Genomic DNA, 71,789 nt, shown 5'->3' on the forward strand with positions numbered 1-71,789 from the left:
TAACTAACAAGCTGCGCATATTAATGAAGCGATTTACGGTAATTCCCAGGCACAATGGACACAACAGTTAAACATTCTATGGAAGGCCAGACATTCCGGCGCTAGTAGAGTCTAAGACAACGTGCACCAATAAGGTGTAAGGAATCGGCCGGTGATCGAGGGACAGCCCCGTTATTGGGGAAATTCAAATCAATCGATTGGGAAGAGACCCAATCGATTGCAGGTTTATAGAGGGTCCGCCCTGAAAGATACGAAGCCCCTGGGACCTATAAAAGTCAGGTCCCAGAACTGATTCGCTCTCTGGGCCCCCTCTTAGAACTCCCCCTCCCCCATTGCCCCCAAGGCCCTCAAACGGTGCTTGGGCTTCTCCTACTACGCCCAGTGGGTCCCTTAATATGCGGACAAAGGCCGCCCACTATTTAAGGCCACACGATTTCCCCTGTCAGCTGAGGCACGCCAGGCCTCAACTACATCAAGGAGGACATCGCCAAAGCGGCCATGCGGGCGGTGGATGAATCCACTCCATTCCAGATTGAGAGCGACGCATCAGAGGTAGCTCTAGCAGCCACACTAAATCAGGCAGGGAGACCAGTTGCATTTTTCTCCCGTACCCTCTCCGCTTCAGAACTCCGACACTCCTCAGTCGAGAAAGAAGCACAAGCCATTGTGGCGGCTATTCGTTACTGGAGGCACTACCTCGCAGGTAGGAGGTTCACCCTCATCACCAACCAATGATCGGTTGCCTTTATGTTTGATAACTCGCAATGGGGCAAAATAAAAAATGATAAAATTCTTCGGTGGAGTATCGAACTCTCCATCTATAATTACGATATTAAGTATCGACCCGGGAAGCTCAACGAGCCATCAGATGCCCTATCCCGCGGGACATGCGCCAGCGTGCAGATTGACCGACTGAAAGTCATCCACAATGACCTCTGCCACCCGGGGGTCACCCGGCTCGCCCACTACATCAGAGCCCGAAACCTGCCTTTCTCCAACGAGGAGGTAAAAGCGGTCACCAGGGACTGTCCGATATGGGCAGCAGGGTAGCATGGTGGTTAGCATAAATGCTTCACAGCTCCAGGGTCCCAGGTTCGATTCCCGGCTGGGTCACTGTCTGTGTGGAGTCTGCACGTCCTCCCCCTGTGTGCGTGGGTTTTCTCCGGGTGCTCCGGTTTCCTCCCACAGTCCAAAGATGTGCGGGTTAGGTGGATTGGCCATGCTAAATTGCCCGTAGTGTCCTAATAAAAAAGTAAGGTTAAGGGGGGGGGTTGTTGGGTTACGGGTATGGGGTGGATACGTGGGTTTGAGTGGGGTGATCATGGCTCGGCACAACATTGAGGGCCGAAGGGCCTGTTCTGTGCTGTACTGTTCTATGTTCTATGTTCTATGTGCGGAGTGCAAACCGCACTTCTACAGACCAGACAGGGCCCACCTGGGTCAAGGCTTCTAGGCCCTTTGAACGCCTTGCGATTGATTTCAAAGGGCCACTCCCCTCAACTAACAAGAACGTTTACTTTCTAAACGTCGTAGATGAGTTCTCCCGTTTCCCATTAGCTATCCCGTGTCCCAATATGACCTCCCACACAGTCGTTAGGGCCCTGCATAGTATCTTCACCCTGTTTGGTTTCCCCAGCTATGTACACAGCGACCGGGGTTCGTCCTTCATGAGCGATGAGTTGCGCCAGTACCTGTCAGTTAGGGCATCGCCTCGAGCAGGACTACTAGCTACAACCCCAGGGGGAACGGGCAGGTGGAGAGGGAGAACGCGACGGTCTGGAAGACCGTCCTACTGACCCTCCGGTCTAGAAAGCTCCAAGTCTCCCAGTGGCAGGAAGTCCTCCCAGACGCGCTCCACGCTATTAGGTCCCTCCTATGTACAGCGCCCAATCAAACCCCTCACGAGAGGCTCTTCAATTTTTCCAGGGGCACTACCACGGGGGTCTCACTTCCGGCATGGCTGAGGACACGGGGCCCGGTACTCCTGAGGAAACAGGTCAGGGCACACAAAACCGACCCCCTTGTTGAGAAGGTGTGCCTGCTCCACTCCAACGTACGCCTTCGTCGAGTTCCCTGACAGCCGCTAGGACACAGTATCCCTCCGGGATCTGGCACCCGCCGGATCCAGCGCACCCTCTACCCCCACAGAAGGACCCCTCACCCTACACCCTATGCTGCCTCCCCCTCACGCTCCTGAGCCCACGAGTTCGCTCCACCAGTTCCGTGCACCAGTTCCGGCCAGCCCCCAGCGCCCCCAGTCCCCGGACGAACCAGAAGAGTATGAAGCTCGGACACAACCCTCTCTGGAGTCCACCATTGTACCCCAGCACACAACACCCATCCAGCCACCGCAAGAGGCTGCAACCCCGGTGCTCCGCAGATCACAGCGGACAGTTCGACCACCGGACAGACTTACTTTGTAGACCACCACCCCCGCCGGGCTTGATTTTTTTGCAGGGGGTGAATGTGGTGAATGTCACTTAGTAATTCACACTGTATTTACCAATACTATTGTAAGTGCAGTAGCGTTATCCGACCACTAGGGGGAGTAGCTCTGGGAATGCTCAGGAGTTTGTACAGGGCTCCACCCTTGGCTCCGCCCACGACTCCTCCCCCTAGACTGCTGTATAAATAACCGTGTCCAGAGCCAGCTTGAGATCATCGAGAGTTCAACGGGTAACAGGCTGGCTCTGAAGTAAGTAGATTAAAACCACTGTTCATATCTGAAAGCACGTGTCTCATGAATTGGTGGTTCCATCACGAGGTATTAAGCAGAACACTAACAGATACTATGCTTGATCCCCTATTTTTCGGACGTTCGAAGGAGGGGCCAAAGCAGGATCAGAGCAAGATCAACAAGAAAGAAAACAGAAGGAAGAGAAGAGAGAAGGAAGATGACAGCCATTGTATTTTTCTTCATCGCTTTTGTTCATTTGCGCGCGACCGGAAATCCCCTTACCCCCACCCCGGCCGTTAATGTTTCCCAGACACAGACCACTCCAAGCCCAGTAGACGGCAACACTACCCCGACCTGGTGTACCAGATCCCTGACTTGGTGCTCCTTGTCCTATGTGATAGAATCGCTTTTGGCACTAGCAATTGTCTGCATCCTAGTTCAGACCCTTAGGATGAGGAAATGGCGAAGGAGAGCCTACCGCTCCCGTACCTCGGCGATATATAGGATGTTTTTAAATGTTTTGTACCTCTGAGCTCGACTGCCGAGTCAGAGAAATGTGCCATGAATGCTGCTGTAAGTTTGTATTGATAGGAAGTTTAGAATGATTGAATGTAAGTTGAGTGTAGTTTATTTAAGGTTAGAGGTTCCCGTTGTGATTTTGATAATGCATGTCCCCTATGACATAGCGCCAAATAGAGATTGTGGATAAAATTTTTCTGCATAGTTGAGGAAAGTGCAGAGGCCATGGAACTCGCTGAGGTCAGGGAACAGAGACACCGTACTTAGGTGATCCTTCCGCCTTCGTGTTAGGATCACAAGGAAGGAGTGTAGCCACCTGGGTTGGCCACTTTCTCACACAAAATGGAAGAACGCAAAGATTTCAGGGTAAAATGAACATTAGCAAAGAACCCAGCAGTCTGCAGAATCCCCTGTATTCTAGCTGCCACAGAAACCCAACAGAATTGTAACTAACAAGCTGCGCATATTAATGAAGCGATTTACGGTAATTACCAGGCACAATGGACACAACAGTTAAACATTCTATGGAAGGCCAGACATACCGGCGCCAGTAGAGTCTAAGACAAAGTGCACCAATAAGGTGTAAGGAATCGGCCGGTGATCGAGGGACAGCCCCGTTATTGGGGAAATTCAAATCAATCGATTGGGAAGAGACCCAATCGATTGCAGGTTTATAGAAGGTCCACCCTGAAGGATACGAAGCCCCTGGGACCTATAAAAGTCAGGTCCCAGAACTGATTCGCTCTCTTAGCCAGCCCTCCCAGCAGAACACCGTTGCAGCAGAAGACCTTGAGAAGGAGAGGCCTGGTCAGCAATCACCATCAAGTAAGTGTCATACAACGCACGCTACGAGAGTAGACACTCCTGACCCCTTTAGTCCACACCGACTGGAAGCCTGCGGATCCAGGACAAAGCAAGAGGTCATTGTTCCCTTATCCAGCAGTTCCCTTATTCCAGATAAGTATTGGCCTGTTAGTGATAGGATTAGCCTAGTCTTGTAGTTTTATATGCATAATTAGTAGATAACTGTATTATAATAAACGTGTCTTGTTTGAACTTACTAACTGGTGTATTGAGTTATTGGTCTGAACTTGAACTTGAAACTTGTGGCGGTATCTTAACGATACGTGGCGACTCTAGAGCTAAGGAACGAAACAGAGCCAAATTGAGTGTAAAGCACACTCACCCAGAACGAGCAACAGTTCGTAGCCACACTCGCCACAGGGGCTTTGTATAGTAGCCTGACCCAAACCTCCGCAACACTTCCCAAAGATACTCCCACTCCACCCGATCGAAGGCCTTCTCCGCGTCCATAGCCGCCACTACCTCCGCTTCCCCCTCCACCGAGGGCATCATAATCACATTGAGGAGCCTCCGCACATTAGTATTGAGCTGCCTACCCGTGACAAATCCCGTCAGGTCCTCATGAATCACCCCCGGGACAGAGTCCTCAATTTTCGTGGCCGGGACTTCCGGTTGCGGTGATGCGGAGCTAAGCCGCACGTTCGGTGGCTCCCCCTATTTTTGGACTTTTGGGCTCTTTTAACAGCCCGCAGCGGTGCTGGTTGGACTTTTCCCCGGGTGGGAACGCGGCCACTGTGCTCGGCTGCCGGTGGATGGGCTGGACCAGGAGCGCAGAGGTCAGAAAATCGACTGTGAAGCAAAGAAAGGTGCAAGGCAAGAAAAACAAGATGGCGGCGGGCGGGGAACCGGCAGTGTGGCAGCAGTGGGCATGGGAGCAGCAGGAGCTGCTTCAGTGCTCCTTCAGGGAGCTGTAGGCTGAGACCCTGGAACAGTTTAAGGCCTCGCTGGACAAGATCATGGTGACTCAGACGGCTCAGGCTGCAGAGATCCGGCAGCTACAGCTAAAGACCTCGGAGAACGAGGACGAGCTCCTGGGCCTGGCAGTGAAGGTGGTCGCACGAGACGCTTCACAAGAAATGGCTGGCAAGGATGGAGGACTTGGAGAACCGCTCCCGTGGGAAGAACCTGCGGATTTTGGGCCTCCCGGAGGGGCTGGAAGGTTCGGATTTGGGGGCCTACGTTGTTGTGATGCTGAACTTGTTAATGGGCGCTGGGTCGTTCCAAGGACCCTTGGAGCCTGAGGGGGCCCATCGAGTGCTGTTGATGAAGCCCAGGCCGAAAGAGCCACCCAGGGTGGTGCTGGTCCGCTTTCACCGCTTCGTTGACCGAGAGTGCGTGCTGAGATGGGCGAAGAAGGAAAGGAGCAGCAGGTGGGAGAATGCGGACATTAGGATCTATTCGGACTGGAGCGCGGAGGTGGCGAAGAGAACATGGAACATAGAACATTACAGCGCAGTACAGGCCCTTCGGCCCACGATGTTGCACCGTCCTGTGAAACCCTTCTAAAGTCCCTCTACACTATTCCCTTATCGTCCATATGCCTATCCAATGACCATTTGAATGCGTTTAGTGTTGGCGAGTCCACTACTGTTGCACGCAGGGCATTCCACGCCCTTACTACTCTCTGAGGAAAGAACCTACCTCTGACATCTGTCCTATATCTATCTCCCCTCAATTTAAAGCTATGTCCCCTCATGCTGGACATCACCATCCGAGGAAAAAGGCTCTCGATGTCTACCCTATCTAATCCTCTGATCATCTTGTGTGCCTCAATTAAGTGCCCTCTTAATCTTCTTCTCTCTAACGAAAACAGCCTTAAGTCCTTCAGCCTTTCCTCATATGATCTTCCCTCCATACCAGGCAACATTCTTGTAAATCTCCTCTGTACCCTTTCCAATGCTTCCACATCCTTCCTATAATGTGGCGACCAGAACTGCACACAATACTCCAAATGCGGCCGCACCAGAGTTTTGTACAACTGCAACATGACCTCATGGCTCCGAAACTCAATTCCTCTACCAATAAAAGCTAACACACCGTACGCCTTCTTAACAACCCTCTCAACCTGGGTGGCAACTTTCAGGGATCTATGGACATGGACACCGAGATCTCTCTGCTCGTCCACACTACCAAGAATCTTACCATTTGCCCAGTACTCTGCCTTTCTGTTATTCCTTCCAAAATGAATCACCTCACACTTTTCTGCATTAAACTCCATTTGCCACCTGTCAGCCCAGCTCTGCAGCTTATCTATCTGTCCCTCTGTAACTTGTAACATCCTTCTGCACTGTCCAGAACTCCATCTGCAAATTTACTCACCCATCCTTCTACGCCCTCCTCCAGGTCATTTATAAAAATGACAAACAGCAACGGCCCCAAAACAGATCCTGTGGCACACCACTAGTAACTGGACACCAGTCAGAGCATTTCCCATCAACTATCACTCTTTGTCTTCTATCAGCTAGCCAATTTCTGATCCAAACTGCTAAATCACCCTGAATCCCATGCCTCTGTATTTTCTGCAATAGCCTACCGTGGGGAACCTTATCAAACGCTTTACTGAAATCCATATACACCACATCAACTGCTTTACCCTCATCCACCTGTTTGGTCACCTTCTCGAAGAACTCAATGAGGTTTGTGAGGCACGACCTACCCTTCACAACACCATGTTGACTATCTCTAATCAAATTATTCCTTTCCAGATGATTATACATCCTATCTCTTATAAACCTTTCCAAGACTTTTCCCACAACAGAAGTAAGGCTCACTGGTCTATAGTTACCGGGGTTATCTCTACTCCCCTTCTTGTACAAGGGGACAACATTTGCTATCCTCCAGTCCTCTGGCACTATTCCTGTTGACAAAGATGACTTAAAGATCAAAGCCAAAGGCTCAGCAATCTCCTCCCTAGCTTCCCAGAGAATCCTAGGATAAATCCCATCCGGCCCAGGGGACTTATCTATTTTCACACTTTCCAGAATCGCTAACACCTCTTCCTTATGAACCTCAAGCCCTTCTAGTCCAGTAGCCTGTATCTCAGTATTCTCCTCGACAACTTTGTCTTTTTCCTGTGTGAATACTGATGAAAAATACTCATTTAGCACCTCTCCTATCTCCTCGGACTCTACGCACAACATCCCACTACTGTCCTTGACTGGCCCTACTCTTACCTTAGTCATTCTTTTATTCCTGCCATACCTATAGAAAGCTTTAGGGTTATCCTTGATCCTACCTGCCAAAGACTTCTCATGTCCTCGCTTGGCTCTTCTTAGCTCTCTCTTTAGAGCCTTCCTAGCTAACTTGTAACTCTCAAGCGACCCAACTGAACCATCACGTCTCATCTTCACATAAGCCTCCTTCTTCCTCTTGACAAGTGATTCAACTGCTTTAGTAACCCATGGTTCCCTCACTCGACCACTTCCTCCCTGCCTAACAGGTACATACTTATCAAGGACACGCAGTAGCTGTTCCTTGAACATGCTCCACATTTCCATTGTGTCCATCCCCTGCAGTTTTTCTCTCCAGGCGATGCATCCTAAGTCTTGCCTCATCGCATCATAATTGCCTTTCCCCCAGCAATAACTCTTGCCCTGCGGTTTATACCTATCCCTTTCCATCGCTAAAGTAAACGTAATCGAATTGTGGTCACTATCATCAAAATGCTCACCTACCTCCAAATTTAACACCTGTCCTGGTTCATTACCCAGTATCAAATCCAATATGGCCTCGCCTCTTGTTGGCCTATCTACATACTGCATCAGGAAACCCTCCTGCACACATTGGACAAAAACGGATCCATCTAAAGTACTCGAACTATAGTGTTTCCAGTCAATATTTGGAAAGTTAAAGTCCCCCATAACAACTACCCTGTTATTTTCGCTCCTATCCAGAATCATCTTTGCAATCCTTTCCTCTACATCTCTGGAACTTTTCGGAGGCCTATAGAAAAGCCCTAATAGGGTGACCTCTCCTTTCCTGTTTCTTAACTCAGCCCATACTACCTCAGTATTCGAGTCCTCATCAAATGTCCTCTCAGCCACCGTAATACTGTCCTTGACTAACAATGCCACCCCTCCCCCTCTCTTACCACCTTCCCTGAACTTACTGAAATATCTAAACCCCGGCACCTGCAACAACCATTCCTCGCCCTGCTCTATCCATGTCTCCAAAATGGCCACAACATCGAAGTCCCAGGTACCAACCCATGCCAGAAGCTCACCCAATGCTCCTGGCATTGAAGTAGACGCACTTTAGACCACCTTCCTTCCTGCCGGTACACTCCTGCAACTTTGAAACCTTACTCATGACCTCACTACTCTCAGCTTCTTGTGTACTGGAGCTACAATTCAGGTTCCCAATCCCCTGCTGAATTAGTTTAAACCCTCCCGAAGAGCATTAGCAAACCCCCCCCCCCCCCCCCCCCACCCCCCGAGGATATTAGTACCCCTCTGGTCCAGGTATAGACCATCCCGTTTGTAGAGGTCCCACCTACCCCAGAATGAGCCCCAATTGTCCAGGAATCTGAAACCCTCCCCACTGCACCATCCCTGCAGCCACGTGTTCAACTGCTCTCTCACGCTAGCACGTGGCACGGGTAACAACCCAGAGATAATAACTCTGTTTGTTCTAGCTCTAAGTTTCCACCCTAGCTCCCTGAATTCCTGCCTTACATCCCTATCCCTTTTCCTACCTATGTCGTTGGTACCTATGTGGACCACGACTTGGGGCTGCTCCCCCTCCCCCTTAAGGATCCCGAAAACACGATCTGAGACATCGCGGATCCTGGTACCTGGGAGGCAACACGCCAACCGCGAGTCTCTCTCGTTCCCACAGAATCTCCTATCTATCCCCCTAACTATGGAGTCTCCAATGACTAATGTTCTACTCCTCCCCCCTTCCCTTCTGAGCAACAGGGACAGACTCTGTGCCAGAGACCTGTACCCCATGGCTGACCCCTGGTAAGTCGTCCCCCCAACAGTATCCAAAGCGGTATACTTGTTACTAAGGGGAACGACCACAGGGGATCCCTGTACTGACTGCTTCCCCCCAGCCCCTCTTACCATCACCCATCTACCTTTATTCTTTGGCGTAACTACCTCCCTGAAGCTTCTATCTATGACACCCTCTGCCTCCCGAATGATCCGAAGTTCATCCAGCTCCAGCTCCAGTTCCCTAACACGGTTTTTGAGGAGCTGGAATTGGGTGCACTTCCCACAGATGAAATCAGCAGGGACACTGACGGCGTCCCTCACCTCAAACATTCTGCAGGAGGAGCATTGTACTGCCTTCCCTGACATCACCTCTAGATTAAAAAAAAACAAGAAAAGGAAAGGAAGAGCTTACCTGATATTCCCTCAAACCCTGCTCCCGCTGAAAGGTGAGCAAATTTAAAGGCACTCACTCACCTTCACGACAGGCCCCTGCTCCCGCTTCCCAACGACTGTGGTTTTTTTTTGGTTAGAGGAAGAAGTAGGGAGGGAAACACTGACGAAGTGTTTCGGGTTTAATTGTCACTTGACAACAGCCCCTCCACAAACCACCTTCAAATTAGGCTGACCGCACTGCACGTATGCAAATTTCCCCGGAACAGCCAATCAGTAGCTCTGCTCTGCTGCCCTCTGCTGGATGCTTGCCTTCACTCGAACTCCTCGGGTCTCTTTCGCAGGTACGCCTTCAAATTAGGCTGACTGCACTGCACGTATGCAAATTTCCCCGGAACAGCCAATCAGTAGCTCTGCTCTGCTGCCCTCTGCTGGATCTGGAGAAGGGCTGGCTTCAATCAGGTGAAGGGAGCGCTTCACAGGAAGGGGGTGAAGTTTGGCCTGTTACAGCCGGCTTGCCTTTGGGTCACTTACAAGGACTGCCAGCTCTACTTTCACTCTCCGGATGAGGCCTGGGCTTTTGTCCAGGCAGAGAAATTGGACTCGAACTGAGGACTGGGGAATGATGTACATTGTCCGGAGGCTTTGTCCTCCTTGGTATCCTTTCGTTTTTAATGGCTATGTTTGATGTTGCTTTTTTGTTGCTTGCTTCTTCATTTTTTGGGGATGTTATTTATTTACTGTGGTGCTTTTCAGTTTTTTCCACTGGTGGAGGGTTGGGGAGCTGTTCGCGGTCCCGCTGGGTCATGTGCCCGTCTTTTTCCCGCGTGTTGGGCTGGGGGGGGGGGGGGGGGGGGGGGGGTTCGGGATGGAAGCGCGGGCTTTCTTCCCGCGCTGGAGGAGTTGGGGCGGGGCCGGCACTAGGAGGGGAGATTTGTGGTTGCGTTGCATCGAGGGGGGGGGGGGGGGGGGGGGTCGTCGGTATGGCGGGGTAGCCAGGGTCAGCAGGAGTCGGCTGACTTACGGAAGTACAAATATACGGGTTACACAGCTGGGGGGGTCCCAGCTCGGGGAGGGGGGGGGAGGGAGTGGGGGGGGTACCGGGTTGCTGCTGCAGGGGCTGTAGGGAAATGGCTGGTGAAGGGGGGGGGGGGGCTGGGAGGGAGGTCTGCCACCATGGGGAACGGGCCTGGGGGGTTCCATGGGCACGTGGTGAGCCATGGGAGAGCTATGGCTGACCGGCGCAGAGGGAGGGGGAAGACCCCCTAGATTCGGCTGGTCACATGGAACGTGAGGGGGCTGAATGGACCGGTGAAGCGGTCCCGGGTCTTGGTACACCTGAGGGGTCTGGGAGCAGACGTAGCTATGCTCCAGGAGACGCACCTTAAGGTGGCGGATCAGGTGAGGCTGAGAAGAGGCTGGGTAGGACAGGTGTTTCACTCGGGGCTCGATGCGAAGAATCGAGGGGTGGCGATCTTAGTCGGGAAGGGCTTGTCGTTTGTTGCATCTAATGTGGTGGCGGATAGTGCAGGTAGATATGTAATGGTGAGTGGTAGACTTCAGGGGGAGCGGGTGGTTCTGGTCAATGTGTACGCCCCCTTCTGGGATGATGCGGGCTTCATGCGGCGCATGCTGAGCCAGATCCCAGACCTGGAGACGGGGGGTTTGATCCTGGGTGGGGACTTTAATACGGTGCTGGATCCAGCTCTGGATCGCTCGAAGTCTAGGACGGGCAGGAGGCCGGCAGGCGGCCTCGGTGCTGAGGGGGTTCATGGATCAGATGGGAGGGGTGGACCCTTGGAGGTTCTTGAAGCTGGTGGGTAGGGAGTTCTCCTTTTTCTCCTATGTTCACAAGGCTTATTCCCGGATTGACTTTTTTGTTCTCAGCAGGGCGCTGATCCAGAGAGTGGTGGGGGCGGAGTATTCGGCGATAGCCATATCTGACCATGCTCCGCATTTGGTGGACCTGGAGCTGGGGGAGGGGAAGGATCAGCGCCCGCTGTGGAGGTTAGATGTGGGGCTTCTGGCAGAGGAGGAAGTATGTGGCCGGGTCCGTATGGGTATAGAGGGGTATTTGGAAGCCAATGACAACGGGGAGGTGCAAGTTGAGGTGGTTTGCGAAGCGCTGAAGGCAGTAGTTAGAGGAGAGCTTATATCCATTCGGGCGTACAGGGAGAGGGGGGAGAGGATCGAGAGGGAGAGGCTGGTGGAGGAAATGGTAAGGCTGGATAGGAGGTATGCGGATGTCCTGGAGGAGGGGCTTTTGAGGAAGCAGCACTGTCTCCAAGCGCAGTTCGATATACTGACCACCCGGAAGGTGGAGGCGCAGTGGAGGAGGGCGCAGGGGGCGGTATATGAGTATGGGGAGAAGGCAAGTCGGATGCTGGCCCACCAGCTCCGGAAGCGGGAGGCGGCGAGAGAGATAGGGGGAGTCACAGATGCAGGAGGGAACTTGGTGCGGGGTGGCAGGGACATCAATGGGGTCTTCAGATCCTTTTACGAGGGGCTGTACCAGGCGGTGCCTCCAAGGGAGGCGGGCAGAATGGACCGCTTTCTGGATGGGCTGGAGTTCCCAAGAGTAGAGGATGAGCGGGTGGAGGGTCTGGGGGCCCCAATCGAGTTGGGGGAGCTGATGGAGGCGCTGGGGAGAATGCAGAAAAGGGAAAGCGCCGGGACCTGACGGGTTCCCGGTGGAATTTTACAAGAAGTTTTCAGATCTGCTGGGCCCGCTGCTTGTAAGGACCCTGAACGAGGCGAGGGAGGTGGGGGGGGGGGGGGGGGGGGGGGCTCAGCCCCCGACGATGTCTATGGCAATGATCTCTTTGATCCTGAAGCGGGAGAATGACCCTCTCCAGTGTGGGTCCTATAGGCCGATCTCGTTCCTTAACGTGGACGCAAAGTTGTTGGCAAAGGTACTGTCCAGAAGGGTGGAAGATGTGGTCCGGATGGTTATCCATGAGGACCAAACGGGGTTTGTGAAGGAGAGGCAGCTGAATGTCAACGTACGACGGCTTCTTAATGTTCTGATGATGGCGCCGGTGGCTGGGGAGGCGGAAATAGTAGCATCGATGGATGCGGAGAAAGCTTTTGACAGGGTGGAGTGGAGTTACCTGTGGGAAGTGCTGAGGAGGTTTGGGTTTGGTGAGGGATCATCAGCTGGGTGAGGTTGCTGTACAGCTCCCCGGTGGAGAGTGTGGTGACGAACGGGAGGAGGTCGGAGGAAGTCTGGCTTTCCCGGGGGACGAGGCAGGGGTGCCCCTTGTCTCCCCTGCTATTCGCGTTGGCGATTGAGCCCTTGGCCATGGCGCTGAGGGATTTGAAGAACTGGAGGTGGATTGTGCTGGGGGTGGGGGGGGGGGGGGGGGGGGCGCGGAGTGGAGCACCGGTTGTCGTTGTACGCAGCCGATTTACTGTTGTACGCCGCGGATCCGGCTGGGGGGATGACAGAGGTGTTGAAGATACTTGGGGACTTTTCGGGCTAAAAGCTCAATGTGGGGAAAAGTGAGCTGTTTGTGTTGCAACTGGGGGACCAGGAGAGGGAGATAGGGGAGCTCCCGTTGAAGAGGACGGAGAAGAGCTTTAGATATCTTGGGGTCCAGATAGCTAGGAACTGGGAAGACCTGCACAGGCTTAACTTTGAGGCTGGTGGAACAGATGGAGGAAGAGTTCAGGAGGTGGGACGCGCTGCCGCTTTCGTTGGCGGGCAGGGTCCAGTCGGTTACAATGACGGTGCTCCCGAGGTTTTTGTTTCTTTTCCAGTGACTCCCCATATTGATTCCGAAGGCTTTTTTCAAAAGGGTGAATAAGAGTATTCTGGGGTTTGTGTGGGTGCGGAAGGCCCCGAGAGTAAGGAGGGTATTCCTGTAGCAAAGAAGGGAGGCAGGCGGTTTGGGCTGCGAATGTGGCAATGATCCGCAGGTGAGTGATGGAGGGGATGGGTGCCGCATGGAAGAGGCTGGAGGTGGCATCCTGTGTGGGTACGAGTTTGGGGGCATTGGTGACGGCCCCACTTCCGTTTCCCCCGGCAAGATATTCCACGAGTCCGGTGGTGGTGGCGTCCCTCAAAATTTGGGGGCAGTGGAAGCGGCACAGGGGGGAAGTAAAGGCCTCAGTGCGGGCCCTGATATGGGGCAATCACCGGTTTGCACCAGGGAGAATGGATGGTGGGTTTTTGAGTTGGCATAGGGCCGGCATCAGGCGGATGGGGGACCTTTTCCTCGATGGGAAGTTTGCGACTTTAGAGGAGTTGGAGGGGAAGTGGGGCCTCCCCCCTGGGAATGCTTTCAGGTATATGCAGTTTAGGGCGTTTGTTAAGCGGCAGGTGGCGGAGGGTGAACTCGTCCTTGTCTTGCGCACGGCTCAGCTTAATTCAGCTGAAGGTGCTGCATAGGGTGCACATAACTGGGGCCAGGATGAGCCGGTTCTTTGGGGGGGGGGAAAGACAGGTGCAGGAGGTGTTCGGGAGGCCCGGCGAACCACACCCACATGTTCTGGGCAGCAACCCGGGGTGGGGGGGTGGGGGATAGGCGAGTGGGCGGGGGGGGGGGGTTCGGGATTTGTTAAAGGGGTTTGTTTTTGCGACTGTGTGTTTGCTATTTCTTTTTCTTTCTTGCATTGTTATTAGTTATTAATTTATTACTTTGTATTGGGGGGGGATTTCTGTTTCTGTTTAGTTTTACACCTTGTTTACTTTAACTGTTGGGAGAAAATTTGTTGTTGAAAAATTTGAATAAAAATTATTTTTTTTAAAAAATTCTCCTGGCCCAAACCTTCGCCAGCAACTTAGCATCAAAATTGAGGAGCAAGATCGGTCTATACGACCCACATTGCAATGGGCCCTTGTCCCACTTCAAAATCAAAGAAATCAGCACCCTGGACATTGTCGGGGGCAAGGTCCCCTACTCCCTCGCCTCATTAAAAGTTCTCACTAGCAACGGGCCCAGCAGGTCCACGTACTTCCTGTAAAATTCAACCGGGAACCCGTCCGGTCCCGGGGCCTTCCCCGCCTGCATGCTCCCCAATCCCTTAACCAGCTCCTCCAGCCCAACTGGTGCCCCCAGCCCAACCACCTGCTCCTCCTCCACCCTTGGGAATCTCAACTGATCTAGGAATCCTCGCATCCCTTCCTCCCCCACCGGGGGCTCAGACCTATACAGATCCCCATAGAAGTCCCTAAATACCTCATTTATTTTCACCGCACTCCACACCGTGTTTCCCCCTTTATCCCTAACTCCACCAATCTCCCTCGCCGCCTCCCTCTTACGAAGCTGATGTGCCAGCATCCGACGCGCCTTCTCCCCATACTCATATGGGCTTTTCTCCACTGCGCCTCTACTTTCCCCGTAGTAAGTCGAATTCCGTTTGGAGGTTCCGTCGCTCCTTAAGTAGCCCCTCCTCGGGGGCTTCTGCATAGCTCCTGTCCACCCGTAATATCTCCCCCCACCAGTCTCTCCCTCCTCTCTCTCTTCTCCCTATGGGCCCTAATGGAAATGAGCTCTCCCCTAACCACCACCTTCAACGCCTCCCAGACTACCCCCACCTGCACCTCCCCATTGTCATTGGCCTCTAAGTATCCCTCGATACACCTCCAAATCCGCCCGCACACCTCCTCATCCGCCAACAGTCCCACATCGAGGCGCCACAACGGGCACTGGTCCCTCTCCTCCCCCAGCTCCAGCTCCACCCAATGCGGGGCATGATCCGAGATGGCTATGGCTGAATATTCCGTTCCCTCCACTTTCGGGATTCGCGCCCTACTCATGATGAAAAAATCTATCCGGGAGTAGGCTTTATGAACGTGGGAAAAAAAAGAAAATTCTCTGGCCACTGGCCTAGCAAACCTCCATGGAACCACTCCCCCCATCTGGTCCATAAACCCCCTGAACACCTTGGCCGCAGCCGGCCTCCTACCCCTCCTGGACCCAGCACGGTCCAGTGCTGGGTCCAGCACCATATTGAAGCATTATCAAGCTTCCTACCTCCAAATCCGGAATCCAACCCAACATGTGTTTCATAAATCCGGCATCATCCCAATTTGGGGCATACACGTCCACCAGCACCCCCTGCAACCTACCACCATCTGCCACGATGTTCAGCGCCTCGAACGACACTCGCTTCCCCACCAGAATCGCCACCCCTCTATTCTTCGCATCTAACCCCGAGTGAAAGACCTGCTCAACCCACCCCTTTCTCAGCCTAACCTGATCTGCCACTTTCAGATGCGTCTCCTGGAGCATAACGTCAGCCTTCAGTGCCTTTAAGTGCGCAAACACCCAGGCCCTCTTGACCGGCCCGTTCAGGCCCCTCACATTCCAAGTTATCAGCCGGATCAGGGGGTTTCCCGCCCTGCCATCTCCTTATTTAGGCCAGCCACGTGCCCATGCCTCCGGCACCCTCCAGTCCCCCAGGCGGCGGACTCCCGCCCCGACTCCTTCTCCTACCTCCAGCTTCCCCTTGGCTAATGCAGCAGCAACCCAGTTCTCCCCCCCATCCCAGCTAGATCCTCATCCAGCCATTTTGCTCCCCCAATGGCACTCCCATAAGTCAGCTGACTCCTGCTGACCCCGGCCTCTCCCGCCATTCCAATGACCCCCCCCCAGTGTGAGAATCCCCCCCACCTCCCCCTGGCAATCAGTGTGCGCTCCTCTCCAGCACCGCCCTTCCCCCCCGGCCTTGGCCCCGTTCTTCCCTGGTGTGGGAAAAAGCCCGCGCTTTCCACCCAAGCCGGCCCCGCCCCCTCTGGTGCAGCTCCCTTTTTGCGGCCTAACCCCAACTTCCTATCCCCGGGCCTCCAACCACCCTCTTCCTCCGCGGGGCCCTACTCCTCGAACTCCGACGGCCACTCTCACATAGCCCTCACATCAAATCCATTCACCCAACCCCCCCCTCCCCCCCCAGCACCAAACAAAAACAGAACATTCCCAAAACACAGTAACCCCCATAAGCACCCCCCCCCCCCATGGCAAACCCTCAGTTCGAGTCCAATTTTTCAGACTGAATCTGGCGTCTCAAAGTAGTGGTGTCGATCCTGAAATGTGACCCACAGTCGTGCTGGCTGCAGCATCCCGAACTTCACCCCCTTCCGATGGAGAACCGCCTTAGCCCGATTGAAACCAGATCTCTTCTTGGCCACCTTGGTATATACCGCAAGGCAAGAATTATAGCTGGGGAAAGGCAATTATGATGCTATTCGGCAAGATTTAGGATGTATAGGATGGGGAAGGAAACTGCAGGGGATGGGTACAATCGAAATGTGGAGCTTTTTCAAGGAACAGCTACTGTGTGTCCTTGATAAGTATGTACCTGTCAGGCAGGGAGGAAGTTGTCGAGCAAGGGAACCGTGGTTTACTAAGGAAGTTGAAGCACTTGTCAAGAGGAAGAAGAAGGCTTATGTTAGGATGAGACATGAAGGCTCAGTTAGGGCACTTGAGAGTTACAAGTTAGCCAGGAAGGACCTAAAGGGAGAGTTAAGAAGAGCAAGGAGAGGACGCGAAAAGTCGTTGGCGGATAGGATCAAGGAAAACCCTAAGGCTTTCTATAGGTATATCAGGAACAAAAGAATGACTAGAGTAAGATTAGGGCCAATCAAGGATAGTCGTGGAAAGTTGTGTGTGGAATCAGAGGAGATAGGGGAAGCGTTAAATGGATATTTTCCGTCAGTGTTTACACTGGAGAAAGACAATGTCGTCGTGGAGAATACTCAGGTACAGTCGACCAGGCTAGATGGGATTGAGGTTCACAAGGAGTTGTTAGCAATTTTGGAAAGTGTAAAAATAGATAAGTCCCCTGGGCCAGATGGGATTTATCCTAGGATTCTCTGGGAAGCCAGGGAGGAGATTGCAGACCCTTTGTCCTTGATCTTTATGTCGTCTTTGTCGACAGGAATAGTGCCGGAAGACTGGAGGATAGCAAATGTTGTTCCCTTGTTCAAGAAGGGGAGTAGAGACAACCCTGGTAATTATAGACCTGTGAGCCTTACTTCGGTTGTGGGTAAAATGTTGGAAAAGGTTATAAGAGATAGGGTTTATAATCATCTTGAAAAGAACAAGTTGATTAGCGATAGTCAACACGGTTTTGTGAAGGGTGGGTCATGCCTCACAAACCTTATTGAGTTTTTTGAGAAGGTGACCAAACAGATGGATGAGGGTAATGCGGTTGATGTGGTGTATATGGATTTCAGTAAGGCGTTTGATAAGGTTCCCCACGGTAGGCTATTGCAGAAAATAAGGAAGTATGGGATTGAAGGTGATTTAGCGGTTTGGATCAGTAATTGGCTAGCTGAAAGAAGGCAGAGGGTGGTGGTTGATGGCAAATGTTCATCCTGGAGTTCAGTTACTAGTGGTGTACCGCAAGGATCTGTTTTGGGGCCACTGCTGTTTGTCATTTTTATAAATGACCTGGAAGAGGGTGTAGAAGGATTGGTTAGTAAATTTGCAGATGACACGAAGGTCGGTGGAGTTGTGGATAGTGCTGAAGGATGTTATAGGATACAGGACATCGATAAGCTGCAGAGCTGGGCTGAGAGGTGGCAGATGGAGTTTAATGCGGAAAAGTGTGAGGTGGTTCACTTTGGAAGGAGTAACAGGAATGCAGAGTACTGGGCTAATGGCAAGATTCTTGGTAGTGTAGATGAACAGAGAGATCTCGGCATCCAGGTACATTAATCCCTGAAAGTTGCCACCCAGGTTAATAGGGCTGTTCAGAAGGCAGATGGTGTACTAGCCTTTATCAGTAGGGGGATTGAGTTTCGGAGCCACGAGGTCATGCTGCAGCTGTACATAACTCTGGTGCGGCCGCTCCTGGAGTACCGCGTGCAGTTCTGGTCACCACATTATAGGAAGGATGTGGAAGTTTTGGAAAGGGTTCAGAGGAGATTTATTAGGATGTTGCCTGGTATGGAGGGAAGGTCTTACGAGGAAAGGATCAGGGACTTGAGGTTGTTTTCGTTAGAGGAGAAGGCTGAGAGGTGACTTAATAGAGACATATAAGATAGTCAGAGGGTTAGATAGGGTGGACAGTGAGAGTCTCTTTCCTCGGATGGTGATGACCAACACGAAGGGACATAGCTTTAAATTGAGGGGTGGTAGATATAGGACAGATGTCAGAGGCAGTTTCTTTACTCAGAGAGTAGTAGGGGTGTGGAATGCCCTGCCTGCAACAGTAGTAGACTCGCCAACTTTCAGGGCATTTAAGTGGTCACTGGATAGACATATGGATGAAAATTAAATAGTGTAGGTCAGATAGGCTTCAGATGGTTTCACAGGTCGGCGCAACATCGAGGGCCGAAGGGCCCGTACTGCGCTGTAATGTTCTATGTTCTACCTCCGCACTCCAATCCTGGTAGATTTGGATCTCCGTATTCTCCCACCTGCTGCTCCGTTCTTTTTTGGCCCATCTCAGGACGCACTCCCTGTCCATGAAGCGGTTGAACGTCACCACTACAGCCCTTGGCGGTTCGTTGGCTTTGAGTCTCCTTGCCAGGACTCGATGAGCCCCGTCCAGCTCCAGGGGCCTCGGGAAAGCTCCCGCGCCCATCAACGACATACCCTCAGTTCGAGTCCAACTTGAGCATAGTGACCACATATGCCCCGGCATCGGACCCCTCCACTCCCTCAGGGAGACCAAGAATCCGAAGATTCTTCCTCCTCGACCGATCTCCAGGTCCTCAAATTTCTCTTGCCACTTTTATGCAGCGCCTCGTGCGCCTCCACCTTCACCGCCAGGCCCAAGATCTCGTCCTCCGAGGCTTTGTGCCGCACCTCCCAGATCGCAGCCCCTTGGGCCTTCTGGGTCTCCACAAGCTTCTCGATCGACGCCTTCATTGGCGCCAGCATTTCTGCCTTCAGCTCCGCAAAGCAGCATTTGAGGAACTCCTGCTGCTCCTGTGACCATTGCATCCACGCTGCTTGGTCTCCACCCACCACCACCTTGCTTCTCCTCCCTCACACTTTTCGCTGCACTAAAATCACTTTCTTGACCGCTCCACTCCTGGTCGAATCCATACAGTGCTGGGGGAACCGTACTGTTCCCACACTGGGAACCGTCAAACAAATGCCGTTGGGGCCCCTCAAGAGCCTGGCGAGAGCTGCCGAACGTGCAACCTACCTCGGCATAGCCGCAACCGGAAGTCTTGAAAAAGAATATTAAGCAACACCCACGTGATTTCTGATCGCGGAGTCCGGTAATTCCCGGGAAGCCAGCGAGATTGAAATGAATGCAAATGCGGGTTAATTGTAATCTTGTTATTTTTGGGCAAGATCTGGAACATGCTATTGGGAGGGAGCCAGGTGAATTGCAAAGTGGTTCATGCCCGGTGTGAATCTTGATTTTTACTTTTCCTGCTATTCACCAGATAGCAGATCCACACAGGTGCAACAGTGGTTAAATTGTGCCCAATATGTCTGCTAAAGGCATGATTAAGGGTTTAACAGCTAGGCAAGCTGTGATGTCACTCATGGGAGGGACTGTGTCGGTTTGAGTTTCATTTTAAGCCCTGCCCTGTGTCTAAGTTTCACTTTTAGAGTTCTGCCCTATATTTGGAGGCAAGAAGTTGTGTTTCCCGACTGACTTCTGAAAACTTCTCTCCCAAGGACTTTGTGTATAAATCTGTAAGCCACTAATTGTAAGCATTATTAATACGTGGCATCTGACATGGGTGTGTGGATTTTGCTAAATTGAAAATTTAGGAGATGGGAAAGTAAGCTCAAAGACCTTTATTTTTAAAATGGTTAATTGAAAAGCTGTTTCTTCTTGGATATTAATTGGGTAAATTCTGTGTTAATAATGAAGTTTGCTTTAATATTAAAGATCTCCAGTTGTCAGTGGAACCACTCCTTGGGGATGAAGTATCCTTCCTCACAGTTTACAAATCAAAAAATTGTTGGGGATTCTCGTCCGGTTTCCTAATTTAAATTACGGTCTGGTCTAGTGCCATAACATCTCCTTTAGAGGATGTACAACTCGATCAAAGACAAAGAGAGCTCACAGTAAAACTACTCAACCTCCCACTGCTCACTGATCCACAGTGACAGTAATTGGAAGAAACAGTCTGGGATTAGAGGATCTCCTTGCAGAATTTCATTGAACTTGCTTACGTGTACTTTGAACACTGGCCCCATGGCTAGATCCAGAGGCTTGGTGGGCCAGATCCGGCCTGTCGGACAGCCTCTACTGGGGCCTAGGCAGAGGCTTTGGAGTGAGAGAGGAGAGTTATTGGAAACTGTATCCCATGTCTAGGCTGCTTTTTCAGCAAACCAGCTACTTGCAAGAGTTGGTGGGTCCATCAGGATGACAATCTCCTCCAATCACCCTAGTTCTTTACTTTCTGGTAACTGAAGCAACACAATTCTCTACTTGTCGGTCTCAGAGGATAAAATAATTCACAAATGTCTGGGTTTAAAGCACAGCTGAAGATCCAGGGACGTTCCTATGAAATGAATAATTACGACATCACTAGACTTTTCCCATCACCTTCTCAAACCATTAAAATGATTAGATTAGATTTCCCTGAAGATGAACTGCATTGAACTCATTAAACATCAAAACGATTTATTTAATAACATCTTTTTAGAGTACAAGGATCGCAGTCAATATTTCTAGATCAAACAATGATGTTTTTAAATTGTTCCCTCCTTCTTGGTCTTTAGTGGCTGGATTGACATCAGGTTAAGGTCAGGTTAAGAGTACCTTAATATAAATGCTCTTTCCGTGCCAGGCTGGGCAGCAAGCAGCAGTGGGGTAACTGAGAGGCTAGCACAAACAGGAGCTGGTCCAGTCCTCGTGTGAATTTACCACGAGGGACTTTAACTTAACACAGACCAAGAGTAGACCAAGAACCATCTACTCTACATGGCAGTTACCCACTGACCTGTTAGGCTATCAACTACTGCTGAGTAGTGTCAGATCAGTTGGCACTACACTGATCTATTTGTTTATTCCTCTACTCGACCAAAGCCTGGACACATCCATTCTGACAACTGTTAATTTGAAAGTTCTTTTGAAAAATGTCACAAGCAAACCTTATGGTGCTTCTTAAATTTGACAAGTTTTTTTGTTAGCAGTGACTGGCAAGAACATTAAAGAAATGATATACTTCCTCTCGGTCAAACACAGCCACTTCCACTGAACACTCTGCACAGCGTACTGGATGGTACAATTCTTCCTTCCCACCATTTTGTGGTGAAGCAATCAATTCTGTTGGTCCTTTCATTCTCTTGTATCTGTTCCTTCTCTTCCGGTTTGCTGGCTCTTTGTATTTGAGAACTTCTCCTCTGTTAATGATACAATTCATCACAAACATAGCTCTGTACTGTTCTTTGTACAATTCATGCCTGAAAAGAGAGAACAATATTACACTAAGGATATAACATTACTGCGCAAAACATAGCTCTCTCGTGTCTGATATCTGCCTGTGTTAAATGGCCTGTGCAACCACCACCCAGTTTGCACAGTCCAAAACCTTATACTAGCAATCAGACTTATAGCATCTTGCCATGGAATATAAAAGTAGGCCATTCAGCTCCTTGCAGCTGGTAGATCTCCTGTCACTGGTACAGTAGAGGCCTCCTGAACTTTCAGATGAAGCCTGTCTGTTGCACAAAAATAGCAACATGAAAAGGTTTTAAAAGGGTAGTGCCAACAGTTTTCAGATATTGCACCAATCTGCTTGTCTATTTCCACTGCTCAATTTTAAAGACATTTAATAGAGTGGCGTGCAGGAGGTTATTATACAAGTCAAGAATACAGTGGGGCTGGGGGCAATGTATGAGTATGGGGAGAGGATTTTTCACAGTAATTTCATTACAGTGTGAATGTAAGCCTAATGTAAGACACTAATAAAGATTATTATTAACAGAACAGGAAGCAAACAGGGATAAACATGGCATTTTCAAGTTGACAAGCCCGAACTATTAGAAAGCTGTGAGAATCAGTGCTGGTGTTTCAGCAATTTAGTTATTGGTAATTATTCTGCTTTTTCCATTTACACCTCCCACCCAATCATGGACCATCCCATTTCTTCCCACACCACCATCAAGTGGGGGCAGTCAATTGTAAAGAATCAGCTTTCCAATGGCAGGATGAAAGTCAGGAATTAGATTGTAGCGGACTGAAGGTGGATCGAGCTTACTGATGGCAAGCGCTAGGAACTATTTTTAACACACTAGCATGTCACACACACTCATTAAAAAAAATGTCATCAGATTAAATGGGACTGTTGCAATTAATTCTACAGCAAAGAAGAAACATGTGCCTTCAGATTCACAACTGGTTAGATGTGACATGCAGCAGGCAAGGTTGTCTTCCTCATGGATTTTCAGTGGAGCTATGTTTCTTTGATGTGGAACTTGTTGGATCACAGGAGAGGAGGCACTGATGCACTGAGATTGGGTGGTGGTAGGGCAACAGATTTGGGACATGTGCTGACCATGACATTTCCAGTTCCGTTGTCAGGACACTGCCAACAGGATTCCAGCCAGGAACTCAGCTTCCCTCTCCACAGATGACCTGCTGAGCATTTCAAGCATTTTCTGTTTTTCCTTCAAATGTCCTTAATTTGAAGCACTTTAGGGTTTCCCAAACTTTTCCAGCCACATAACCCTTTCTCCCTCCCAAGAGTAGTGATGAAACTCTGGATAAACATTCTTATTATGTTCAAGAATTAAATACAAAGAATTGATTGTTTTTGTGAAATAGTTACAAATGTATAAAAACAAATTTATAAATGTACTTTCTATTTCTTACATATATACATTTATTTTAAAGTTCTTTTATTCAACAAATAGTTAGGTCCAACCTTATTTTTCTCATTTCTAATGTGAGAAGTGATATTGCTATTTTTGCTCACAAATTTGTTTAATAATGAGTGTTGCTGGAGAGCTAGATTCCCATACCACACAGAGGCGCAGGCACACGCAGACACAGGTACACACATTATTTGTGGACAGGACACTTGGGACACAGGCAGCAGTGAGCACCATTGACAAGATGTACTGCACTGTTCCTCTGACAGCACCTTTCCAAACCCACAACCACTAGCATCTAGAAGGACAAGGGTGCAGAAACCTGGGAACATCCCCACTTGGAGGTTCCGCTCCAAGCCACAGACTGTGGTAATTTGGAAATATGTTGCTGACCCTTCACTGTCAGTCAAAACCCTGGACTCGCTTCCTGACAGCGCTGTTGGTCTATCTACACCACATGGACTGCAGCAGTTCAAGGCAGTTCACCACCATCATCTTCTCAAAGGCAATTGGGGACGAGCAATAAACGTGGGAGGCACGGTGGCGCAGTGGCTAGCATTGCTGCCTCATGCCGCTGAGGACCCAGGTTCGATCCTGGCCCCACGTCACTGTTGGTGTAGAGTTTGCGCATTCTCCTCACGTTTGTGTCGGTCTCACCCCCACAACCCAAATGTGCAGGGTAGGTGGATTGGCCATGCTAAATTTCCCCTTATTAAAAAAAGGGGTGGACAATAAATGTTGGTCTACTCAGTGGAGCCCAAATCCCTCTCTTTCATTGACCACACACACACACTCACGTCCCTCTCTTTCTCATTCACATCTCTCTCATTCTCTTTCACACAACATCTCTCTGTCCCTCGCTCCAAGGCCACTTCCCCGATCATCCCATGGTTGCTGGCCACCTCGCTCTGCCATCCGTTCTTTTCTCGGCTCTGCCGTCCGCTCTCTTCCCCGCTCTCAACCGGGACTGGACCTTTGAGGTCTTAATTTCCCACAATTTCCAGCCTGTCCAATCAAAAGCTTGCTTCTCAGTGCATTGGTTACTCATTGGCCACTAAACAGCTTCACAGTATTGTCCAAATTTTATGTATCAACCTGGCCTAGCAAAGAACTGCTGGACGTAACTGCAGAACCTAGTTTGGGAAACCCTGCTTTAGGGTACCCCGAGAGGTCATGCAAGTCTTTCTTCAAATGTAGACTTTTATTTGTGAGGCACCAGGTACATTTAACATACCCTTCCCATACTATCTCCGATTAGCAACAAAACCTTTCAAAACTACGTTTTGCACAAGAATGTCAGACACTGCTGTGCCTCTCTACCTCCTCAATACTTTACTTCACACACACGGACTAAGCTCAAAAGAACGTGAGTACAAAACTATACCAGAGAGATTAACAATTAAACTCTGCCAGTGTTTTACTTACAAGAACAGCACAATTTGATAAAATTATGAGGGACATGTATAAAATTATGAGGGACATATTAGGGTGGACAGGAAGGCACTATCCCCTTAGCGGAGGGGTCAATAACCAGGGGGCATAGGTTTAAGGTAATGGGCAGGAGGTTTAGAGGAGATGTGAGGAAAAGCTTTTTCACCCAGAGGGTGATTGGAATCTGGAACTCACTGCCTGAAAGAGTGGTAGAGGCAGGAATCCTCACAACTTACAAAAAGTATTTAGATGAGCACTTGAAATCCCATTGCAAGGCTACGGACCAAGTGCTGGAGAATGGGATTAGAATAGATAGGTGCCTGACGGTCGGTGCAGATGCGATGGGCCGAAGGGCCTCTTTCCATGTTGTAAGACTATATGACTCTACCTTAGAGTTTCTTTTAAATGAAGGATGCCACTTGATTTTGGTTTAGGTGTCTTTGGGCTAACCACAAGCGAGGTAAATCAACCAACTGTGCCATTTCGAATGATGGCTGACTGAATGTTGACATGATATCCACACTTTCGCTGCCCAACCTCCTTTAAGTGCTGACTCTTGTTCGGACAACAGATTCACATGTTATGTTTGCAGCTCTGGCTTCTCATTTGTGACCCAGGGCAGACGCTGTTGGAAGGTATAGTTAAGAACATCACAGTCATCTCAGTCTAGTATCACCTGGTATCCTCAAACATGCAGGGGCTCCTGGATCCTAATCCACAGCAAGGATCCTGATAGTTCAAGTGCCCCAACATAACTACTAAACTTGGTGCTGACCAGGTACTGAACCTGGGGCATTGTGACTAGTTCCCAGCCTGGCATCTGCACAGGAGCAAATTGCCACTTCTTACCGCTGACAATCCAGGCACAAGGTGGTCATACATGCGGGACAGTTCAGAACAGCATCACTGATTGGGGCTTGTGCAGTTTCGGACTGCTTTGACTGGTTATTCAACCCACGATATCTGCAAAGGAAGAATGTTGGGAGTTAGGACTTATTGAGGTATTATATTACATTCACCATTACACCCCAACTTATATATTCTCTACTTATTAGGACATTAAATTTTAAAAAAAAGTTTTCTTTATGGCCTGATCCTCTTGTGATTCTGCTTTTATTCTGTCTTGAACCTCCAAATTCCTCTGCTTTTCCATATTACCCAGCACCCCCCATGAATACTGTTCTTTCAAAAACAACATGTGCCACTACAGACATTCTCGGTCATTGAGCAGCCTACCCCATACATTGGTGATACCACATGATTTGGGAGAAAAGAGCAGACTGTTGTTAAGAGCCAGAGTCTTCCAAATCCCAGAAGGGAAAACTCGAAACGCCCGTTCTTGACTGAATTTGCAATTAGGCATAACGCGAGGAGCGATGTGAAAACCAGAGAAGGATGTCCCAGCCATCTTTGTGATGGTGTTAAACAAAATAAATGTTTATTAAACAATGAAACATACAAGAAAATCAATGAGAAATACAAGTAATTAACTCAATAGTTGTAGACAGTATCTCTAAATTTACCCAACTTCAAATCTCCAATTACTGGATTTCCTTGCTTTTCATATTATCACGATTTCCTGTGTACCATAACTGATATTTCCCCACGGTTTTGTCTTCTTTGCCATTGTGATTTGGACGCCTGTGCTAGTTACTTGCATGTTTCTTTAGCTTTCATCTTCAACTTTAGTCATTGCCCATGTATCCCCCATTGTTCTCAGCACTCTGTCGACAGCCATTGAGGTAGTTAAGTGTATTTCCAGTTGATTTCCTTGTGTGTTCATTGTTTAATAAACAACTACTTGAAAGCAGAGTGGAGAGAGTTCCTGAGCCCCAACAAATTTTCTTCCTTCCATCAGTCGTCCCCATAAGCAACCAACTGGCAACCCAAATCCAGAATAGGAACATTTAATTCTAAAACATTGTGCAAAACATATTTCAAAACCGTACTGAACTGGCACCAAAGATAACCTGAAAAAGCTTGTGCTGAGGAGGGTGACTTGAAGACGGAAGCAAAGAATTGTTCTACTGTCACCAAAGTTAGATTAAGAACTAGGGGATGTCTGATAAATCCTCACAGCTCAATATTTAGCTTTAGGTACTGAAAATCAGATCAGCAGCAAGCATCAAAACCAACTCCAGTGTCTTGCTGACAGACATCAGCTGCCACCTCACCAGGAGAAAGTCTCCTACATCAGCATGAAGCGGATACAGAATATTCACTCACCCTCTCCTCTGTCTGTCAACCCAGGCCTGATCACGATCATCTTCATCCGGATCATAGAACAGCTCATCATTTGTCAGAACCTTTTGCCTCTTCTTGCGTTTCTTCTTTAAATCACATTCTTCTGCAAGGATTAGGGCAACATTTAGTAGGGTTGTCCTGGTGTCAGTAAATTCATTCTTTAATTTCAGGGCAAGGGTAGGCTAGGGGGCTTCCATTGCTCCAAAGCAATTTATGAGAGAAATAACATCATGTTGATCAGAAGTGTCAGTGGACATCTCTGTAGAAAGTGTATTTTTTGTATTTATTTATTCACAGGATGTGGGTGGCACGTGCCAGGCTGCTTCTTATTGTCCACCTTCAGCTCCTCAAGAATGTTGTGGTGCATCATCTTTGTAACAGTCTGATACGACAGAGCCGAGTGGCTTACTGGGTCACTTCAGGTGGTGTTTAGAGTTAACACCATTGCAGTGGGAACTTGTGTTGGGTGTAGGCCAGGTTGGGCAAGGTGGCATGCTTCCCTCCCAAAGGCATCACTGAACCGGTTTTTCTTTTAAACAACAGTTCGACAGGTTCATAATCACTTTTTATTTTTAGATTATTTCGATACCAATGTTTGATAAAGTTTCCCATGGCAGGTTGATGGAAAAAGTGAAGTCGTATGGGGTTCAGGGTGTACTAGCTAGATGGATAAAGAACTGGCTGGGCAACAGGAGACAGAGAGTAGTGGTGGAAGGGAGTGTCTCAAAATGGAGAAGGGTGACTAGTGGTGTTCCACAGGGATATACATAAATGATCTGGAGGAAGGTATAGGTGGTCTGATTAGCAAGTTTGCAGATGATACTAAGATTGGTGGAGTTGCAGATAGCGAGGAGGACTGTCAGAGAATACAGCAAAATATAGATAGATTGGAGAGTTGGGCAGAGAAATGGCAGATGGAGTTCAATCCAGGCAAATGCGAGGTGATGCATTTTGGAAGATCTAATTCAAGAGCAGAATATATGGTCAATGGAAGAGTCCTGGGGAAAATTGATGTACAGAGAGATTTAGATTTAGAACAGTACAGCATAGAACAGGCCCTTCGGCCCTCGATGTTGTGCCGAGCAATGATCACCCTACTCAAACTCACGTATCCACCCTATACCCGGAACCCAACAACTCCCCCTTAACCTTACTTTTTAGGACACTACGGGCAATTTAGCATGGCCAATCCACCTAACCCGCACATCTTTGGACTGTGGGAGGAAACCGGAGCACCCGGAGGAAACCCACGCGCACACGGGGAGGACGTGCAGACTCCGCACAGACAGTGACCCAGCCGGGAACCGAACCTGGGACCCTGGAGCTGTGAAGCATTGATGCTAACCACTATGCTACCGTGCTGCCCATATCTAGGAGTTCAGGTCTATTGTACCCTGAAGGTGGCAACACAGGTTGATAGAGTGGTCAAGAAGGCATACAGCATGCTTGCTTTCATCGGACGGGATATTGAGTACAAGAGTCGGCAGGTCATGTTACAGTTGTATAGGACTTTGGTTAGGCCACATTTGGACACTGCGTGCAGTTCTGGTCGCCACATTACCAGAAGGATGTGGATGCTTTAGAGAGGGTGCAGAGGAGGTTCACCAGGACGTTGTCTGGTATGGAGGGTGCTAGCTATGAAGAAAGGTAGATTAGGATTGTTTTCGTTGGAAAGACTGAGGTTGAAGGGGGACCTGATTGAGGTCTACAAAATTATGAGAGGTATGGACAGGGTGGATAGCAACAAGCTTTTTCCAAGATTGGGGGCGTCAATTACAAGGGGTCACGATTTCAAAGTGAGAGGGGAAAAGTTTAAGGGAGATGTGCGTGGAAAGTTTTTTACGCAGAGGGTGGTGGGTGCCTGGAACGCTTTGCCAGCGGAGGTGGTAGAGGCGGGCACGATAGCATCATTTAAGTTGAATCTAGACAGATATATGAACGGGCAGGGAACAGAGGGAAGTAGACCTTGGAAAATAGGGGACAGGTTTAGATAAAGGATCTGGATCGGTGCAGGATGGGAGGGCTGAAGGGCCTGTCCTGTGCTGTAATTTTCTATGTTCAAATTCAAATTCTCAAACTGCTGTGGTGGATTTGGATTATTAGCAGAGTAAATCACCACTATACTATCAAATCTGTATTATCTACATGGAAAGTGAGAAGCCAAGACCCTATAGAGGCCACTTCGGCAAGGGGGAATATTCAGCCCATCAGTGCTTCATTATGAAGGCTGAGTTTGTGGTTCATCAGCCTGTAGTGGCTCCAGGACACTTTGTGATCCCTCCAAATTTGTAATTTGTATTTTTTCTGAGGAAGTCGCTATTGCACATTTCCCGTGAGGTGTTACTGGAGCAGTAATTGCAAGGAAAAGAGACTTACTTTGAGGCCAGACAACTAAAACTGACAATCTTACAAGACCATCTAAAAAATCTGAAGGTAGGTTTTTCTGTCTGGATTCACCTAACCCTTCAGGCACACTCAATTTCTGCTTGAGGAAAGGTTTGGGTGTTGAATCCAGGGCAAAGCACCCTGTCCACTACTTTCAACATCGATTCCCTCCACTACCGATGCACAGTAGCAGTTGTGTGCACCATTTACGAGATGCATTGCAGCAATGCACCAAAGCGTCTATGACAGCACCTTACAAACCTGTGACTTCATGAAGGACAAGGACAGCAGATGCATGGGAAGTTCCCCGCTAAGTTCTACTCACCGTACTGACTCAGAAATATATAATTTCTTCCCATCATTAGGTCAAAATCCTGAAATTTGTTTCCGGTGGTGGCTATGAAGGAGTAAGTCGCATATTTGGTGGCTCATGCTCGAGTCGGACTTTTGGACCTTTTCCCCCCATTTTCTACCGGACTTGAATTGAAAAATTGATGACAGAGGCAATTGTGTACTGAATTCCCACATTGGTGCATGGAGAGGAGGAATAGAAGTGCCGGTAAAGGCAGAAAAAGAAAGACAGAGAAGGCTTGGGCTGATGCTGCAGTGGGAGAAAGCATGGCGGAGGACCGGACCTCTGGCTTGTCGACCCAGTGGTCAACGGAGCAGCTGATGCAAGTTATTCAGGAAGGCTTCGCGAAGCAGAAATGGGACGGCTTGGACCCGATAAAGGAGTCAATTGAGTGGCTGGAGCTTAGACTGGATGCCCAAGATCGGGCGATCCAGAAGGTAGAGAAGGCGCTGGCTGAGCAAAAGGAACGTCAAACTGCGGTGGAGTTGGAGGTGGGGATGCTGAGAGACCAGCAGAAGAAGCTCCTGGAAAAGGTTCATGATTTAAAAAAAAAGGTTTCTCGTTTTGTGGAAGCTGTAATGCCTTCTGTATTGATTTGGGACCAGTGGCAGAGCTGAGCGAGTTAAGGTTTACATTTGCACTGTTGGGGGATGGAGGTGTGCTTGTTTAGATCTTGGATCTCTTACTTGATCTTTGTTAGCGTTTTTTTCCTTCCTGTTTTTCTGTCGGGCAATTGTGTTAGATTGTTTGTTATTGGAGTATGTATGTATGAGGGGGGGGGACAATAGGTGGGAGACTTTTCGGCGCCAGGGATGGGGGCCACCAAGATAGCTGGGCGGGCTAGCTCACGGAAGCGCAGTGGGGGGTGTGCAAACATCAGGTTTATTAAAGGGAATGGGTTACATTGTGTTGTTATGGGGGGTGAATGTTCTGCTGACGAGGGAGGGACTTGTGCTGAGGGACAGAGAGGAGGTTGGGGGCAGAGGCTGCCTGGGAGCGGGCCGATGGAGGCGCGGAGCATAGACTGGCCCAAAAAAGGAGATGGCTGATCGGCGAAGGGGGGAGGGCAATGAGCCCCCCAACTAGGCTGATCACCTGGAATGGTCGAGGGCTAATTGGGCCGGTCAAGAGGGCTCGCGTGTTCGTGCATCTGAGGGGACTGAAGGCGGATGTGGTAATGTTGCAGGAGATGCACATTATAGTAGCTGACCAGATTAGATTGAGGAAAAGCTGGGTCAGTCAGGTCTTTCACTCGGGACTGGATTCAAAGACTAGAGGGGTCGCGACCCTGATCAATGATCGGGTGGTGTTTGAGGTGGGTAGAATAGTCTCGGATTTGGGGGCCTCACGGTAGCATGGTGGTTAGCATCAATGCTTCACAGCTCCAGGGTCCCAGGTTCGATTCCCGTGCTGGGTCACTGTCTGTGTGGAGTCTGCACGTCCTCCCCGTGTGTGCGTGGGTTTCCTCCGGGTGCTCCGGTTTCCTCCCACAGTCCAAAGATGTGCGGGTTAGGTGGATTGGCCGTGCTAAATTTCCCGTAGTGTAAGGTTAATGGGGGGATTGTTGGGTTACGGGTATACCGGTTACGTGGGTTAAGTAGGGTGATCGTTGCTCGGCACAACATCGAGGGCCGAAGGGCCTGTTCTGTGCTGTACAGTTCTATGTTCTATGTGGGAGGTCGGTACATTATGGTCAGTGGGAAACTGGAGGGGGTGCAGGTGGTATCAGTAAATGTGTATGCGCCAAATTGGGCGATGTGGAGTTTATAAAGAGGATCCTGGGAAAGATACCTGACCGGAACTCGCACAAGTTGGTCATGGGAGGTGTCTTCAACACAGTTATTGACCCTGGCTTAGACCGGTCAAGCTCAAAAATGGGCAGGGTGCCAGCAATAGCAAAATAACTAAAAGGGTTAATGGAGCTGATGGGGGGGGGGGGTTAATGGAGCTGATTGGGGGGGGGGGGAAGAGAGAGTGGATCCATGGAGATTTGGGCAGCCGAGGATGGAGGAGTTCTCCTTCTACTCACACGTGCATAAAGTGTACGACCGGATTAATTTCTTTATTCTAGGCAGGGCTTTACTGACGGGGTGGTGGACACGAGATGCTCGGCGATCACAATCTCAGACCATGCTCCGCACTGGGTTGACCTGCAGGTTAGTAAAGACAGTAACCAGCGCCCACACTGGAGGTTAGATGTGAGACTTTTAACTGACAAAGTGGTGTGCGAGCGGCTGAGGAAATGTAGTCAGAACTACCTGCAGGTCAACGACATGGGGGAAATTTCAGTAGCTGTGGTCTGGGAAGCACTGAAGGCGGTGATCAGAGGGGAGTTGATCTCGATACGGGCCCATAGGGAGAAGGTAGACAGGGCAGAGACGGACCGACTGGTAAAGGAGATACTACAGATCGATAGGAGGTATGCAGTGACCCCAGAGGCAGGGCTTTTAAGGGAACTGCGGAGGCTACAGGCGGAGTTCGGCTTGTTAACCACAGGGAGGGCAATGGAGCAGCTGAGAAAGGTGAGTTGGTTGATCTATGAGTATGAAGAGAAGGCCAGCAGAATGATTGCACAGCAGCTTAGAAAGAGGGAGGCAGCCAGGGAGATAAGGAAAGTAAATAACGGAGATGGGAACCTGGTTGGAGATTCAGCAGGGGTGAATAAGACGTTTAGGGATTTTTACAGTTGGCTATATGGGCAGGATCCCCAACAGGGCCTGAGGGGTGAGATACTTCCCTAGGGGGTTGAATTTCCCAGAGGTGGACGGGGAGCTGGTAGAAGGGCTGGGGGTCCTGATCGGGTTGGAAGAGATAGTGGAGGGTCTGAAGTCCATGCAGTCGGGTAAAGCCCCGGGGCCAGACGGGTACCCAGTGGAGTTCTATAAAAAGTTCTCTGGGATATTGGGGCCGGTGTTGATGAGGACATTCAATGAGGCAAGGGAAAGAGGGGTGCTGCCCCGATGATGTCACAGGCCACGATTTTGCTGATCCTGAAGCGGGACAAGAACCCGGAGTTTGTGGGTCCTACAGGGCGATATCCTTGTTGAATGTGGACACCAAACTGCTGGCCAAAATTTTGTCCTCCAGGATTGAGGGTTATGTTCCGGACGTTATTGGGGAGGACCAAAGGGGTTTGTTGTGGGTAGGCAGTTGGTGGCAAATATAAGAAGGCTATTAAACGTGATCATGATGCCCCCAGAAGGTAGGGAGGTAGTAGTCACAATGGACGCAGAGAAGGCTTTTGATCGGGTAAAAGCAAATTACTGCGGATGCTGGAATCTGAAACGAAAGAGAAAATGCTGGAAAATCTCAGCAGGTCTGGCAGTATCTGTAGTGAGAGAAAAGAGCTACGTTTCGAGTCAGATGGCTTTGACAAAGAGTGTGGGACGGGGATTTACAGCTTTGGGGGAACAAGAGACGACAAAATGTTCCAGAGAAACCAGAATTGTCTCTGCAGAATTTTTATCCTGGACTGATAGTGATGGCTTATACAGGGGGTTAGAAGTGGAGAATTTACACACGGGGAGCTGGTAGAAGGCTGGGGCTCCCGATCGGGTTGGAAGAGATAGTGGAGGGTCTGAAGTCCATGCAGTCGGGTAAAGCCCCAGGGCAAGTCAGGTACCTAGTGGAATTCTATAAAAAGGTCTCTGAGATAATGGGGCCGTTGTTGATGAGGATGTTCAATGAGACAAGGGTGCTGCCTCCGACGATATCACAGGCCACGATTTCTCTGATCCTGAAGCGGGACAAGAACCCGGAGCTGTGTGGGTCCTACAGGGACTCAAAACGTTAGGTCTTTTCTCTCCCTACAGATGCTGCCAGACTTGCTTTCGTTTTGATCGAGTAGAATGGGAATATCTGTCGGAGGTAGTGGGACGGTTCGGATTTGGGCAGGGCTTTATTGACTGGGTCAGGTTGCTGTATCAGGCTCCTGTGGCGAGCGTATTGACGAATAGGACAACATTGGACAATTTTAGACAGCACCGGGGGATGAGACAGGGATGCGTCCTCTCCCCACTGTTGTTCGCGCAAGCTATAGAGCCGCTGGCAATTGCTCTGAGAGCCTAAAAGGGCTGGTCCAGGGGGTGGGCGCGGTTTGGAGCACCTAGCCTCGCTTTATGCAGACGACCTGCTTCTGTATGCATCGGACCCAATAGTGGAGATGGAAGAAATCATGAGGATTCTAGGGGAATTTGGCCGGTTTTCGGGGTATAAACTAAATATGGGGAAAAGTGAGATGTTTGTGGTCCAGGTGAGGGGACAGGAGGGCCGATTGGGGGAGCTACCGTTTAGATTAATAGGGGGAAGCTTTAGGTATCTGGCTTAAGTGGGTCGGTTCAGGCTCGATGGGCCCAATGGCCTCCTTCTGCACTGTATGTTCTATGTTTATGTCTATGTCTAGGCATCCATGTGGTGCGGGAATGGGACCTGCTGCATAAATTAAATCTGGCCCGACTAGTGGACCAAATGAAGGACGATTTTCGGAGGTAGGACGCGCTCCCGTTGTCACTGGCTGGGAGGGTGCAAATGGTGAAGATGACGGTCCTCCCAAAATTTCTGTTTGTATTTCAGTGTCACCCCATTTTTGTTCCACGGTCCTTTTTTAAACGGGTCAACAAAGTGATCACTGGCAGGTATTTGTAGTACACCCTGGTGATCAGGAGGGGGGAATTGGGAGACTCCCATTTAAGAGGGCAGTGAAGAGTTTCAGATACCTGGGGGCGCAGGTGGCCAGGAGTTGGGGGACTCTCAATAAGCTTAATTTTACCAGGCTGGTGGAACAAATGGAGGAGGAATTTAAAAGGTGCCGCTATCGGTGGCGGGTAGAGTGCAGTCCGTCAAAATGATGGTTCTCCCGAGGTTCTTGTTCCTCTTCCAGTGTTTGCCCATCTTTATCCCTAGGGCCTTTTTTAGAAGGGTGACTAGCAGCATCATGAGCTTTGTTTGGGCACATGGGACCCCGAGGGTGAAGAGGGTCTTCTTGGAGCGGGGTAGAGATGGGGGGGGGGCTGGCGTTACCCAATCTCTCGGGGTATTATTGGGCGGCCAATGTGTCGATGGCGCGCAAGTGGGTAATGGAGGGGGAGGGGGCAGCATGGAAACGGATGGAGAGGGCGTCCTGTGGAGATACAAGCCTGGGGGCCCTGGTAACGGCGCCGTGGCCGCTCCCTCCTCCGAGGTATACCACGAGTCCGGTGGTGGCGGCTACCCTCAAGATTTGGGGGCAGTGGAGGCGACATAGGGGAGAAGTGGGGGGCTCGATGGAGGCTCCGTTAAGGGGGAACCATAGGTTCGTCCCGGGGAACATTGATGGGGGATTTCAGGGTTGGTACAGAGCGGGCATCAGACAGCTGAGGGACCTGTTTATTGATGGGAGGTTTGCAAGCCTGGGGGAGTTGGAGGAGAAATTTGGGGTCCCCCCGGGGAACATGTTCAGGTATCTGCAGGTAAAGGCATTTGCTAGGCGGCAGGTGGAGGGATTCCCTTCGCTTCCCACGAGGGGGGTGAGCGACAGGGTGCTTTCGGGGGTCTGGGTCGGAGAGGGGATGATATCTGAAATCTACAAGGTTATGCAGGAGGCGGAGGAGGCGTCAGTAGAGGAGCTGAAAGCTAAGTGGGAGGGGGAACTGGGGGAACAGATCTAAGACGGGACATGGGCTGATGCCCTGGAGAGGGTTAATTCTTCCTCCTCGTGTGCGCGGCTTAGCCTCATCCAATTCAAGGTGCTGCACCGGGCCCACATGACTGGGACGAGGATGAGTAGGTTCTTTGGGGGTGAAGACAGGTGTGTCAGGTGCTCGGGGAGTCCAGCGAACCATGCCCATATGTTCTGGACATGCCCGGCACTGGAGGAGTTCTGGAAGGGGGTGGCGAGGACGGTGTCGAGGGTGGTGGGGTCCAGGGTCAAGCCAGGATGGGGACTCGCGATTTTTGGGGTTGGGGTGGAGCCGGGAGTGCAGGAGGCGAAAGAGGCCGGTGTGCTGGCCTTTGCGTCCCTAGTAGCCCGGCGAAGGATCTTGCTACAATGGAAGGATGCGAGGCCGCCAAGCGTGGAGATCTGGATCAATGACATGGCGGGTTTCATTAAGCTAGAGAAGATCAAATTCGCCCTGAGAGGGTCGGTACAAGGGTTCTTTAGGCGGTGGCAACCTTTTCTCGACTTTCTGGCTCAACGATGGGGTACGGGGACAGTAGCAGCAGCAACCCGGGGGGGTGGGGGGGAAGGGGGAGGGAAAAGGTGGGGGGGGGGGGCGGACGATGACTATGTTTGTTTATTTAATTTAAATTTATTTTTAAGTTCTTCTGTTGTTCATTGGGGTTGGGGGGGGTGGGGGATGGGATACATGCGTCGATACGGTCTGGGGGTGTTACAGTTATTATGGGTTATTTTGTTGCATTTCATTGTTTGTCGTTACGTTTTATATTTTCTGTAAAAAATTCCAATAAAAATTATATAAAAAAAAAAGTGATCACTGGCTTTGTTTGGGGGGGGGGCAAGTCCCCGCGGGTAAGGAAGGCAATGCTTGAACGGAGTCGGGGAGAGGGCGGGTTGGCGCTGCCAAATTTTAGTAACTAAACTATTACTGGGCGGCGAATAGAGCCATGATCAGGAAGTGGGTGGTGGGGGGAGGGTTGGCATGGGAGCGTATGGAGACGGCTTCATGTAAGGGCACCAGCCGTTCCCGCCGGCACGGTACTCCACCAGGCCTGTGGTGGCGGCGGCTCTGAGAGGCTGGGGGCAATGGAGGAGACATGTGTGAGCAGAGGGAGCATTGGTCTGGTCCCCAATCAGTAATAACCACTGGTTTTCCCCGGGAAGTGTGGATAAGGGGTTCCGGATGTGGCAGAGAGCAGGGATTGAGAGGATGGGGGATATGCTTTGAGATGGAGGAGACGTTTGGGTTGGCGAGGGGAAAACAAATTCAGGTACCTGCAGGTGCCGGACTTCCTCTGTAGACAGGTGTCAACCTTCCCGTTCCTACCACCAAGGGGGATTCGGGACAGGGTAGTTTCCAGAGGGTGGGTGGGAGAGTCTCTGACATTTATAACGAACTTATGGGGTCAGAGGAGATGCAGACCGAGGAGTTGAAGTGCAAGTGGGAAGAGGAGTTAGGAGGAGAGATAGAGGATGTTCTCTGGGCGGACGTGTTGAGTAGAGTCAACACATCCACAACATGTGCCAGGCTCAGCCTGATATAATTCAAGGTCGTTCATCGGGCTCACATGACAGTGACCCAGATGAGCAGGTTCTTTGGGGTGGAAGACAAGTGTGCAAAGTGTGCGGGAGGGCCAGCGAACCATGCCCACATATACTGGACATGTCCAAGGGGATTTTGGCAGGGGTTTGCAGATGTCGTGTCCACAGTGTTAAAAACAAGGGTGGCACCGAGTCCAGAGGTGGCGATTTTCGGGGTGTCAGAAGATCCGGGAATCCAGGAAGATAAAGAGGCAGACGTTCTGGCCTTTGCTTCCCTGGTAGCCCAGAGACAGATACTATTAGCTTGGAGGGACCCAAAGCCCCCAAAATCGGAGACCTGGCTCAGTGACATGGCTAGCTTTCTCTGTCTGGAGAAAATTAAGTTCGCCTTGAGAGGGTCACGGTTAGGGTTCGCCCGGAGGTGGCAGCCGTTTGTCGACTTCTTTGCGGGAAATTAATCGTCAGCAGAAGGGAAGGGGGGGGGCGGGGAGTTAGTTTAGTTTAGAGTAGGGGGTTAACAAAGGTGGGACCTGTAAGAGAGGGAGAAGTCTTTTGCATTATGTTTATAGATTCATGTATGTTGTTTATTTTGTTGCTGTTGTAATACCAAAAATACGTCAATAAAATGTTTATTAAAAAAAATCCTGAAACTCTCTCCCTAACAGCACTATGGGTGCACCTACATCACAAAGGCTGCAGTGATTTTAGAAGACAGCTCACCACCACTTCCTCAAGGGCAATTAGGTGTAGTCAATAAATGCTAGTCTAACCAACGATTGAACACCCCAAGAACAAGTAAATAAAATGCTCACACTGTGGAGATTGATGGGGCAGGTCATTTCTGGAAGATACTTCTACACAAGTGCTCACTGAGCCACAGCAACAAGACTGCAAGTTGTTGACATGAAGTTACGGCTTTGAGCCAGAGCTCATCTTCCAGCAACGACACACCACACCTTGCCACATCCCCAAACCCTCCTATCCTGGAGGAGAGAGACTAACATTGACCCCACCACTGCAGAGAGGCACTGATCCCTGACCCCACTGCAAAGGGATATCGAGCCCTGACCCCCGAGCCCAGGCCTCTGGATTACTAGTCCAGTGACATTACCATTCCGCCACCGTCTCAATCTTGATGAAAGGCTTCTACCCACATCTGGAACAATGCCCTGATTTGAAGATCTTCTAACTGCAAGACAACAGCAGAATACATAGAAATAGAAAATAGGAGGCGGCGGCCATTCAGCCCTTCAAACCCGCTCCGTCATTCATGATGATCATGGCTGGTCATCCAACTCAGTAGCCTAATCCCACATTCCCCAGAACCCACAATCGGGAACCATCCTTCCTGCATCTACCCTGTCTAGTCTGGTTAAGAATTTTATAGGTTTCTATGAAATTCCCCTTATTCTTCTGAACTCCGGTGAATACAATCCTAACCAATTCAATCTCCCCTCATATGACAGCCACGCCATCCCAGGAATCAGTCTGGTAAACCTCCGCTGCACTTCTTCTAGAGCAAAAACATCCTTCCTCAGATAAGGAGACCAAAACTTCCAGGTGTGGCCTCACCGAGGCCCAGTAGAATTGCAGCAAGACATCCCTGCTCCTGTACTCGAATCCTCTCGCAGTGAAGGCGAGCATACAATTTGCCTTCTTTACTGCCTGCCATACCTGCATGCTTATCTTCAGCGACTGGTATACGAGGATACCAAAATCTTGTTGCATATTCCCCTCTCCTAATTTATGGCCATTCAGGTAATAGTCTGCCTTCTTGTTTTTGCTACTAAAGTGGATAACCTTGCATTTACCCAAACTATATTGCACCTGCTTTTCATTTGCCCACTCACTCAAGTCACACTGAAATATCTCTGCTTCCTCTTCACAGCTCACCCTCCCACCCAACTTGGTATCATCTGCAAATTTGGAGTTATTACATTTAGTTCCTTCATCTAAATCATTAATATATATTGTGAATAGCTGGGGTCCTAGCACGGCCCCTGTGGTACCCCACTAGTCACTGCCTGCCAGTTTGAAAAAGACTCGTAATTCTTACGTTGTTTCCTGTCTGCCAATCAGTTTTCGATCCATCTCAATACCCTCTCCCTAATTCCATGCGCTTTACTTTGACCCGCTAATCTCTTATGCGGCACTTTGTCAAAAGCCTTCTGAAAGTCCAAATATACCCTATCCACTGGCTCCCCCCCTCATAAACTCTACTTGTTACACCGTTGAATAATCCCAGTAGATTTGTCAAGCATGATTTCCCTTTCATTAATCCATGCTGACTCTGTCTGATCCTGCCACTGTTTTCTAAGTGCTCTGCTATAAAATTTTGATAACGGATTCTAGAATTTTCCCCACTACCCCATCAGGTTTACTGGTCCCTGCTTTCGCTCTACCTCATTTTTAAATAATAGACATAGTTACATTAGCTACCTTTCAATCTCCAGGAACTGTTCTCGAGTCTATAGAGTCCTGGAAGATCTTTTCAAAAACTTGGAGTACCAAATTATTTTTTTTCCAATTAAGGTGCAATTTAGCATGGCCAATTCACCTACTCTGTACATCTTTGGGTTGTGTGGTAAGACCCGCACAGACATAGGGAGAATGTGCAAATCCCGGGCCGGGATTGAATCGGGTCCTCGGCGTCATGAGGCAGCAGTGCTAACCACTGCACCACCATGCCGTCCACAGTTCCAGGGTCTTGGGTTCAATTCCGGCCTCGGGTGACTGTGTGGACTCGGCACTTTCCCTTGTCTGCAAGGGTTTCCTCTAGATGCTCCGGTTTCCTCCCACAGTCCAAAGGTGTGCAGGTTAGGAGGAATGGCCATGCTAAATTGCCCCTTAGTAACCAAAAGATGGTGGGGTTACTGGGATAGAGTGGGTTTAAGTACGCTGCTCTTTGCGAGGGGCGGTGCAGACGTGATGGGCCGAATGGCCTCCTTCTGCACTGTAGATTCTAGGCTTCTAGAGCCACTTCCTTAAGTACTCTGGGATGTAGATTTTCAGGCCCTAGCAATTTATCAGCTTTCAATCCCATCAATTTCCCCAATGCCATTTCTCTACTAATATCGATCTCCTTCAGTTCCTCCCTCTCACTAAACCCTGCGTTTAGTATTTCGTTTGTGAAGACAAAGCCAAAGTACGTATTTAGTTGTTCAGCCATGTCTTTGTCCCCTATTATACATTCCACTGTTTCTGTCTGTAATTCACCAATCTTTTTCTCTTGACGTACCTATAGAAACTTTTAGTCAGTTTTTATGTTCCCTGCAACTTTACTCTCTTTGCTGAAGACTTGCCAGTGGGGTGAATAAGTGAAGACTTACTCTGTTCATCATCAGCCTCAGAATCTGAGTCGAAGTAGACTTCATCATAGTACTGTGGCCCAGGAACAGCTTGGGTATGACTGCTTTCAATACTTGAGGAAGCACCTGACACGATGAAGATAAAAGATCAGAGTGATCAATGCATTTGTTAAAATTGCTCATGTGTGAAAATTAGACTTATCAAGGCATGGACGTTTGGTGAGGAATAAAACTTCTTTCAACATCAAATACACCGTATCAAGTACAGCATAGGATTAAATACAAAGTAAAGCTTCCTCTACACTATCCCCATGAGGCAGGATTAATAAATGACCTCAGAGTTAAGGTGCCCCAAGTTTTTAAAAAATGTTTTTATTTGAGTTTAATTTACAATATGTGAATCTTTGCTTCATATTGTTCCATCAAACAGTTACGTCTCCCCATCTAACCGAGGTTACAAATAATTTACATCTCTTGGTTATGGAAGTGGTTGAAGTTTACATTAGTGTTTTCAAGCAAATACAGAGAACAATGGAAAAACAAAAAGAAAAACAACCAAGGAACAAAATAACGAGTAAAACAAAATACTATTTACATTGCATGAACTGGCGTTCGTTTAAATATAGACAGATGGCTCAATTTTCTGAACCCACTTTGCTTCCATGCATTTTTTTCTTCAATACATTTAGAGTACCCAATTCATTTTTTTTAATTAAGGGGCAATTTAGCGTGGCCAATCCACCTACTCGAGGGCTGAAGGGCCCGTACTGCGCTGTAGTGTTCTATGTTCTACTCTGCACATCTTTGGGTTGTGGGGGTGAAACCCACGCAAACACGGGGAGAATGTGCAAACTCCACACGGACAGTGACCCAGAGCCGGGATCGAACCTGGGACCACGGCGCTGTGAGGCAGCAGTGCTAGCCCTTACCATTTCTAATAGTTGTCCATATATGCCGCCACATTTACCTCCCCTTAGTAAGTCCAGTGCTTGTCATCTGTCCAGTAGGGTGTGTCCGAGTATCTGGCGAAATGTCGTGATCTCCTTGAGGAGAATGTCTCACAACAGCAAGTACAGAAGCTCGTCCCTTTTCGGGTGCTGGGGCTTCTCTGTTCGCCCCCCCAGGGTCGCCACTCTACCATCCACACACATGTCCCTCACCATCAGTTCGCCTCTGTCCTCTCCACATTTTGAAGGAGGAGTCTATTTTTGCCGGAATTTATTTATGGTTCCTGCAGATGGAGGCCCAACATACATGCCTCTGAGTTTGAAATGGTGTCTTAACTGATTTCAGATCCTTAATGTGACTACCACCACATTGGTTGGGGGAGCTGGGAGTGAGGCGGTGGTCTGTGCCCGGAGGGCCTCCTCCATCTGCACCCACTCCGCCTTGTGCTATCCCAACCAATCCCACACCCTCTCTGTGTTTGTGCCCAGTGGTAGAATAGGAGGTCCAACAGGGCCAGGCCTCCCATGTACCACCCTCTTTGCAGGATAGTTTTTCGTAGCCTCGGACTCTTTCCTGCCCAGACATAGGCTATAGTCAGTTTGTCTTTCTGGTGAAGAAGGATTTGAGGATGAAGATCGGAAGTGAACTGAATTGGAAGAGGAACCTTGGCAGCAAGTTCATTTTTACCGTCTGCACTCTTCGTGCCACAGAGAGTGGGAGCGAGTCCGATCTCTGTAGGTTCCTCTCAACCTCCTCCATCAGGCAGGACAGGTTCCATTTACAGAGCCACGTCCAGTCATGGGTTATCTGGATCTTCAGGTACCTGAACTTGGTTTGGGCCAGTTTGAACGGTTGCGTCCCCCAGCTCTGTTCCTCGCTCTTGGGAGCTTCACCGGGAATATTTTGCTCTTGCCCATTTAAATTCATATCCTGAGAAAGCTCTGAACTCCCTCAGGAGTTTCGTTATCTTGCCCATGCTGGCCAGGGGGTTCGACACGTGGAGCAGGTCATCCACACTGAGTGAGACTGTGCTCCCTGCCTCCTCTCTGAATGCCTGTACATCCCTTTGCTGATCCAAGAGTGAATGGGGCTGTTTAGCACAGAGCTAAATCGCTGGCTTTGAAAGCAGACCTAGCAGGCGAGCAGCACGGTTTGATTCCCGTAACAGCCTCTCCGAATAGGCGCCGGAATGTGGCGACTAGGGGCTTTTCACAGTAACTTCATTGAAGCCTACTCATGACAATAAGCAATTTTCATTTCATTTCGAATGGCCAGTGGTTCAATTGACAGTGCAAATAGCAGCGGTGATAGCTGTCTTGTGCCTCTGTACAGCCGGAAATATTCAGGGCTGGTGGTGTTTGCCTGTCCGCTCACCAGGGAAGCACCGTTCAGTTGTTTCACCCACGAGGTAAACACTGGCCCCAACCCAAACCGTTCAAACCTCCATGAGGTATCTCCAGCTGTCTGCCCTTAACAAATCTGGTCTGATCCTCCGCGATCACTTCTGGCAAGTGTCTGTCCAGTCGCCTCGCCAGAGCTTTGGCGTCAGTGTTCAGGAGTGAGATGGATACGCGCGATCCGCACTTTATCGGGTCTTTGTCTTTTTTGGGGATCAGTGAGATTGAGGCCTGTACCAACGTGGGCAGCAGGAGCCCCCTCGACCGCGAGTCATTGAACATCTCCCGCAGGTGTGGGGCCAGTGCTGCTGCGCATAGTCTGGCCGGGTACAACTGCACCTTGCTCTTAAACAGTACAGTTTCCCTTTAAATTCTGCCCGATCCGCCCCAATATTGTGGTGCAAATGGATGGTGTGTCTTTCCCATGAACGTGTGTTCTTCTCCCACCTCAGGATCCGTTTTTTACCCTGGAACCTGTGGAGGCTCACTATTACTGACCGTGGTGGTTTCCCCCCCTCCCCCGACTGGGGTCTCTGTTGGGAGTGACCCGTGGTCTCGGTCTACCTCTGGGAGCTTGGCAAAGCCCTCCTCCCCGACTAGCTTTTCGGGCATCGCTGACACAAACTCTTTCGGGTACCTCCCCTCCGGTAGCCAGCGATCCACAGGTTCTGCCAGCGGGACCCGTTTTCTTGGTCACCTATCTTTCCTTTTAGCGCCTTCTGGATCATGACCACCTTGTCACCTCGGCTTTGAGCGAGGCAATCTGCTCTCCCTGGTCTGTGGCTGTCTTTTCTACTTCCCACATCGTTGCCTCTTGGGCCCCCAGTCTCAGATCTGCTTTCCGTTGCCTCCTTAATGGGGGCCCAACACAGTGTCTATTGCTGACCCCACCACTACCACATGGTGCTCCTTCACCGCCCCTCTGTGTTTCTGGAGCTCCATTGTGATGATCCCCATCAGCTTACGTTGATTCGCTTACGTTGGCGACCCCGCTGGGTTTGCCAGCTCAATTGTGGGCATCACGCGGGACTCCCTGTTCTGGGGTCGAGGTTTTCCTCCCCCTGCTCCTACTGCTTTTGTGACTTGATTTCTAATTTGCCAACATCCTGGTTGATTAAGGGGTGGATGGGAGGTTAAGCTGGGAAACGTTTTGTACTTTTGGTGCCCGTTTCGCAGGGTTAGAATATCTAATCTAGTCAGAGGTTCCTAGGAGAGAGCCACTTTTCGTGTGACCACTCAGCTCATGGCCGACGCCGGAAGTCAAGATGCCCAATTAGCAGTGATCATCATATGATTGAATTTTACATACAGTCTGAGGGAGCGAAGCATGGTTCCAAGACTAATATTTTAAATGAAAATAAAGGTAATTATGATGGCATGAACGCAGAGCGAGCTGAAATGAAGTAGAAGGGCCGAATCACCTACTCCTGCTTCTATGTTCTGTGGTTAAAATAATATATCTTTATTGTCACAAGTAGGCTTACATTAACACTGCAATGAAGTTCCTGTGAAAAGCCCCTGGTCGCCACATTCCGGCGCCTGTTCGGGTACACAGAGGGAGAATTCAGAATGTTCAAATTACCTAATAGCACGTCTTTCAGGACTTGTGGGAGGAAACCGGAGCACCCAGAGGAAACCCACGTAGACACGGGGAGAACGTACAGACTCCACACAGACAGTAACCCAAGCCGGGAATTGAACCTGGGACCCAGGAGCTGTGAAGCAACAGTGCTAACCACTGTGCTACTGTGCCACCGGGAAAAGAGAACCGGTGGGTGACTGTGCTTATATTTCCAGAGGGCATTTGACAAAAAGTGCCACATTAAACGTTATTGCAGAAAATTAAAGCTTATGGTGTAGAGCATAACACAGTGGCATGGATAGGGATTGGCAAGCCAACAGGAAATAAAGTAGGCATAAATGGGTATTTTTCTGGTTGGTAGGATGTAATGGGTGGTGTGCCACAGAGATCAGTGCTGGGCCTCAACTGCTTACAATTTATATAAATGGTTTGGATAAAGGGACCAAAGGTATGGTTGCTAAAATTGTTGATGATACAAAAATAGTTGAGAAAGTAAGTCATGAAGAGGATATAAGGAGGCTACAAGAAGACATAGGTAGATTCAAGAAGACATCGGTAGATTAAATGAGTGGGAAAATATCTTGTAAATGGAGTATAATGTGGGAAAATGAGAAATAGTCTATTTTGGCAGAGAAACATATTATCTAAACGGTAAGAGGTCTAAGATGCAGAGGGATCTGGGTGTTCTAGTACATGAATCACACAGGGCTGGTATACAGATACAGCAAGTAATTAGAATGTTATTGCTTATTGTGGGGGGAATTGCATATAAAAGTAGGGAGGAAATGTACAGGAAACTGGTAAAGCCACATCTTGAGTATTGGTTTCCTTATTTAAGGAAGGATGTAAATGCATTAGGAGATGAGGGAAGGTTTACGAGACTAATACCAGGAATGAGCAGGCCATCTTGAGAGGAAAATTGGACGGGCGAGACTTGTATCCATTGGAGTTTAGAAGAGTGAGATGATTTGATCAAAACATTTAAGATTCTGAGGGGTCTTGACAGGGTGGGTGTGGGGAGAATATTTCCTTTTGTGGGAGAATCTAGAACTAGGGGTCAATGTTTAAAAGGGGGCAACCTGTAAGACAGAGATGTGGGGAAATCGTTTCTCCAAGAGGGTGGTGAGTCTTTGAAACTCCCTTCCTCAAAAGGCAGCTGAGTCTTTGAATGCTTTCAAGGTTAATAGATTATTGATAAAGAAGAGGGTGAAAGGTTATCAGCAGTAGCCTGGATGTTACAGTCAGACCAGCATGATCTTATTGAATGGTGGAGCAGGCTCAACGGGCCTATTCCTGCACCTCACTCATATGTTTGTATGTACGCTGTCTACTGTGCACCAGCCCGAGTAAGTTATTTTTAAAAATTTCCACATTAACTGTCTCTGTGGATGAGATTGTTAATTCACTTGCAATCAATGTGAGGTGCAGGGCAGTTTTATTTCAGTGTGTGTGTATTCATGAAAGACTGAGTTGAGAATTCAGAACACCAGAGAGACCCAGCATTTGTGTCCCATTAATGTGAACTGGGAAGTGCACTGCTCACCCAGAAACCTAGTTAAATACTGAAGAAAACAACCATAGCAATTTACAACAGAGAGCAAAACTAGAGACAATGGAATGAGCAAAAATATTTGTATTAACGTAGTATAATTTACAGAAGCATTGAAAACCTTTCAACACACCTGCAGCTGATAAAGCCCAACTATTCTCAATAATCTTCATGGTGGAATCCAGTTCTGCTGCCATCTCCTTCTCAAATTCATCATCGCTGGACTCGCTTTCTCCCGTTAAGTACTCCTTGATCAGTTTGCGTTTGCGTTCAGGTGTGCCATGAAGGAGAATGTCCAACTCATCTTCAGAGCTGGGAGAAGCAAAAATATATTTAGAGCTTACCACCAAGTTTACTGTCCTATCTGTGAGGATCAATTACACTTCATGTCCCCACACAAATATTCGAGCGTATCTGGAAATGTCTCAGAATTGGCAATTGGTCAAAGAATGACCATGAGGAAGATTAGGACATGCCAAAATTGACTGGTGCCAGAACTAAATCTTAAGTCCAAATATATTTGCCAAAATAATCTAATTTATTTATATCCCATAATAACTACATGACTCTATTTTGATGTGCTAACAAAATTAAAGTTCAAGCAGTTAAACAGGCAGTGGCAGCATGGATACAAAATTGCCTAAGAAAGTAGTGGTGAATGGTTGTATTTCAGACTAGGAGGAAACATCCTGGGGAACAGGGATTGCTATTGCTACTAGGGCCATTGCTCTAATTTGATAATATTTAAACATTTATTGTCCATCCCTAATTGCCCTGCAGAAGGTAGTCGTGAGCTGCCTTCTTGAACTGCTGCAGACGTGTGATGTAGGTACACCCACTGTGCTATTAGAGAGGGAGTTCCAGGATTTTGCGACAGCAACAATGAAGCAACTGCGATATATTTTCAAGTCAGGATGGTGAGTGGCTTGGAGGGGAACCTGCAGGTGGTGGTGTTCCCAAGTATTTTCTGCCAATATCCTTTGAAACGGTAGTGGGAGGTTGGTTAGCTCAGTTGGCTGGACAGCTGGGTCATGATGCTGAGCAACTCCAACAGCACAGATTCAATTCCTGCACTGTCTTGAGGTTCTTCATGGCTCACAATGGAGAAAGCAGTTCCTCTGGAACTGTAGTGACATTTACGCTTGTGGAAGCTTTAACTGTCAATTTTGACATTTATTCCTCGCTTCCTCTCACATTTCCCCCTCTGTTTTTAAAGCTCCCATTTACTGGTTTCCAAAATTGTCCCAATTTTCTAGTCTAACACTCACCTTCAGAGGAAGGAACATTCGAGCAGGAGACCATTCAGCTCCTCAGGCCAGCTCCACCATTCAATAAGATCATGGCTGATTGGGTCGTGGTCTCAGCTCCACTTTCCTGTCTGACCCCCATAACCCTCGATTCCCTTGCCGAAACCATTTTAAATCAGTCTCAAACCTGATGGTTTCTGTCTAAAGATCCAAAGTAAAGACCTTTCTCTCTGCTCTGCCAGATTGAACTACAGGAAAATCCAATTGAGCAGCGACTGAAGGCAGGGTCAGTTGTTTAAAAACCCATTTAAAAGTCTTGTGTAGAGAACTCTCTCTGTTCTTATCTCAGAAAGGCTGTTGGCCATTCTGGTCAAGTTGGAAACAAGTAAGAATTAAACAGGCTGGAGGCCAATCTTTTGAGTGAAGACCCAGGTTAATTAATGTTAAAGTGACCCCTGGAGAGAATCCTACAGTCTGAGAGGTCTGACTGAATGCTCCTGCCAGAAAATCCTCTCAGCAATCCAATCTGTGGTTTCAATCACTGCATCCTGGGAGGACAGTCTGCTTCTGCAATGACTTCAATATCTGAAGCAAGGACACTCATCTTCCATTTCATGTTAATCCTCTTATCATTTTTACCCTTCCCCGAGTGTGTTTGAGTAGTGGGTCGGATGGTAAAAGGGGGATGAGTAGATTAGCTCGCCGTTATTCTATTATAATTATTGCATACCTCAACTCTATTTTTGCTATAAATAAACAGTTGGGTTTTGCTTACAAATATGGGGCGGGATTCTCCTACTCCCTGCCGGGCCGGAGAATCGCCGAGAGTGGGCGGCCGGCGTGAATCCCGCCCCGCCGCTGGATTCCCCGGCACTGGTTTTTCGGCGGGGGCGGGAATCGCACTGCGTCGGTCGGGAGCTGTTGGCAGCGGCCCACCCCCAGCGATTCTCCAGCCCGCGATGGGCCGAGTGGTCGCCCGTTTTTGACGGATCCCGCCGATGTAAAATACACCAGGTCCGTACCGGCGGGACCTGGCTCTGTGGGCGGCCTGTGGAGTCCTTGGGGAAGCATGGGGGGGGGGGGATCAGGCCCGGGGGGGGGGGGGGGCACGTGATCAGGGCCCACCGGTCCGCGGGCGGGCCTGTGCAGTGGGGGCACTCTTTCCCTCCGCGCCGGCCGGTGTAACGGTCCGCCATGGCCAGCGTGGAGAAGAACCCCACTGCGCATGTGCTGGGATGTCGCCAGCACACGCTGGTACTCCTGCGCATGCGCCAACTCGCACCGGCTGGCGGAGGCCCTTCGGCGCCGGTTCGCCAACCCTGCCGGCCTAGCCTCTGAAGATGCAGAGGATTCCGCACCTTCCGGACGGCCCGACGTTGGAGTGTTTCACGCCACTCCTCGGCGCTGGTATGGCCTGCCCCGCCGGGTAGGGGAGAATCCTGCCCATGGTGCTTGGAAGTCATTGGTGCAGTCAAGGGCCAAAGATCTATGAAACTTCACACAAACTACTGGTTAATTCACTTGTGTTGGGGCTCCAGGGACTGTGGGGATGGAATTTACCGTACACTAGCCCAGGGTGTCAGAACAAATGTCTTAAATGTCTTGATTAAAAATATTTGATAAAAAATGCAGGTATGGGAATTGTTATGCAGGTAAGGGAGCGGTTAGGAAGGCAAATGATTTAAAAAATATTTTTATTCAAGGCATTTTCAATTTATATACAAAAGCACACAATATAACCAACTTCACACAATATCTCACAACAAAACCCTCCCCCACCTTAAACTCTATACTGTAAATAATATAAACCACAAATACTCCAACCCCACCCCCGCTTAATGCTTACCAATCCTTGGAGATGAATAACCTCCACCTCAAGTCGAACCCCTCCTCTGATCCGAAAAAGGCAAACTTCCAAATGCAGGAGTTCCACCAAGTCACTCACCCACCCCGCTGCATTCAGCGGCTCTGGAGCCCTCCACCCCAATAAGATCCTCCTCCGGGCTATCAGGGATGCAAAGGCCAAGACGCCAGCCTCTCTACCCACCTGCATTCCCAGATCCTCTGAAACCCTGAATATCGCCAGCCATGTGCTTGGAGCTACTTTCACCCCCAAAATCGCTGGCATAGTGCCCACCAAAGACTCCCAAAACTCCACCAATTTCAGGCTGGACCAAAACATGTAGGTGTGGTTTGCCAGCCCCTTGGAACACCGCTCACATTTATCCTCCATCTCTGGAAAAAAACGACTCAAACATGACTTTGCCTTATGCACTCTGTGCACCCACCATAAATTGGATTGAGTTTATCCTTGCTCCAGACCCCACCCAGCTCCTTCTTTTACTTCCTCTTTATCCCCTCCAAAGAGCCCTCTCCATTAACTGTCCATAAAGATTTTTACTTTGCCCTCACCAATCTCATCCTCAGACACAATCTTTTCGAGCAGCGAGGGGGGCAGCAACCATGGAAACGTAGTCAACTTCTTCCTCACAAAATCCCTGATCTGCAGGTACCAGAACCCATTCCCTTGGCAATTGAAATTTCTCTACCAGCTCCTCCAACACTGCAAATCTCCCTTCCACAATAGATCTCCAAACCACTCTATCCCCTCATACTCCCATACCCTGTACATTGAATCCATCCCTGCTGGTATAAATCTATGATTACCACAGATCAGCTCCCACAACGACATGCCCTCTATATTAAAATGTTGCCTGAACTGGTTCCAGATCCTCAGTGAGGCAACCATCACAGGACTTGTGGAGTATTTCACCAGTGGGAACGGAAGAGTTGCCATCACCAGTGCCTTCAGACTTGTTCCCCTTCGCAAAGCCTCCTCCATCCACCCCATACCAACCCTTCCTCCACATCTCACTTCTAAACCTTCTGCACCTTCGCCGCCAAGTAACAATGCAGCAAATTCAGCAATCCCAAGCTGCCCATCAACCTGTCCCTCTCCAAGAATACTCTCCGAATTCTCGGTACCTTACACACCCGTATAAAGTCCGAAAACATCCTGCGTATCCTCCCCAAAAAAGATTTAGGCAAGAAAATTGGGAAATTCTGAAAGAAAAACAAAACCTTTGGGAGAAACGTCATCTTCAGAGTCTGGATCCACCCCGCCAATGATAACGGAAGTACATCCCACCTCTTAAAATCCTCCTCCATCCAATCCACCAAATTGGCCAAATTTAATTTATGTAACGGAGCCCATCTCACCCGAATTCACAGATACCGAAAGCTCAACCTAACCAGTTTAAAGGCAACTTCTCCAAACCCCTCCCTGTGTCTGAACATTGACCGGGAGCACCTCGCTCTTTTCCACATTAAGCTTATCTGAAAATTAATCAAATTTCGTCAATGTTCCCATAATCCGTCCTATACTGGAAACAGGGTACTTAATATACAACAAGATGTCCACATTCAGGGACACTTGGCTTTCTGCCCCTCCCCTCTCTATTCCTCTCGACTTCATCGATTCCCTAAGCGTCATTGCCAGTGGCTCAATCGCCAGTGCAAAATGGAGGGTGAGAAGGTAAAATCAAATACTAGTGTTTTGTGCTGAAACAAAGGAGATTACAATGGGATGAGAGAAGAACTAGCTAAGGTAGACTGGTGAGAGTTTGGCTCAAGTTAGAATCAGAGCATGATGGGAAATGGAATGAGAGTTTGGTCAAGTTAAAATCAGAGCTTGATGGGAAATGGAATGTCAAGTTTGTATACCAGCTTTGTGAAATGAATTGTTCCTGTGAGAAGGCGTTATCACGACCTTGACTGTCTGTGAGAATCTGTGGTGGGAACGAAACACAGCCGGGGGAAGAGTCACTCCTCAGGATTTTTGATAAAGAATTACTATGCTATGAAACTAACTGTATTACTAATGTTGGGAAGAAAATAATTACATAAAGGAGGTGCGTAATGAGCTAATTGTATGACTAATGATTGAAAGGCTTGATGGGTTTTGTAAGAATATATAGTCAACTGTAACTAAGAGAAATTTGCTTTTTCATGTGCTGTAACTCAGTTACACTTGTGCTACAGCCCCGCGGTAAATAAACGGCTCTTTGAAGTTATCTGGTGTTCGACTGCTGATTACCTCCGGACTGCAAAATTTAGTATTATCACTGGGAGCAAAGACTTTATGGTGGAACAGTTAAGGAACAGCAGAGAACCTTCCAAGCGATTTTTCACAGTGCTCAGCAAAGGTTTATACCAACAAAAAGGAAGGACGGTAGAAAGAGGGAAAATCGACCGTGGATATCTAAGGAAATAAGGGAGAGTATCAAATTGAAGGAAAAAGTATACAAAGTGGCAAAGATTGGTGGGAGACTAGAGGACTGGGAAATCTTTAGGGGGCAACAGAAAGCTACTAAAAAAGTTAAAAAGAAGAGCAAGATAGATTATGAGAGTAAACTTGCTCAGAATATAAAAACACAATAAAAGTTTCTACAAATATATAAAACAAAAAAAGAGTGGCTAAGGTAAATATTGGTCCTATAGAGGTGAGTTTTAATAATGAGAGATGAGGAAATGGCTGTGGAACTGAACAGGTTTTTTGGGTCGGTCTTCACAGTGGAAGACACAACTAACATGCCAGTGACTAATAGAAATGAGGCTATGACAGGTGAGGACCTTGAGAGGATTGTTATCACTAAGGATGGTAGTGATGGGCAAGCTAATGGGGCTAAAGGTAGACAAGTCTCCTGGCCCTGATGGAATGCATCCCAGAGTGCTAAAAGAGATGGCTAGGGATATTACAGATGCACTGGTGATGATTTACCAAAATTCACTAGACTCTGGGGTGGTCCCGGTGGATTGGAAATTAGCAAATGTGACACCACTGTTTAAAAAAGGAGGTAGGCAGAGAGCGGGTAATTATAGGCCAGTGAGCTTAACTTCGGTAGTAGGGAAGATGCTGGAATCTATCATCAAGGAAGAAATAGCGAGGCGTCTGGATAGAAATTACCAGTGCAGTAGATAGCGGGGAGCCAATGGATGTGGTATATCTGGATTTCCAGAAAGCCTTTGACAAGGTGCCACACAAAAGGTTGCTGCATAAGATAAAGATGCATGGCATTAAGGGTAATGTAGTAGCATGGTTAGAGGATTGGTTAATTAATAGAAAGCAAAGAGTAGGGATTAATGGGTGTTTCTCTGGTTGGCAATCAGTAGCTAGTGGTGTCCCTCAGGGATCCGTGTTGGGCCCACAATTGTTCACAATTTACAGAGATGATTTGGAGTTGGGGACCAAGGGCAATGTGTCCAAGTTTGCAGATGACACTAAGATGAGTGGTAAAGCGAAAAGTGCCGAGGATACTGGAAGTCTGCAGAGGGATTTGGATAGGTTAAGTGAATGGGCTCGGGTCTGGCAGATGGAATACAATGTTGACAAATGTGAGGTTATCCATTTTGGTAGGAATAACAGCAAATGGGATTATTATTTAAATGCTAAAATATTAAAGCATGCTGCTGTGCAGAGAGACCTGGGTGTGCTAGTGCATGAGTCACAGAAAGTTGGTTTACAGGTGCAACAGGTGATTAAGAAGGCAAATGGAATTTTGTCCTTCATTGCTAGAGGGATGGAGTTTAAGACTAGGGAGGTTATGCTGCAATTGTATAAGGCGTTAGTGAGGCCACACCTGGAGTACTGTGTTCAGTTTTGGTCTCCTTACCTGAGAAAGGACGTACTGGCACTGGAGGGTGTGCAGAGGAGATTCACTAGGTTAATCCCAGAGCCGAAGGGGTTGGATTACGAGGAGAGGTTGAGTAGACTGGGACTGTACTCGTTGGAATTTAGAAGGATGAGGGGGGATCTTATAAAAAATAAAATTATGAAGGGAATAGATAGGATAGATGCGGGCAGGTTGTTTCCACTGGCAGGTGAAAGCAGAACTAGGGGGCATAGCCTCAAAATAAGGGGAAGTAGATTTAGGACTGAGTTTAGGAGGAACTTCTTCACCCAAAGGGTGAATTCTATGGAATTCCTTGCCCAGTGAAGCAGGTGAGGCTCCTTCATTAAATGTTTTTAAGATAAAGATAGATAGTTTTTTGAAGAATAAAGTGATTAAGGGTTATGGTGTTCGGGCCGGAAAGTGGAGCTGAGTCCACAAAAGATCAGCCATGATCTCATTGAATGGTGGAGCAGGCTCGAGGGGCCAGATGGCCTACTCCTGCTCCTAGTTCTTATGTTCTATGTTCTTATGTTTCCCAGTGCAAGCTAAAATACCCCGAACGAATAGTGTTTGTACGCACTTTCTGTGAGGGACCTGAACAACAACCTAATCTAGCCAATAAACCGCAGACCAAGACCAAATCATCCGAGTACTTAGAAAAGATACTCCCATTCAACCTGGTCAAATGCCTTCTCCGCGTCCATGGATGTTATCACCTCAGTTTCCTGGCCCATCAGGGGCGTCATCACCATATTCAACAATCTCCTAATATTTGATGGAAACTGCCAGCCCTTCACAAACCTGTCTTGTCCTCTGCTATCACCCACGGCACACAATCCTCCAGGCGAGTTGCCAATATCTTGGCCAACAACTTTGCATCTACGTTCAAAAGCACAATCGGGTGACAAGACCCACATTCCTCCGGAGCCTTATCCTACTTTAAAATTAGTGAAGGCGAGGCTTGTGCTAACCTGGGCAGGAGCTCCCCCTTATCAAGAGAATCATTAAGCATTTCACCCAGGAGGGGCCCAATACCGTAGCAAATGTTTTATAGAAATCCACTGGGAATCCATCTGGGCCCAGGGCCTTCCCAGACTGCATCGACCCAATCCATCTCATCACCTCCTCCAGCCCACATGGGGCTCCAACTTTGCACACTCCTTTCCTCCACCACCGGGAAATCTAAGCCATCTAAAAATTGCTTCTTGCCCAAGTTCTCCTTCCTCCCCACCCCACCCCCAGCTGCTCCGACCTGTACAGGCCCTGATAGAAGGCTTCAAAACACCCTAATCACCTTCCTTGGCTCAGTGACCATCCTGCCCCCAGAGTCCTTTATCTGCACAATACTCTCTGCCGCCTGTCACCTCCGCTGGTATGCGAGCATCCTACTGGCCTTCTACCCTTGCTTAAAATGCCCCCCATACCTGGTGCAATTGCCCTACCGCCTTCCCCATCGACATAAGTTCAAATTCCATATGGAGCTTCTTCCTCTCCTTGGGTCCTATTCTGGATGATGAAGTATGGAGTGAGACCCTTCACAGGGTCAACTCCACATTTCTTGTGCTCGGCTTAGTCCGATCCAATTCACGATGGTGCACAGGGGAAGGGAGGTGCCCTGTTCTTGGGAGCCAGCTAACCACACTCATATGTTCTGGTCTTGTCCCATGTTAGCATGCTTTTGGGTCTCTTTCTTAGAACATAGAACATACAGTGCAGAAGGAGGCCATTCAGCCCATCAAGTCTGCACCAAACCATTTAAGCCCTCACTTTCACTCTATCCCCATAACCCAATAACCCCATCTCACCTTTTTGGTCACTAAGGGCAATTTGTCATGGCCAATCGACCTAACCTGCACGTCTTTGGACTGTGGGAGGAAACCCACGCAGGCACGGGGAAAACGTGCAGACTCCGCACAGACAAAGATCCAGTGGGGAATCGAACCTGGGACCCTGGCGCTGTGAAGCCACAGTACTATCCACTTGTGCTACCGTGCTGCCCGACACGGCCTTCTTCAACAACATGTCAGAGATACTTAATGTCAATCTGGAGCTGTGTCCACCGGTGGTCATTTTCAGGGTATTAGACTGTGATGGGGGGATGAAGACTGCCTCGCCTTTGCCTCAATAATAGCCCGGGTTCGAATTTTGCTTGGGTAGAGGTCTCCTACTCTGTCCAGTTCCTCGGCTTCGTTAGGTGACTTCATGTTGTTCTTACATTTGAACAAAGTCAAGTACACCATTAAGGGGTGGGTAGCAGGGTTCTGCCTAAGATGGCAGCCATTCATTTCCTTATTTAAAGAGCTTATTACTGTCAGTTGTTAAGGGGTTTAGTAAAGTTTTGGGGGGGGTTAATTACTTTGTGTTTTTGCTTGTGTGCTGTGTTCTTTGATACTGTTGAGTTAATTGTTTTATATTATTTTGTTTATAATGGAAAATTTTCAATAAATATATTTTTTTAAAAACTTCCAAATCTCCCCTCATGTGAACCCTCCCAACTATTTAGTTTAAAGCCCTCTCTCCAGCACTAGTAATAGTAAGGACCACCCTCGGTCCCAGGGTGGTTCAGCTGAAGGCCATCCCAGTGGTACAGCTCTCAACTTTCCCAATACTGGTGCCAGTGCCCCGTGGCGCAATCCTATTTTTCCCAAACTAAGTTTTGAGTCACACAACTCCGATCTTATTTACCCGTTGCCAATTTGTTCGTGACTTAGGCCATAATCCAAAACTTATTCCATTTGTAGTTCTGCTTTTTAATTTTATTCCTCTGTTCATATTCCCTCAGCAGTGTAAATACTGTGGCTACAAGAGGTTAGAAGCTGGGAATTCTGTGGTAACTCACTTCCTGACACTCCAAAGCTGGTCCACCATGTAAAAGGACTGTAAGGGAATACTCTCCACTTGCCCGGATGAGTGCAGATCCAAAAACACTCAAGAAACTCAACACCATCCAGGACAAAGCAGCCTGTTGGATTGGCACCCCATCCATCCACTTTCCTTTTTCCATTCACTCCCTCTGATGCATAGTGGCAGAAATGTGTACCATCTACAAGACACACTGCAGCAACTCGCCAAGGCCCCTTCGACAGCACCATCCACACCTGGGGACCTCTACCACTTAGAAGGACAAAGCAGCAGACGCATGGCAACACCACCTTCCTTATAAAGTCCTTTCTTAACCACACATCACCTGGACTTGGAATTACATTGGCATTTCTTCACAGGATCAAAATACTGCCGAACAGCATTGTAGATATACATAGAACATAGAACAGTACAGCACAGAACAGGCCCTTCGGCCCTCAATGTTGTGCCGAGCCATGATCACCCTACTCAAACCCATGTATCCACCCTATACCCGTAACCCAACAACCCCCCCCCCCCCCCCCTAACCTTACTTTTTTTTTAGGACACTACGGGCAATTTAGCATGGCCAATCCACCTAACCCGCACATCTTTGGACTGTGGGAGGAAACCGGAGTACCCGGAGGAAACCCACGCACACAGGGGGAGGACGTGCAGACTCCACACAGACAGTGACCCAGCCGGGAATCGAACCTGGGACCCTGGAGCTGTGAAGCATTTATGTTAACCACTATGCTATTTTGCTGCCCCTAATATACGGAAACCATGTGGACTGCAAAAGTTCAAGAAAGTAAATCACCATCACAAAGGCCATTAGTGATGGGTAACAAATGGTTGTCTAGCCAGTGATACCTAAACCCTCTGAAATAAAAATGCAGAACGTATTTGTCCTGGCCATGTTGTTGGTATCCATGTGGACCCAAACAACTGGATTTGGGCGGCCTCCTCCCACTTCAAGTTCCTTTCCAGGCCTGAGAAGATGTCCTTACCCCTGGCACTAGACATGCAACAGTCTTCATACGAAATGCTGGAAATATTCAGCTGCTAAGAGAAACACAGCAAACGTTTCAGGTCAATGATCTTTCATCAGAACTGAAGGTGTAAAATTGGCTCTGATTCTGTTACATAGAACATACAGTGCAGAAGGAGGCCATTCGGCCCATCGAGTCTGCACCGACCCACTTAAGACATGTCGATCTTTCTTCAGTTCTGATGAAAGGTCATCGCTAAGTGAAACCCTGTTTCTCTCCACATGTGTTGCCTGACCTGCTGAATGTTTACTGCATATACTATTTTCATTTCATATTTCCATCATTCACACTATTTAACTCTGGAGCAGTCAGTCTGAGCAGGGCCCTATTCGCAGTTTTCCCACTTGAATGGCCCCTTGTACCAAGGTGCTGCTCCCAATCACACAGACTGCAGATCCTGGACTTAATTTCATATCATAAAACCTCCACTCCCAAACCCACCCGGCCCCTCACCTGGAAATCACATCCTCCGGGTCACTCGGCTCCTCCACCAGATATGGATCATCCTGTTCCTGGCGGTTCATCGTGGAACGGCCTGTGCCCCGCGCCGATCCCCGGACACCGCGCCGATCCCCGGTTTCGGCTCGGGCCCCGCGCCGATCCCCGGCCTCTCCCTGGGCCCCGCGCCGATCCCCGGCCTCTCCCTGGGCCCCGCGCCGATCCCCGGCCTCTCCCTGGGCCCCGCGCCGATCCCCGGCCTCTCCCTGGGCCCCGCGCCGATCCCCGGCCTCTCCCTGGGCCCCGCGCCGATCCCCGGCCTCTCCCTGGGCCCCGCGCCGATCCCCGGCCTCTCCCCGGACACCGCACCTATTTCTCCCTTGGTGCCGCAATTATCCCGGAACGTCACTGGATGGAAAAACCCGAGAGTACAAGACCCGCCCCCTATCCTCGGCCTGTCCCCGCCCCCTATCCTCGGCCTGTCCCCGCCCCCTATCCTCGGCCTGTCCCCGCCCCCTATCCTCGGCCTGTCCCCGTCCCCTATCCTCGGCCTGTCCCCGCCCCCTATCCTCGGCCTGTCCCCGCCCCCTATCCTCGGCCTGTCCCCGCCCCCCCCTCCTCGGCCTGTCCCCGCCCCCCCCTCCTCTGCCTGTCCCCGCCCCCCCCCTCCTCGGCCTGTCCCCGCCCCCCCCTCCTCGGCCTGTCCCCGCCCCCCCCTCCTCGGCCTGTCCCCGCCCCCCCCTCCTCGGCCTGTCCCCGCCCCCCCCTCCTCGGCCTGTCCCCGCCCCCCCTCCTCCGCCTGTCCCCGCCCCCCCCTCCTCCGCCTGTCCCCGCCCCCCCCTCCTCCGCCTGTCCCCGCCCCCCCCGCCTCGGCCTGTCCCCGCCCCCCCCGCCTCGGCCTGTCCCCGCCTCGGCCTGTCCCGCCCCCCCTCCTCGGCCTGTCCCCGCCCCCCCCGCCTCGGCCTGTCCCCGCCCCCCCCCGCCTCCGCCTGTCCCCGCCCCCCCCGCCTCCGCCTGTCCCCGCCCCCCCCGCCTCCGCCTGTCCCCGCCCCCCCCGCCTCCGCCTGTCCCCGCCCCCCCCGCCTCCGCCTCTCCCCGCCCCCCCCGCCTCCGCCTGTCCCCGCCCCCCCCGCCTCCGCCTGTCCCCGCCCCCCCCGCCTCCGCCTGTCCCCGCCCCCCCCGCCTCCGCCTGTCCCCGCCCCCCCCTCCTCCGCCTGTCCCCGCCCCCCCCTCCTCCGCCTGTCCCCGCCCCCCCCTCCTCCGCCTGTCCCCGCCCCCCCCCCCCTCCGCCTGTCCCCGCCCCCCTACTCGGCCTGTCCCCGCCCCCTCTCCTCGGCCTGTCCCCGACCCCCCTCCTCGGCCTGTCCCCGCCCCCCCTCCTCGGCCTGTCCCCGCCCCCCCTCCTCGGCCTGTCCCCGCCCCCCCTCCTCGGCCTGTCCCCGCCCCCCCCTTCCTCAGCCTGACCCCGCCCCCCCCTTCCTCAGCCTGACCCCGCCCCGCCTCCTTCCTCAGCCTGGCCCCGCCCCCAGCCCCGGTCTGGCCCCACCCTCTTGTCTTGCGTGACCCTGCTCCCTTCCCTGGCCTAACCGCACCCCCTTCCAGGCCTGACCCCGCCCCCTTCCCTGGCTGAATCCCGCCCCCTTCTATGTTCTGTTCCCGCCCCCTTCCCCACATGGTCCCGCCCCTTCCCTGGTCTGACCCCGCCCCATCCCCCACATGATCCCGCCTTCTCCCTGCCCTGCCGACCACAAGTATCTTCCTGTGTGCTGGTTACTCACCTGAGGAAGGAGCAGTGCTCTGAAAGCTAGTGTTTGAAACAAACCTGTTGGACTTTAACCTGCTGTTGTAAGGCTTCTTACTGTGCTCACCCCAGTCCAACACTGTCATTTCCACACCCTGGTTATGATTGCTATTGAGTCCAGTTTTTATCAGGCTCCCAGGGCTGTCACTGTCCTCTCACCTTTCCGTCATCTCTTTTGGCCAAGTCTACAATGAGTTCAGGAGCTGAGTGGCCCTGGGGTGGAGGAGTCTTCAACCAGAGGCATTGACTCTGCTCTTCTCCGCTGTGGTGCTGCTTGACCTGTTGAATATTTCCTGCATTTTCTGTTTAATTTCAGTTGTTTTTACAAAAGAGAAATTATATTTGACAAACATTTTTTTGATTGCATATGTAGCAGGAGCAAATAAGGAGGAAATCTATGAATGTAGTACATTTGGATTTTCAAAAGATATTCAATAGGGGCAAGCCAAGAGGCTGTTTCATAAGATTAGGGTTCATGGGATTTGGAATAATATATTACTTTAGATTGAGGAATTGTTACAGAAGAGAAAACAGTTGGAATAAATGGACCAATTTTGGGTGGTGGTGTGTAACTAGTGGGGTGTCACAATGTCACATTAGATTTGTCATGTGTAATAATAATCTTTATTGTCACAAGTAGGCTTACATTAACACTGCAATGACGTTACTGTGAAAAGCCCCTAGTCGCCAGATTCTGGTGCTTGTTCGGTTACGCTAAGGGAGAATTCAGAATGTCCAATTCACCTAACAAGCACATACTTCGGGACTTCGTGGGAGGAAACTGGTGCACCCGGAGGAAACCCACGCAGACACAGGAAGAATGTGCAGACTGCACAGATAGTGACCCAAGCAGGAATCAAACCATGACCCTGGAGCTATGAAGCTACAGTGCCAACGTTTTTCCCAACGTAGAGACGTCGTTGAGCTTTCTTGACTGTTGCATCAACGTGAGTGGACCAGGACAGACTGTTGATGATGGTGACCCCAGGAACTTAAAGCTATCAACCAGCTCCACCTCGGAGCCATTGATGTAGTTGGGGGTGTGTGTCGTACTACGCTTCCTGAAGTTGATGATCAGTTCCTTGGTCTTTTCCAACATTTAGTGAGAGGTTGTTTTCAGTACACCATGCAACCAAGTGATCTATCTCTTATCTATTATGGGCAGCAGGGTAGCATGGTGGTTAGCATAAATGCTTCACAGCTCCAGGGTCCCAGGTTCGATTCCCGGCTGGGTCACTGTCTGTGTGGAGTCTGCACGTCCTCCCCCTGTGTGCGTGGGTTTCCTCCGGGTGCTCCGGTTTCCTCCCACAGTCCAAAGATGTGCGGGTTAGGTGGATTGGCCATGCTAAATTGCCCGTAGTGTCCTAATAAAAAAGTAAGGTTAAGGGGGGGGTTGTAGGGTTACGGGTATAGGGTGGATACGTGGGTTTGAGTAGGGTGATCATGGCTCGGCACAACATTGAGGGTCGAAGGGCCTGTTCTGTGCTGTACTGTTCTATGTTCTATGTTCTATGTTCTATCTCCCTTCTGTAGTCTGAATCGTCGTCGTTTGTGATACCACCCACCAGTCGTATCATCTGCAAAATTATAGATTGAATTGGAGTTGAATCTTGCCACACAATCATGTGTGTTTAGAGAGTACAGTGGAGGGCTGAGCACACACCCTTGCGGGGCCCCGGTGTTGAGGACTATTGTGGAGTAGGTGCTGTTACTTATCCTGACAGATTACGGTCTGTTCGTGAGGAAGTCAACGATGCAGCTGCACAGGGAGGGATCAAGTCCAAAATTGCAGAGTTTGGTTATTAGTCTTGTCGGGATAATGGTGTTGAAGGCGGAGCTGTAGTCTATGAATAGCAGTCTGACGTAGGTGTCTTTGTTGTCGAGATGTTCGAGTTTTGATTGTATGGCCAGAGAGATGGCATCTGCTGTGGATTGGTTGCCGCGATAGGCAAACTGCAATGGATTGAGACCAGCTGGGAGACTGGCGTGGATCCATCTCATGGCTAGCCGCTTGAAGCATTTCATAACATACGTCAGGGTCACCGGACGGTAGTTGTTGAGGCTCGCTACCTTGTTCTTCTTTGGTACTGGTATTATGGTGGTCTTCTTGACAGTTGGCCAGCGCAGGCTCTGAATGTTCACCAAGGGATTCCGTCGGGGCCCGTGACTTTCCGCAGGTTTACTTTCAAGAAGGCAGCTCTTACCTCCGAGGCTATAATAGTGGGTATGAGTGGACTTCCGGTAGCGGCCATATCCGAATACGTCGCGCACACGGCAGCTCCAGCCGGGATCGGAGTTTTGGGCCTTTAAACGGAGCGGCAACAGCACTTTTCTGGCATGGCAAAGGACACTGGAGAGGTTCCCCTCACTGCTGCATGGAGGGAACCAGGAGTGGGGCCGTTAAAAGAGTGATTGTGGGGAAGCGAGCGGAGCGGCTCTGGGAGGACAAAATGGCGGCCAGCGCGGACCAAGCAGCGTGGGCCCAGTGGTCAAGAGAGCAGCAAGAGTTTTTGAGAAGCTGCTTTGCAGAGCTGAAGACGGAGATTCTGGCTCCTATGAAGGCCTCCATGGAACAGATGGTGGAGACTCAGAAGGTCTAGGAGAAAGCGATTAAAGAGGTGGAGAGGAAGGTATCTGATAATGAGGATGAGATCTTGGGCCTGGGCCAGAGTGGAGGCACACGAGGCCTTATACAAGAGGCCTTATACAAGAGTTGGCAGGAGAAGCTGGATGACCTCAAGTATAGGTCCAGGAGTCACAACCTGTGGATTCTGGGCCTCCCTGAAGGTGAAGAGGGAGCGGATGAGAGCACGTATGTGACTACAATGCTGGGGACGCTGATGGGCGTGGGGGTCTTCCCACGGCCCTTGGAGGTGGACGGGGCGCATAGAGTCCTCGCGAGGAAGCCTAGGGTGAATGAACCGCTGAGGGCGATAAGGTTTCATCGCTTCACAGACAGGGAGCGTGTCTTGCATTGGGCAAAGAGGGAGCGGAGCAGTAATGGGAGAACGGCGAGATTCGCATGTACCAGGACTTGGCAGCTGAACTGGTGAGGAGGCGTGCGGGATTCAACCGGGCTAAGGCGGTCCTCCAGAGCAAAGGGGTGACGTTCGGGCTCCTGCATCCGGCGAGGCTTTGGGTAACGTACCAAGTCAGGCATCATTACTTTGATACGCCGGACGAGGCGTGGACATTTATTTATTGTGGGTATGAGTGTGTCCAAGGCTGTTGGGGCGGGTGACACCGATGTATTGGCTGACTGTTCAAAGCGGACATAGAACTTGTTCAGTTCATCGGGGAGAGATGCTCCAGTTCCAGAAATTCCGCCTGGCCTTGCTTTGTAGCCTGTGATCTCATGTAAGTAAACCCTGCCATAAACATCTTTGGTTTGTGTCGTTGGCCTGGGACTCTAGTTTGATCCGGTATTGTTTCTTGGCGTCCCTGATGGCCCTAATAGTACAGACAGGTACATACCAGATGGAATACACACCTGGGGGTTAAATGCTTGGCTGCTGGCCTGCCAAGAGCAGATTTCTTCTGAGATTCTGGGACTCTCTCTCTCCCTCTGTCTCTCTGATAGTTAGCCTGTGTGTGTGTTGAGAAAAGCAGCTAGAAGTTACTACACACTGGAAGCAACACAGTGACTGTAAAAAGAAGCTGGAATGTCTCGACTGCACTATATTATTTCTTATGCTCAAATAATGCTCGTAGTCTTCCAGTTGAAGTAAATGCTTTATTGAGTAAGTTTGTTCTCTTGCCAGAGCTTAAACTAAACCTTACATGAACATGATTGATTAAGAAGTACACCTGTGCTGAGCTGTCTGTGTCTTGTGACTAGCTGCTGTTCCTGTGAAAAGAGCTGATCCTGGCTTTCGTCTGTCTATGTATACATCTCTAGTGCTCCCTCTAGTGGTTATTTAGTTGTAGTGTATTTACATTAACCCCTTGTGTACATGCAGATATGCAGATCACTACATCCCCCCTTTTTTCTTTTTACATATTGTCTGTATGGTGTTAAAGAAAATTGTACAAAACAGGTAGATAAATGATGATATGTATATCTGGACAAGATGTGATGATATTGATAATTATACACAGCCAATTAATATTTTTGAGTCCAATCTTTATAAATTTAGTTGGTTGAGTTTCTCCTTCTGCTGTTGAAGTGGTAATGTTGATATTACAGCGTCTTTGTGAATGTGGTCAGTGTTCTTGTGTTTAAGTAACCAACAAGTGATTATGAGGTGTTCGAATGGTCAAATCACTTTTGTTGTCTGACCTGGACTTTCTCCTGTGCTTGCTGTATCAATTCTGTATGTCATCTTTGTTGTCTGACCTGGACTTTTTCCTGTCCTTGCAGTATTGATTCTGTATGTCAGCTTTGTTGTCTGACCTGGACTTTTTCCTGTGCTTGCGGTATTGATTCTGTATGTCATCTGCCTTGAAAACTGGTTTGCTTGTTTGTTGTGGAGCAATTATGAATTTGTGAGATTCGTTGTTATGCCACGTTATATTTATACTTGCCATTGTTTTGGACTGTGCTGCTACATTGTCCTTCATGTGCAGAGTTGTACCCTGTTGTACAGGTTGTTGTTTCATTGTTGTTGTTTTTGTTGTTTCTGTCGTTTCTGTCTTTGTTGTTTTCGTTGTTGTTTTTGTCGTACTTGTTGTTTCTGTTGTTGTCTTTGTTGTGCTTGTTGTTGTTGTTTTTCTCATGCTTCGTGATGTAGTTTTTGGTGTTCTTGTTGTGCTCAATGACTGTTCCTTGTGGATAATTTGAGTCATTCTCAAAGTTATTGGTATCAGTGTCCTTTGTGGTATCTGATGGTTCATTGAGCGTTTCGACTTGATGTATGTGCGAATGATCTGATGTTGCATTGATCTTGGTGACATCAGTCATTTCTGGTTGCTTTGATTCCTCTTTGATTCCTTGGTGCTCCTCTTCTGGAGTCATTTCAGGTTGATTTGCTTCAGCTTTAATGTCTTGGTGCTCCTCTTTTGGAGTCAACGTCGTCAAGATTTCAGTTTCTTGTAGGTTGTCAAGAGTAGATGAGGTTTTAATTGATGTGGTCTCACTGGACTCAAGAGTAGTTTTGCTTTGATTGTTGAGTGCTTCTGTACAGATGAACTGAAGTCCATATAGACAACATCCACTGCCCTACCTGCATCAATCATCTTGTGATCTTGCACATCGTGTATGCTGATTGTGATCACTGTGTCAGTATTCGTACATACAGTGGTTGGACATTCATTGTCTTCTTGTTGTTCATCAAATAAGATAGATAGACTTTCATAGTCTTCTTTTTGTTGTTCAAATGAGCTGGGTAGACTTTCATAGTCTGCGTCTGGTTGCTCAAATAAGGTGGATAGACCTTCATAGTCTTCATGCATGGTTTTCTCTCTGGAGTCTTTAATTGCTTCCATTCTGGAGTCTGTCAATGAGCTCTCTGTGGAGGCTTGCATTGCTCTCCGTATTGAGTCGTGCAATCGATCTGTGCTCTCTCAATGGAGTCGGTCAGTCCTCTGTGCGGCGTCATTTTCTTCTTGGCAATTCGACAGGTTTCTGTCATCCAATGTATCACTGATCTTCTTTGAGACAGGATCTACTCCCATTTGGAAGCAAGTGGACGTATTAGCAAGAGGCAGCATGGGCAAGATGGATACAGAACTAGCTAGGTCATAGAAGGCAGAGAGTAGCAATGGAAGGGTGCTTTTCTGATTGGAGGGCTGTGACTAGTGGTGTTCCGCAGGGATCAGTGCTGGGACCTTTGCTGTTCATAGTATATACAAATGATTTGGAGGAAAATGTAACTGGTCTGATTAGTAAGTTTGCGGACGACACAAAGGTTGGTGGAATTGCGGATAGTGATGAGGACTGTCAGAGGATACAGCAGGATTTAGATAGTTTGGAGACTTGGGCGGAGAGATGGCAGATGGAGTTTAATCCGGACAAATGTGAGGTAATACATTTTGGAAGGCCTAATATAGGTAGGGAATATACAATGAATGGTAGAACCGTCAAGTGTATTGACAGTCAGAGAGATCTAGGTGTACAGGTCCACAGGTCACTGAAAGGGGCAACACAGGTGGAGAAGGTAGTTAAGAAGTCATACGGCATGCTTGCCTTCATTGGTCGGGGCATTGTGTATAAAAATTGGCAAGTCATGTTGCAGCTGTATAGAACCCTAGTTAGGCCACACTTGGAGTATAGTGTTCAATTCTGGTCACCACACTACCAGAAGGATGTGGAGGCTTTAGAGAGGGTACAGAAGAGATTTGCCAGGATGTTGCCTGGTATGGAGGGCATTAGCTATGATGAGAGGTTGAATAAATTCATTTTGTTCTCACTGGAATGACAGAGGTTGAGGGGCGTCCTGATAGAAGTCTACAAATTTATGAGGGGCATAGACAGAGTGGATAGTCAGAGACTTTTTTCCAGGGTAGAGGGGTCAATTACTACAGGGCATATGTTTAAGGTGCGAGGAGCAAGGTTTAGAGGAGATGCATGAGGCAAGTGTTTTTACACAGAGGGTAGTGGGTGCCTGGTACCCGCTGCCGGAGGAGGTGGTGGAAGCAGGGACGATAGTGACATTTAAGGGGCATCTTGACAAATGCATGAATAGGATGCCGAATAGAGGGATAAGAATCCCGGAAGTGTACAAGATTTTAGTTTAGACGGGCAGCATGGTGGGCGCAGGCTTGGAGGGACGAAGGGCCTGTTCCTGTGCTGTACTTTTCTTTGTTCTTTGATCTAACATTACGTCATGGTATCGGATTCATCTACCATGAGTAGAGTCGTGTTGAGATTTGCAACCGTGTTGCTGATGCTCTAATTATCATATCCAAATAACTGAGCCATGTCTGAGTAGTATTCTTTGATAGACAAGTCATCCTCTGTGATTTTGGATTTGTTTTGCGCTCTTCACTTTTAATTAACAAGTCATCTTCTTTAGTTTGCCGTTTGTTAATGTGCTCTTCACTTTGGATTGTGCAAACTGCTTGTTCCAGGGTGCTGAGGAAGTTATTTTCAGCTGCTGGGTGAAGTTCAGGCAATGTTGTGCCTCTTGAGGTAAATTTTTTGGATTTTGTACCTTTAAGAGTCTTCTTTGTGATTTTTGGGCATTTCCCCTTTAAGTGAGTGTGGTCTGAGTCATCTGACGTCATGACGTCATACGTACTAGTCAATTCCACATGCGCAAATCGGTCATCGCGCGTTGTGTGTTTTTCTTCAACTGCGCATGCGCGGCTTGCAGCATGCGTAGACCGATCCTCGAATGATGTGCGATCTTTTCCACGCATGCGCAGAATGATCTTTGCCCAATGCGTTTTTCTCAACAGCGCATGCGCGGCTTCCGTTTCCTGCGTATGCGCAGAACAGAATTTTGCCGGTTTGAATCTTTTGTTGATGTGCGCATGTGTGGACAGTTTTGAATCAGCGGTGCCGTGATTAGGAAGCTGGTTTGAACACAGAGACTCCATTTTAAGTTTCTCAGCCTCATGGAGAACTTTTTTGGCGTTCTTTCTTTGTGAAAACTCAACGTAGATTAATGTTTTCTTGCGATTTGCACTTTTCAATCGTGATTTCCAGCATTAAACCTTTGTTTTAATAATAATTGTTTGAGTTTCGCATCACTTATTCTCTGTGCAATTAGGTCTCTGAGCATTGAATCTCTTAAAGCAGCATAGTTGCAGGTGTTAGTGATCTTCAAATTTTTCGAGTATCACTTTCAATTTAGTTCTGTCTTCACCTTCCAAGTAATTAAAGGAGTTGTAGATCTCTCTAGCTTGATGTCCTACTATTGTTAGTAGCAGTGCTATTTTTTTGTCTTCAGAGACTGTGCTCAAATCATTAGCTACCATATATAGTTGGAACATTTGTTTAACAATTTTCCAGTTATCAGTAAGTTACAGGTTGTTTTCAGCTGCCTGTAGGTCAAACATGTTCCATCGAATCGGTCGGTCGTCGAGGATCCATATGCTGCGAGGCCTTCCCAAGTCGAATGTCCGGTACGAGTTTTATTCTCTTTTCAATCTTTCTTTCTGTAATATGTCTAGCAAGCTTTCCTGAAATCACGTCCTCGTACCACATACTATTTCTTATGCCCGAATACTGCTCGTAGTCTTCCAGTTGAAGTAAATGCTTTATTGAGTAAGTTTGTTCTCTCTCCAGAGCTTAAAATAGATGTTACATGCACATGATTGATTAAGAAGTACACCTGTGCTGAGCTGTCTGTCTGTGTCTTGTCACTAGCTGCTGTTCCTGTGAAGAGGGCTGATCCTGGCTTTCGTCTGTCTATTTACACGTCTCCAGTGCTCCCTCTAGTGATTACTTAGTTGTCGTGTATTTACATGCAGATATGCAGATCACTACATGAACTACATCAGCAGCAGCCAACTTGACTGAAAATAAACACATTGGCCACAACTCATCATCATCTACTCCTCACAACTCGAGAACTTTCATATAACATTTTATTTATATTTATTTATAATCCATGTGAATATAGGTGTATGTGTTTTAACATTTCTCCCTCTTTTTTTTGAGGAGCGAATAAACTGTCTTAACTCAGGAAAGCCTGGTTGAACTGGCTCCTTTTAAAACCTAACAATTAGGTATGGAAAAGATACCCAAGAAAAAGGGAATTTTGTTTGAATAAAACTTTGTTTCTACAAGCTTGAGAGTGGGTTGAATAAAGACACAGAGCTGGTCATCCCTCCTCATCCGGGTTCGTGACACTTAGGGGTATCCTAGCCGGACGTTGACAAATTGAATGATCTCACCTGGATCGTAACATTTGGGGAACCTCACCTGGGACTGGTCATAACACCTCTCACTTCCCCACATTATACTCCATCTGCCATCTTGTTGGCTAACCACGTAAACTGTCTTCATCTCTCTGCAGCCTCCTCATAGTTTAATCTCCACCTAACTGTGTTGTCAGCAAACCTAGACATATTACTCTCTGTCTCTTCATCTAAGTCTTCCATATAAATTGTAAAATGGCTGAGGCCCATTCTCTCTTATACCTACCTCTGGAATGTAGCTCTTTTGTCCTTGTTTACTTAAAGGCTGTAATGAGATCTGATATTGAGTGGCCCTGGTGGAACCCAAACTGAGCATTAGTGAGCTGTTTATTGGTGAATATGTGCCACTCAATAGCACTGACAATAGTATTCATCTTCACTTTGAAGAGTGTACTGATGGGACTGTCATTAACCAGATTTGCTTTGTTCTGCCTTTTCTGGACAGGAAATACCTGGGTATTTGTCAGTAGATGCCAATTTTGCAGCTCACTGAAACAGCTTGTTTCTGGCTTGAGGGTTCTGGCTAGACCCAAAGCACAAGTTTTAAGTGCTACTGGGATATTGTCAGGTCTCGTAGGCATTGCTGTGTCCAGTGTGCTAAGTTGTTTCTTGATATCATATGGAGGATTCAATTGGCTGTACACTGGCACCATTGATGCTGGGGATCTGTGGAGGAGGCTGAGATGGAAAATCCACTCAGCATCTAGTTGAAGATGGTTTCAGTTGCCTTTTGCAATGACATGCTGGGTTCTCCTCCCATCATTGAGGATGGAGATGTTTGTAGAGTTCCTCTTCAAGTCACTTATTTAATTGTCCACGACCATTCATGACTGGATGTGGAGGACGGCAGAGCTTTGAACTGATGTATGTTATGATACCCTAGGCTAGTGCATGGTCAATCCCGGCCCCACTTGACCCGGGGTCACAACACAAATGAATTAACCTATAATTCTCAGAAACTGCCCAAAATCTGAGTCCCGTGGCTGTCCAATACAGTCGGCAATTACTGTTTATTTGAAGCAAGAGCTATAATAAAATCTGCAGCAAATACACCTGGTTAACTATCACCTAATTCCTAATTCCCCACTATAACCTGCCCCTCGCCCTCTATATACACACAAGACAGGCAAACGCAGAGGGGGAGAAAGGGGATAAACATTACAAGTAAAAGAGAAAAAAAATTGTTTCCGAGGGGTGTTTCCAGCACCCTGCTGCTCTTCAAACCTTGCTTTCAGTTTGAGATTTTTACTGTAGATTCAGTCAGGCCTCTATAGATGTCGGAATACAGCACTCAGCCTTTCAGGGGAGAGAGAGAGAGAGAGTCCTGAGGCAGGATTCTCCATTTCAGAGACTATGGGCGCGATTCTCCGCTGCACACGACGGGTCGGAGAATAGCGGGAGGGCCTTCCCGACATTTTTCCCGACCTCCCGCTATTCTCCCCCCCCCCCCCCCCCCCCCCCCCCCCCCCCCCACGGCCGCCCACGACACGAATCGGTGGGCACCGATCGCGGGCAGCGGGTCCGATACCCGCGCACTATTTGTTCCTCCGCCGCCCCGCAGGATCGGTCCGCGGGGCGGCTGAGGGGCATGACGGCCAGTGCATGCGCGGGTTTGGCGCATATGCGTGATGACGTCATCCGCGCATGCGCGGGTTGGAGCCGTCCAACCCGCGCATGCGCGGCTGATGTCATCGTGCGCGTCAGCCGCCGTGACGCTTGGCGCGCGGGCTTAGCGACGGTCACTAAGCCAGCAATGCTGTGCTTCACGGGGCCGCGCTGCTAGCCCCACCCGGGGGGAGAATCGGGTCCCGGGAGGGAGCGCGGAGGCTGCCGTGAAACACGGCCAGTTTCACGGCAGCCTTTACGACTCGCCGCATTTGCGGAGAATCGCGCCCTAAGTGCTAATGCCGGGACTGAATTGGTGGACTTTCACAACAGCAAAATTGGTGTCGCTCCCAGAGCAATTCATCAATCGTTAATGGGCTAGCACTGGCGCTACATGGAACATGATCGATTCCAATGATAAACGGTGTCGGGTACGCCAGAGTTGGGATTGACACTCGAGAGGCTGACAAACTGCAAGTGCCTATTGGCACTCCACCCCCCACACATACAGCATCCTAGCAAACAGGATGGCAGCATGGAGAGCAGCATCCCGGTTCACGGATGCTGAGCTTGAGACCCTGCTAGATGCCGTGGAGAAGAGGCGGGCTACCCTATACCCTGGCTGGGAAGGAGGTTGCCACCCGCCTCCATATACCGGGCCTGGGTGCAGGTGGCAGATGCCATTAGCTCCGTGAGCCTCACTGCCAGGACCGGACAGCTGTGCCGCAATTAACTACACAACCTCCTCAGGGAGACCACTGTGAGTAGCCATCACTGTGCCCCTGGCACCAAACTATGTCCCACACACCCACAACCCCCACCCAGAGGGCGAGCGCAACCCACCCTGCACCACATGCCTGCACCCATACCAGCCGACATGGCTGGGTGCGCTGGCCACAAAGACCATCAGCCACCTAATCCCTATTTCGCATGCGTCTCACTGTCTAACACTGTGCATTTTCTGTAGGAGAAGGCAGCCCACAACCGCCAAGAGTGGGAAAAGACTGGAGGGGGACAGCCGGACCTGTGGCCCCTCACCATGGTGGAGCAACAGGCACTGGAACTGGTTGTTGGGCCCGGAGAGATACCCACATTTTCAACTCAGCCATTGTCACCATCTTCTATTCTGGCAAAATGCTCGCCCAACAACCAAATTAGACCCCGCTGAGTTGGGGTCTCCCATGGCATGTGTGTCACCAACCCTACCACCCCCCCCTCACCCCATGGGAGGCAAAGGCAAGTGTGTTGGCCCTCCTCTCCATGAAGAGATCCCCATGATACCCCAAAGACTGCCACTTTTGGACAAGGTTCCACCCTCATTCCCACCACCTTGGACATTGACTCATCTGTAGCCTGCCCAAAACTCAGTAAGTCTGGGGTAACACCAGAACATGTGGGGGTGGTTGGCCGTGCCTCCTTGGCACCATTCGCATTTATCCTCCATCTCCGGGAAGAACCTGCTCATTCGGGTTCTGGTTAAGTGGACTCTGTGTACCACTTTTAGCTGCATTAAGCTTAGCCTCGTGCATGCGGAGGTGGAGTTGACCCTGTGCAGTGCTTTGCTCCAGAGTCCCAGTCTATTTCAAACCACAAGTCCTCCTCTCACTCTTCTCTTGTCCGTCTATTTTGGTGTTCACCGGGACTAATCCTGAGTTCAAAGAGGCCTGGAAAATTTCTGTCAATGGTTCTGCAATGTGCTCCCTTACCTCACTCAGCAATCTAGGATAGATCCTATCCAAGTCTGCCGACTTCTCTACCTGGAGTGCTGCCAGTCTTTTTAGCACAGTTTCTTTATCTATATCTATATTGCTCAGTTGCTCCATACCCACATTTTCAACTCAGCCATTGTCACCATCTTCTATTGTGGTAAAATGCATTACCTCACATTTGTCAGGATTAAACTCTATTTTTAATTTCTCTACCCAAGTCTCCAACCTATCTTTGTCCTGCTGTATCCTCTGACAATCCTCAACACTATCTGCCACTCCACCGACCTTGGTCATCCGTGAACTTACTAATCAGACCAGCTACAAATCGTTTATGTATACCACAGACAACAGAGGCCCCAGCACAGATCCCTGTGGAACACCACTAGTCACTGCCTTCCATTCAGAAAAACACCCTTCGCTTCTGTGACTGAGCCAGTTCTGTATCCATCTTACCACCTCACCTCTGATCCTGTATAACTTCAACTTTTGTACCAGTCTGCCATGAGGCACCTTGTCAAAGGCTTTACTAAAGTCTATGTAAACAACATCCACTGCCCTCCCCTCATCAATCATCTGTGTCACCTCCTCAAAAAACTCAATCAAGTTAGTGAGGCACGAAACCATGCTGCCTATCGCTAATTGTTTACAAATGGGTATATAATCCTGTCCCTGAGAATTCTCTCCAATAATTTACCTACTACTGCCGTGAGGATCACCAGCCTACAGTTTCCATTATTATTCCTGCTACCTTTCGTAAACAGCGGTACCACATTAGCTATTCTCCAGTCCTCTGGGATCTCACCTGTAGCCAATGAGGATACAAAGATGTCAGTCAAGGCCCCAGCAATTTGCTCCCTTGCTTCCCTCAGTATTCTGGGGTAAATCCCATCCGGCACAGGAGACCTATCTCCCTTAATATCTTTTAAAAGACCCAATACCTCTTCCTTCTCAATGTTAACCTGATCCCAGACTGTAGTCGACTGGAATGCTGGAAGTGTCACGGATCTCCGACATCTCACAGTTAGAGCGCTGCACCTCGCTGAGTGACATTTACGCACTAGTTAATTAATTCAAAATAAATACTTAAATCATTATTAGATTA

General features: G+C 49.2%; 1 protein-coding gene across 1 annotated transcript; it reads right to left on the reverse strand.

Annotated features, from left to right (window-relative positions):
* Positions 1–20,914: 20,914 nt before the first annotated feature.
* LOC119969362 (e2f-associated phosphoprotein) lies at positions 20,915–57,135 on the reverse strand. The gene is made up of 7 exons (XM_038802904.1): positions 57,117–57,135; positions 56,783–56,887; positions 45,651–45,829; positions 40,063–40,167; positions 26,781–26,901; positions 25,404–25,517; positions 20,915–21,713 (listed from the first exon to the last, which is right to left on the reverse strand). Exons 2-7 carry the CDS (start codon positions 56,851–56,853, stop codon positions 21,437–21,439), a joined length of 867 nt encoding a protein of 288 aa, XP_038658832.1. The 5' UTR covers positions 56,854–56,887; positions 57,117–57,135; the 3' UTR covers positions 20,915–21,436.
* Positions 57,136–71,789: the final 14,654 nt, after the last annotated feature.

The sequence above is a fragment of the Scyliorhinus canicula genome, chromosome 7 (genome assembly GCF_902713615.1).
Source record: "Scyliorhinus canicula chromosome 7, sScyCan1.1, whole genome shotgun sequence".
NCBI lineage: Eukaryota > Metazoa > Chordata > Chondrichthyes > Carcharhiniformes > Scyliorhinidae > Scyliorhinus > Scyliorhinus canicula.

Bases quoted from the DNA above. Each gene is read 5' to 3' on its own strand.
- LOC119969362 (XM_038802904.1), bottom strand. From the start codon at position 56,853: ATGAACCGCCAGGAACAGGATGATCCATATCTGGTGGAGGAGCCGAGT. The intron at 40,168-45,650 runs GTGTGTTGAAAG...TCATCGTGTCAG, and splicing joins TTGGGCTTTATCAGCTGCAG to GTGCTTCCTCAAGTATTGAA. The intron at 26,902-40,062 runs GTAAGTCTTCAC...TAATCCTTGCAG, and splicing joins TGAGGCTGATGATGAACAGA to AAGAATGTGATTTAAAGAAG.